We start from the raw sequence: 72,089 nt of genomic DNA, 5'->3' as shown, positions 1-72,089 counted from the left end.
CTGACTAATAGCAGTGTCTGTGTAACCGGTGTGGCTAAAAAAAAAAATCCTAATCGCCCGTTCAGGGGTTTCAGATTGGAATTGCTCGGGATTAGGCCATAGAATCCCTCCTTAAAACAGTTCCCAGTCAGGACATGATCCATACTGTAGATAGTTATAGAGTCTGCCCTGTCCATCTAGACAGGACATGCATAGTCAAGACAGGACAATACTGTCACAATTTGTTTTGTATTTCTTCAGTTTGGGCAGGCTGCCCCTAAGTCTTCGTACACCTTTCCAGTGGAGCACGGTACACTGTACTCCACAGTGAGCACACTCTCCTGGTGTATAAGCTGTCCATCTGAGCGGTGCTTCAGCTGGGTCCGATGGGTCACCTCGCCCCAGCCGATCGAGCCCTCCCCTGTGTGGTTGAGACAATAGGCAGTCCTCGGGCAAGACACATGGGCATTAGTGTTGTGGGTGTTGTCATGTTTGTAAACGTATGTGTGAGAGATGTACCCTGCCTGTTCTCGCTAAGGTCACCACGTTGTCTTCTACGTTCACTACTACGTCCCCACCTTCGTTTGTGTGTTTGACACCTTGGCCTCTTGTCGCCTGTTGTCTGTTGACCCAGACTCTCTGTCCGATCTGTGTAACAGAACATGAGTGCTTAGGGTCGTTATTTATGGGTGGTTTGTCGGTTACCGGGAGCTTAGGTTGTGATAAGTATTCATTTAGTAACATCAGCTGCCTGGGCTTGTCCCAGTCTGCAGTCGAGTTTGATTTAATGTACTCCTTTGCCGATCTCACTCCGCGTTCCGCCAACCCATTTGTTTGTGGTTTGTATGCCATTGAGAATACTGCTTGGACGCCTATTTCTTCTAGTAATTCTAATACTATCTTGTTTTTGAAATGAGTGGCATTGTCCATTCTCAATGACAGTGAGTTTTTGTGGGTGAAGTATTGTGCAATACGATCTGCAATAACTCTTGCTGCATTGTCAGTAATAATTAGAAAATATTTATTTCCTAATGAAGGGGTAGGCAGAGGCCCCGCGATGTCAGCAGAGTAGCACTCCCCTGGCTTTTTAATGGCTATGGGGTACATCTTTCCCTTCGGAATGGGACCTCCTCCTTTGTTGGCACAGCTTTCGCAGTTGCTTTTTATTTTTCCAAATAGTGGGTTCAAACCTGCTATCTGTATTTTGTTTTTGGTCAACCAAGCACGAGTCCGCATCAGACCACTATGTCCTATTGCGTTGTGTATTTTGGTTAACACTCTCTCTCCTTCTCCTTTGGGGATGCATATAAACCCTTCTCTTTCCCATGCTTCAGGAAAAACACATAATGCATTGCTTAGAATACCTGCCGCAGAGACCGGGTAGTCTGCCCTATCCTGCGCCAATCTGTCTACTTCTGCATTTCCTCTGTGTTCAAAGTCCTGTAGCTGTGTGTGGCTATTTACATGCTTCACCAGTATGTGTTTTTTCTTGCGTAGCTCAGCTATTATAGCCCACTCATGAGCGTGTTGGAGCTCTTTTCCTTTGTAGTTCTGAAACTCTCTCTGTTCCCAAAACTCCAAGTCCTCTGTAACTCCATTATAACAATACTGACTATCCGTCACTATTTGTATGATTTTTCTTCAGCCCAGGCTAACGCTTCTCTCAATGCGGTCACTTCACCTGTTTGTGCTGATCCTTCTACATAGCCTGACTTCTGATATAGGTGTTTCCCTTCAGGAGTTTTAGCTATTATGGCCCATTTGGCAAGGTTTTCATCAACTCGCTTCGAACCGTCAGTAAATATAACTGCTTGTGGTATCACTTCTGCTTTTGGCTTGTTCGTTTCTGGTATGGAGGATTTTGGTCTCTGGCATCTGAACTTGACTCTATGATCAGTCATCATGATTTGCCACTTCCCCCATCTAGAGGACAGAGCCCTGCTGCCCTGTACTGTGTCTTTTGATGCTTCTGATAGAAGAGTGTTTTGGGTCAAAAACAACACTTCAGGAGGGGATCCTAAATTAACAATTGTTGGATAAAATCGGAATGCTAGAGTCAGTAATTTCTCTTCCTCTGGGTATCACGACTCGGCAGGGGACCAGGTCATAGACATCAACAAACAAGGTTTCTTGGATGAATAATTTCTGGCCTCTATCAAGCCACCTTTCTCGGAGATGTGTAAGTAAGCTTCTAATGGGGAAGCGAGTACTCTCTTTTCTAGCTCCAATGTATTGCCCTCACAATGTCTTTTTAGGTCATCAAGAGCCATCTTTTCATCGGATCTTAAGGGGGAGTCCACGTGTTTTCTTCGCTTTCCCTTTTCCATCACCCTGAGTCTTCCTTTGGCTGCATGCAAAGGAGCAGCGTATTGGCTGTAGTTTGGTATGTGTGCTGATACGTATTCTAGTTTTCCTAACAGTACTTCAAGGGCCTTCACCCCAGTGATCGGGTTGGCCCAGGCTCCTTCCATGTATCCTTCTAAGGGGGCCTTTCCTTCACTGGTTAATGCAAACCCTAAGTATTTGACCTTATGCTGTCCCATTTCACATTTCTTGAGTCCTATTTTCAGACCAGCTTCTTTCAGTCTGTGTATGACTTCTGCTAGGCAATCTAGGTGTTCGTCTTCGCTGTCATGGGTGATAAAAATATCGTCCACATACACCTGCACTTCCAGTCCCTCCAGGATCTTTTCCATTACGGTTTGAAATTGATTTGCGCTATTGCATAGCCCTTGGGGAAGTCTCCCCCACCTATATCCCTGTCCTTCAAATGTGAAACACGTTTTCAATGAACTGGACTCGTCTAGGGGTACGGACCAGTATCCGTTTGCCAGGTCGAGACATGTCTTGAACTTTTTGTTAGGTATTTGTGTCAGGGTTCTATAGGGGTTGATAAGGCTTCGTCTGTCTTTCACTGTTCTTCGATTCAATTCCCTAAGGTTGTGGACCATGCGCCACGTGCCGTCTGGTTTGGCTATTGCCTGAATAGGCATTGAACATGGGGGGTTGGGTTCGGGTATAATCACCTTCAAGGCCGTCAGTTCCTGTATTGTCTGACATATTTCTTCCCTTGCATCTTTGTTTATTGGATATTGGCTTTCACACCCTGGCATTCCTCCCCTGATTGTATACACTTCTTTCACCAGCCCTACATCATTTTTAAATTCTGAATACAATCCTTGTTGTAATATTTCCCTCAATCGGTCGATGTTAGTTAGGTCAGTGTTCTCTATTATCCCTTCTAACACTTTGTCATTGTTGATTTCTTTCAACCATCCTATGTGTGGCAGGGCTTTGTCTAAATCTTTCAATCCTAACAGATTTTTCTTCCCTGAAATTCCCTGTAAGTCTCCTACAGCTCTATTTTGAGCCAAAGCTATGGTCCCATCGGCTAGCTGTATTTGTGTTTTTCCCTTAATTACTTTGCCATCGGTATCAGATATGACAGAAAGGTCAGCTCCAGTGTCGATTATGAACTCTGTTTTCGTCTTGTTTGTTACTTCTCTTTTTTTTTTCTCTTTAGGCTTCGTGCCAGGAAATGTTCAGACTATTATTCTCTGTTTCCTTACTGATACCGATATATCTGGGAAGTATTTAGTGGGCAGAAGGCTGCACCTTCATTGGTTGATCATACAGGTGGTTTACATGGGGGCATTGTGGTCCTGCACACCATATATGACTGGCTGTAATCTTCTATTTTCCCTTCTATGTACTGTACTGCGTCGTTGTGAGACGCAGATTGCACAATGGGGGGGGTGGGGGGGGGTTCCTGCTCTATATGAGTCAGCATGGTGTGGTCCCTGTTGAACTCTAGGGGAGCAGAGTTTTGTAATCATGACCCTTCATATTGAAGGCCAATAGGGTTTTCTCCCTGAGGAGAGGGTCTGGGTGTTTGCAGATTTGCGTATTTCTGAGTCTGCTTCTTCTTGCTCTTTTACTTCCTCCTCCGTTGTGGTTGGAAGTGTGGTGATAATCTGAGAGGCCCCTTCTGGGCTGCATGCATATGCCTGTCTCATCAGACTTTCTAAAAAGGCTTAGTTTTCTCCTATATCAACTACGAACCTTATAGTCAGGTTACTCGTGGCGGTTCCCATTTGCACTGCGGAGTACCACTCACTAAGAGACCCTGGGGTGTTCAGTCTCACCATTTGCTCTTGTTTGGGCTCTCCTATGCTGATGGCCACTGTACTACGAGCCATACGGTATCTAGCTGAACTGAATGTCCTCCTTACTTTAGCTTCTTCGGGAGGGTCTGTCATAATGTCAACTTGTCTTAACATGGTTAAGGCTCCCATGATAACAGAGGGCACCTGATCTGGTGGTGCTGCTAAGAATATCATTTTTTCTCCCCCTATTCTCTTGGCCTAGGGGGGTCTGGGAATTCAAACTCTATTGAGTCTGTATTTGGGGCTGTTCTAGCCGTTTAAGCCGCCATGGGCTCTAATGCCGGAGCTAGAGTGTCTGGCAGTGGAGGCGTGAGGTCGGTTAACAAGGGTGCCATAGGGGTGCTTGTCACACTACTCTTTGTCTCCTTTTGAATTGCAGGGGCTTGAGCCATGGGTTTTCTTAATGCTGTATTTAGTTTTTGGAAGGCTTCTTCTGTGAACGCTACTACTACAAACTTTTTCCCTGAATTTAATAGTATTACGTTCCTGAGTGCTTCCGCTGCTGCTGTTGCATCATAACAGAAAACCCCATCACCAAATGGTGTGGTTGTTATTGACCCTGATGCCGCTAATACGGCTTTCTGCAGTAATGTTTGTAAGTATTGTACTTGCTGGTTGTGGTTCATTGTCCCATCATGAGCCTCATAAGCCACATGTAGGACGGTGCTAACTTGTGGATCAGTTATGATTTTCTGTCACCACTATTCCCGACTTCAGCGGGAGTTGGGGTAGTAAGAGGGCCCTATTGTTTCGGGTCTCTTTGCTCCATCGTCCTTCCACTGCAGCAGCTACTCCTGCTGAGTGTGACAGTTGGATGTTTGCCGGGTTAAGGAATGTGCTCCTGTCAGTGCCGAGGTCTAAATCTAACACACTTTCAAGGCTCAACCTGCAATTCTGTGTGGGATTAGATGTGCTTGTCGGTTGACGGAGCCGTCTCCTACCACCCGGGCTTTGCTGGCGGGCTATGGCATCTTTTATTGCTTGCATGTTAAATGGTCTTGCACGTTGTCGGCTTCTTCGGCATGATCTGCGTCATCCGTCCATTCACTATCTGCAGCTGCATTGGCCATGTCACCCTAGTCTCGGCTGTTTAAAAACTGTTCCTCTTTGTTAAGGGTTTGTAGGTGCGGTTCCTTGTGGGTAGTCGTCACTCCCCACTTCACTATGTGCTCTGAGCTCTCTTTCCGGATACAGTCAGTGACACCTAAGATATACCTTATCTACGGATACAGTCAGCCTCTGTCGGCTTCAGTGATCGACTTGGTTTGCCAGTAATTATATGGCCAGGATTTATAAGAGCCGGTACCTTATTGTCCTTCTTTGTCCTTTACTGGGCCGATTTGCGCCTGCGCTATTATTTTATCAAGACTTTCCTGCGCTTTTTTCGAGCTTCCAGATTCACCGGTGCGCTCTCCGGGTTTTATCTAAAGTGCTCTTCTGCCTGATCGTACCTTATATACACTCTTTCCGGGTATATTGGGTTCGGGCGCTTAGACTGTATAAGCCTACCCCATACACTCTTTCTGGGTATGTTGGGTTCCTGCGCTTAGGCTGTGTGGTCGTTCCCTATACTCTCGTGGGTATTTGGGTCCGAGCGCTCAGGCTAGTGTGGTGACTTGTCCGTCTAACTCAATCACTGCCTACACGTTGGGCGCCATGTTGCGTTTTGTGTCCACTCTGGTGTCTACGGGGCTCCCGTAACACAGTAGAGATCGCTACTCCTGTAGGTGTGGGTGCGTTCGTCTTCGGACTGTGAGGATTTCACAGGGTAAAAGAGGAGGTATGCGTTTTGTGACTACTCTGGTGTCTAAAGGGATTGATTCCCTTTAACACAGTTAACAGTTCTCCTGTGTGTAATTGTCTTCGGACTGTGATAATATCACAGGGTAAAAGAGGAAGTATCTTTCAGTGTATGTGTCTCATGCGAGGGCCCCTTTTCAACGGGTTTAGGATGTACGATAGGGTTGACTTTGTTGAGAGGTTTTCTCTATCTGAATCAAATTCCCTAATTTGGGGTTTGGGGGCTAAGGAAGGTGGACTACTTCAGAGTCACTTTCTATCTCTTAGTCGCTGTTCCCTATTCCCTTGGTTCGTACTTCAATATGTGGTTAACTTCACTAAAAGAGGAAGAAATTCAGAGCTGTATTTGCAAGAGTTGTTTGTCATCAAAATCTGAGAGAGGTCAGAAACTCACTACGGACGTTCATCTGGCCGTCCAGATTTGAGAGAAAATCAACTACCCTATTATTTGGGGATTCTTGTCAAAATTAAATCAAAGCTCCTTTTTATGATTTTAGATTTCCGTATCCTCGCTTGGGTGTGTGATGTGCGTTTAGACCACAACGGGTCCTAGACCTTAGTTTCACAAACAATTTTTCACAACAAATAAATTTGCTAACAAAGCCTATTTGGTTTTTTGTTTGCCCTGGAGCATAGGACTTTCCTTCCTAAATGCCTGGCTGAGTTCTCTACTCCTGTGTGTGTCAGTGCGTGTGCAGTATATTTTTGCCCATATACAGTGTCTTAGAAAGTAGCCCTCAAACGGACGCCTTACTTACCCGGAGCGATGTCAAATCTTTGGAGCAGGAGGCCCTATTGCAAGGCATCCGGGGTTCTCAGCAACACAGGAGAGGCAGAAAAATACGAGAAAACGCTAGACGGCCTTTTTACAAACCCCTAATCAAAGGTTAGGATTTTGACTTTTATTAAATAAAGAAAGAAAACTGTCTAAGTCTAAAAGCAAAATGCTCGATCCAAAGAAAAAAGAAGATCAAAAAGCCCTGAACAAGGGGCCGTTCTCTTTTTATACCCTTCTCGGTCAGATAGAACATGTCCACATTTGGTATTGTGTCTTGCCATGAAATATTGGTTCTGCTTTTTGGTTTTTGTTTGGTTGCCAGTCAGCTTTTTGTTTTGCTGACAGTTTCTTACAGCTGGTACATTATGTTCTTACATTCTGTCTTTACATTTTGTTCAAAGCACATCTCATTTAGCATACAGTAACACACTTTAATTCTAACACAACCTTTTCATATCTAAGCAAACACATTTTATGTAGCAAAACATTTTAAGTTTTATAAGCAAACTTTCTTATATATATTTAAGAAAAAACACCCTTTAAGTTTAAGCAAAATCATAACAGATTATTCTAGAAAAAAAACAATTTATGCTTTTAATTAAGAAAACACACTTCAATTCTAAGCTTCTAAGTTTTTAAACATTATAAGTCTAACTTGTTTCACACTGGTTGTCTATCACTATCTTGCAGCATTTGCACATTTTTATTTGTTTTAGAGCAAGCTGGATTTAAGCAGTAATATGACAAAAAATATTTTAATAGCAAATTATGATTCTCATTGTTAATTATTATCACATCTTCACATTTGTAAAGTCACGCTACAAAGCAGCGCGTGCATCCCACTTCCTGGTTTGAAACTACACATGGCACGGATTTGTGGGTAATGAAGTTCGTTTTGGGCTACACTCATTGCCCAAAGTAGTCAAAGGACTTCATTACCCATACATCTACTGCAACTTAAGCACGTGACAACTCGCACTCTGTCGGTGTTTGACAGTTTTTACTCTTTTGTTTGTCAAAATCTAGCGCGAAATTAAACACTTACTATAGCATTCCTAAACGGCAACGATAGTCTGTAGAGTAGCCTTACGTTTGATGAAGGGATTTCCTTAAAGTTAAAGAATAATTTGACCCTTGCTGCTAAAACGATGTAGGCTACAAATTATTATGACCGCCGCGCAGCGAATCGGCGGTCATATAGGTTTAGTCAGATTTTTTTTCGCATGCCCAAATTTCCGTCAATGAGTCCCGGGACACTGAAAGACCGGGGTACACGAAACTTGGTGGGCATGTAACCCCACATGGATAGCATGGAACCATCGTTTTTCGTTTTGATGTGTAGCCCCCCCGCTGGACTGGACCCCCCGAAAGGAGGGTAGGGCAGACACAGTTTTCTGTGAATATCTCGAAAACCGTAGGGTTTAGTGTTGTCACGATACCAAAATTATGACTTCGGTACGATACCTGCCATAAATATCACGATGCTCGATACTAAAACGATACTACGGCGAAATCCTAAGATATCTGGAGAAGAAAGGACTCATACCTCCTCCAAGTGTATTGAGTCATTTGTGTTAAATTTGGTGCACTTTTGTAGTGTGTAGGTCAATTCTGGGTTCTAAACTTCTAAACTTCCTACATAATTATTATTTTTTTATAGTCAGTAAAATAGAAGGCCTACTTTGTGTGATTAAGTCCTTTATTGTTTGTTATAAATCATTTGACAAAGACAAACTATGAACTCAGTAATTTCCTGATGATTAATTAGATATTAATGAATGAAGTAATACATAAATCATGAATTAATTCATGTACCCTTACCGTAAAGTGTAACTTACTCTGAGACTACATACATTACCAACCTAATTCGCTTCAATTGTGTAAAATGTAATGTAAATCAGGTTTTATGGCCAAGTATACTTTGGTATACAAGGAATTTGGTCTCTCCATGTATCCCATCCGTGAATTAGTGAACACACAGGTCACACATTGAAGCACACATTAACCTGGTGCAGTGAGTAAAATAGTAGGCCTACTTTGTGTGATTAAGTCCTTTATAGTTCATTTACATTGTGTTGTGTTTTGGCAATAAAGTAGCTTTAAATAGCCAAACTAGGCTAGATCAAGGTCAGTGTTAAAATTACTGCATGCAAATCACTGAATGCTATGCAGAGGGGCCATCTGATGTACAGTATAGGCTACCCTAGGCCTTCCCGTGTTCATGGGATTTCTTTGACAGTTGCAGAGGGGAAAATGTGAGGATAGTCTTCTTTGCGCCCAGTGTACAAGTACGACGTTCCAACCACTCAGGTCTTCGTCAGATAAGCCTACACCATTACCTGTTGCAATATATCTGTGTGCATTCCTACATTACGTCTATTTCTTTGATAACATGATTTGCTACCACGTAGGCTACTGTAACAATAAGCCGCTATTATTAGGACTCAACACGCTTTGGTGGTATTATGCTGTGGGCTTTAATTAGCGCATTTCGGGTAGCCTATCCTACATCTGGGCAATAATTATTGAACAAATTGCAGTCTACATGCCATGACAAATATTACCAGTAGTAGGCTACTGACCGAACATGAAATAGATCGTTTACAAGTTATGGTAATGTTATTCTGGCGTGAACATTGCGCTTTCATCACGTTAGCACCTTATGATTACAGCTCGTTATGTCTCGTCAAAATGATTACAGCTCGTTATGTCTCGTCAAAATTCATGGATGAAGGAAGGTTCGCTTTATCCCAGATAACCATACTCGTTTCACTTAGGCTAGACTAAAACATAAGAGAAGAACTTGGCACTAACCATGTAGTCGTGTTTTCTATAGCATAATCGTTAACCTGTCGTTCTTTGAACTCTTTAAAAATGTTGGGATATGTCTGCGAGGTGTTTAGCCAAGTTCCATGCGTAGCCTACTGCTTTTAAATGACATTGTGTACCTGATGGCTTGCCTTCACTATTCGCGATGTATCCGAAATAGTTGCAGATTTCACTGCACCTTTTGTTTTATCCACAAGGCCTAGAACTGTCGGCAAAGAATGTTGACGTTGGCTGCCCACTCACTCACTCAGAGCTGCCTGCTTAGACACGCCCACTTGCCTAGATGCGTGCAATGAGCAGTGAGAGCAGCAGTTCACACAGACACAGAACGTTATTATTTTAATAAAGTATCGATTCTAAAAACGTCTGAAATCGTATCGTTTTTTGCGTGAAGGCATCGCGATACCTTTTTAGTATCGATACACCGTGCAACACTAGTAGGGTTTAGGAGGACCATTTTTTTTTGTATGTTGATCTCAAGGGGCCATGTCAACCCATTCCATAACCACTAATTTCATGTATAGCGCCACCTAGTTAAACACAAAAAAGTAAAAATGAGGTGTTGTAATTGAAGGTATCTGTGACCTAACATAGTCAAAACTGCACGAAATTGGAAGTGTAGGATCATTATGACACCCTCTGTATGCACGCCAAATTTTATGGAATTCCGTTCATGGGGGGCCACACAATAAATTAATTTATGTTACTATACACCAACTGGCCTGTAGGTGGCCGGAGACAGTTTTCTGTGAATATCTCGAGAACCGTAGGGCCTAGGAGGTCCACCTTTTTTATGTATGTTGGTCTTAAGGGGGCATGTCAACCCATCCCATTACCACTTATTTCATGTATAGCGCCACCTAGTTAAAAATTAAAAAGGAAAAAATTAGGTGTTTTCATCACAATATCTCTGGCTGACAAGGTCAAACCTGCACGAAATTAAAAGTGTAGGGTCATTATGACACCCTCCAAATGCATGTCAAGTTTTGTTCATGGGGGGCCTTACAATAAAATAATTTATGTGTACATTTAGTGACGTACACCAACAAGGATCCCCGGGACACTGAAAGACCGGGGTACACAAAACTTGGTGAGCATGTACCCCCACAGCATGGAACCGTCATTTTTCGTTTTGATCTGTAGCCCCCCCGAAAGGAGGGTAGGGCATACACAGTTCTCTGTGAATATCTTGAGAACTGTAGGGCCTAGGATGACCATTTTTTTCCGTATGTTTGCCTCCAGGGGTCATGTTAACCCATTTCATGTGCACACGTGCACAAACAGATACACACATACATTCACAGTAATCATACATATGACACATACTCACACAGTAGACATATGTACGCTTGCATGCACAGGCACATACGCAGGCACACACACAAGCATGCACGTAACACACACACACACACACACCCACACACATAACATAGACATAACACAAACAATCAAGAATTTCTCAGAATTATGAACAGGCAAGATGGAGGTGGGGTTGTATAAGATGAATTTTACATGTGAAATCTATGAACTAATCATGTTTTGGTACTTGTTGTCTAGCAGATACCAGTGAGAATTGAGTGTGGATAATGCAATTTAGTGAGACAGTTAAAATCATATAGGCCTTTCAGTGTGATTTCTTTTTGTGGAAAAAATGTACTGGACTGGGCGGCGGTCATATTTTGTACCGCTCTGCGGTACATCTAGTTTTTATTTCTCCTAGTCCTTTAAGGGGAAAAACACTATATTTGGTACTTTCCGTAGAAATCCTAAATGGGGTGGGATGATTGTATTGGGAGCACTGAGGTGTCAGATGTGACTGTCAAAAAAATTATTACAATTTGGCCCTCAGAGTTCAGGTTGGAGGGCACCTTAGCAGGATTTTGCTTAGGGCCCCATGGAGGTCTGAACCGGCACTGTCCAAACCACGGACTGTGTGAAACAAACACTATCATGGAATTTGGACATCACAATAAATGAGGATACCCATGAATAATCTACACTGAGGTTTAATTGACATAAATTATGTTTGTATGTGTAGGCTATCATCTAGAAACTACAACAGAGCCTTTCTTAGCAGCCCATCGGTGGTTCTCAAAGCTCTCAAAGTCCCCCCCCCCCCCCGGACAACCTACCATCTTGACTAACACATTTACTGCGGGAAACCCTGATGACCATGTGATGTTCCTCAGCAACCACTAAAACTTAATTTGGATGTCACCACATTGCAGTTATCCAGCACTGACACTCACCCAGAACCAAACTTTTCAAATTGAGCCCTTTGAATGCAGTCTTTCGGTTGGCCCCACTCCAATTAATGAGTCTCACCAGCGAGGTGTTCATTGCTCTTTTTCAGGACCTGCTCCACGGTGACTTTAAAGGGGAATCATTTTTCTTAGAGTCTCTCCGTGTTGGGGACAGCAAAAAACCTGACAAAAATTGATTCTATCAAACCAGAGATCTGCCCTGGCTGCAGCACTTCGAAATTAGCTATAAAGCTAACCTATGTAGGCAAGCATTTAAGCGCGTTTGGGACCTCTAAACACACTCGGAAAACCATTCCAAGACCTATGGAACACAAGTTGGTTCCTTACGAGACACCACCGTGCTCGTTTACCTCAAATAGTGTGGTGAAACATTATAAACTTTGTGTTTTTGCGTGGGGTCACTCACCTCAGATTAGACCGTTGACATATCCAGAATGCTTGCCCCCATACCTGCGGTAGTACCCCACGAACCCAAGGAAAGACTGTAGCACTGCCACATAATTTTAGGATTCACTTTTCTTAAGCCTGTGTTATGAAATGATAACCAACATAAAAGTGTTCTCCGTTTTATTTCTCCATCTTATGTAAGTCTGTAGCCCTATAGTGAACACCATTATTCTGTTGTACATCTTAGCTCTGATCAGGTGATTGTAAGTGTCAGGTGACGGAAGCGACCTGTCAAGCGTCAGCTGACATGTTTAAAGTTTAAAACGTGGAAGTGCGCGAGGAGCGGGGGAGTTTTGAACAGTAGGCCTACCCAGGGAGTCTATGTGAGACCTGGACAAACTGTTTGTGTAGATTTAAAATATCCCAACTAAATGTGGTTCTAGCTTGGAACCACATACATACCGGAGAAACAGGACTGAGCTCGGAGATCTTCGTTGTCGAGTTGCTGGTATCCGGTAAGAAGAATCCTGTTTTTTGTTTCACTCACCGAAAGCCTCGTCGGATTCAATGTTTTCTTTGTCGATTATATTGGTTGCACTGGACGTGGATTATTCAAACTGTTTTCTTCTTTTTGATGGATTTTTGTTGTGTAGTCTCTTTGTTAATTTTCGTTTGGATGGACTGTGAGAGCGCATGAAGTGCGTAGGCTGCGTGGACACTTTGGTTGTGCTCCTTGCAATATGAACTGTGTGGAAATAAGTGTTTGTTTTCAAGTGTATTTTTGCTCAGCTCACATAAAATCTACCTGTTAACTGTATTTGTGGTGTCTTTCCCGATGTCAGTGAAAGAAGCATTATTATTTATCTAGAGTCAATTCAATTTCTACCCGTGTTATAATTGGAGTCAAAAATCTGATTGTTACAAGACCTTACTTCTTTCACAGTAGTGGATACTGGCCATCCCTGTACTGCTACCGTCTTCTCTGGGTCCATTGAGACTCCATCCTGGCTGACCACATGCCCCAAGTACTTTGCCGAACGCTGGAGTAGACTGCACTTCACAGACTGTAACTTCAACCCATTGGCCTCTAAGCCCTGGAACACCTGCTCCAAGTGCTCTAGATGGGAAGAAAAGTCAGCGGAGAAGGCAATTATGTCATCAAGATATATCAACAAAAAATGATGTACCTTAGCGGCATTCTCACAAACCCATAGAGGCCCATGGGTGTTGCGAAGGCAGTCTTATCTTGGTCCTCTGGGTGCACTTCCACCTGCCAGTATCCAGAGGCCAGTTCGAGGGTGGAGTACCAGGCTGCTCCTTTCAAACCAGTCAAGGAATCTTTGATGAGGGGCAGGGGATATGCATACTTGTGGGTCACGTCGTTCAGCTTCCTGTAATCCACACAGAACTGGCAACTGGCATCCTTTTTCTTGACCAGAACTGGGTAGGAGTGGCGATTGCAGACCCGGAGTGGTACCTGTCCTCTCTGGACAGTTGCCAAAGCCCAACCAATACACCATTCTTGTTGGCCCCCACGATAGTCTTAAACCAGCACTTGATCCCCATCTCTCAGCAGTCCATGTGGCACCTCTGCCCAAACCAAGGTCTCAGTCTGGGGTTGTCGGCCGATTACCGTCCCCCCCCCCCCGATCTGCCACTCCATCAGCTCGGAATTCCCTCAGCCAGCTGTCTTGGAACTCCCTCATCTGCTTCTGTAGTTCCTTGAACAGCTCCTCCTTCAGGTCTCCAGGCTGAGTGGGGAGTTGCTTGGGGGCATGTCTTGACCTGATGGAGGCAGCAGGTAGGTCCTATAGGTCCCAACTTCTCCAGACCCTCCCTCAAGGGTCCCTTCCCGTTCAATCTCCCAAGCTTCTTTGAAGGCCTCAGAGAAGGAGAGTGTTGGTGACCGTCGTATCATGCGCTGAAGTTCTTGTTTCACTGGGCCGGTCACCAGCTGGCTCCCAAGGGCCTCCTCGTCGTCATCTGCTGGCTCCTTCTGCCTTCATCTGTAATGACACTAACGGAGACAGGATGAATGAACCCGAGTGCTGCCTACAAGTGAAGATAAGTCGAGCGACGAGTTCGAATGAACAGGTATGATAAGGTATCAGATTCCAAAAATAATTCCGTGGAAATGCATGGATTCCAGTTGCTTCCAGTAGCAGCAACTGGAATCCATGCATTTCCACGGAATTATTTAATTATCATACCTGTTCATTCGTACTCGTCGCTCGACTTATCGTGACTAAATTCAAGATGGTGGCGAACGGTAAACTTCCTGAAGGTACTGTCTGTATGAATCGTCTTGTAAATACACTACCAGTGCTTTTTCTCAATGTCTTGTTTTAAATGTCAGGGCCCTCGGAAGTCTACCAATGAAGCGTGGGGCTACTTTGAGCCTCGTAAATGGTGTAAAACAGTAATTTATTTGCATGGCTTGGCCGATGCCCGAGGCACCCCCTTTGAAAACCTGTTGGTAGCATCGGCTAACTAGCGCCAGATTTCGGAGTGCAGGGGACAAGCCGAGATGAGCTATGAGACATACATTCACACTCGGTATCATGTTTCAACACACTTTAGGTCAATATCACACCGGAATTCTCCTTTAATCTTTCTAGATTTCCAGGGTCTGGATTTCCAGGCTGTCTTACCACCAATGTGAAAGCTTACACAGAGTTTTTCAGGCATGTAAATAAGCAACATCTAATGGTGAAATCACAAAATAAAGCACTTCATGTTACCTTCATGATCACCATCATTCATTCATATTGCAGACTATGAGGTTTGTAGCCAAGGCTGCAACCAGAGGTCTAAACTGCAAACATTTTCAGTAAATCACATTTAATAAGATATTGATATTGATACCTTAAAAATATTAATATAGCCTAAATCATGCTTCTTCCGACAGTGAGATCTGCTAGGCTACTTGCACTGACTGCTAGCCTAAATAAAGTTAATGTTCATAGCGTAGCCTGTCACGTTGCTGGTAGGGTCATCTTGCCTAGCGCAGCTTTTAATACACAGCATCAGGAATTGGTTGGGCTTGATCGTGCCAAGACAGCTTGTACACGACCCGAAGCCTGTCTGGCCTTATGTGGCATGAGGCTGAAATATATAATATTGCCAATGCTTTCTTTTTTTTTTTTAAGTATATTTTTTGGGCTTTTAGCCTTTATTCCGACAGGACAGTGAAGATGGACAGGAAGTGAGTGGGAGAGAGAGAGATGGGGATCGGGTCATGACCGCAGGTCGGATTCGAACCTGGGTCCCCGTGGGCATGGTACGGGAGCTGTAGCCTGTTGCACCACAGCAGTGTTGCGCGGTCTGCCCGAAATTAAGCGGTCGCCCGCGGATGAGCGCGGTCACCCGCGGTTATGAGTCATGGGTCAGTTAAAATTAATTAAATATATATTTTCTACAAAAAGGCCTACTTAAAATATCACAGGCTAGCATCAATACAGTAAAGTCAACAGTAAAGAAGCTGAAGACACGAGTTAAAATAATAAAGACACCCCTTCAGGAAAAGCGATATAGGCTATGGGAAATATTGGGGAAAGTTCTTAAAGAAGATGACAGTAAGTTATGGTCTATGTAGGCCTTCCTTCTTGCAAAGCCATTTAAAAGTATGACAGCCAAAACGGGCAGCCTGCAGGAATAAATGTTATGGCACAGACTACACAGCCATATCTACCGGTATAGGTTCGCGCATGCATAAAAGTTACAGTTTGTTGTGTTTGTGACTTTAAACAGTGGATGTGCTTTAGTAAAGTTTTGTGCTTCATTCAGCATTATAAACCAGTTATACGCTAACGTTTTGAGCAGCAATGTATCTCTCTTGCCTACCTTGCCTCACCATTTCTGTTTTCGAAAGAAAGATGTATGTCCATGGCCTTCAAATCTTATCCTTGTGTTCTAATCCTTGGTGGTTGCGTGCGTGCTTGCGCTCTTATTGTCATTCTCTCTCCTGCGCAAACATTATGTCCTGCATGCCTAAATAAATTAGTTTGTTTTACAGAAATGGCCTACTGTCACACTGCATGCAGGCTATAACCAAAAGCACACATTTTGTAAATAAGCGGGTCGGATCGCCGGTCGGGTATAATTTTGTCCTAATTAATATTCGCGGTCGGGTTGCGGTCGGGTTGATTAAAATATCGGGTGACCGCGGGCCGCTTGTGACCAAACCTGCGCAACACTGCACCACAGCGCCCCCCGCCAATGCTTTCTTATCAAAGTAACGTACACACGTCTTGTTGGACCCTACTTTGTGCACTGTATACAGTTTGCTGGTAGTGGGGTAATGTCATAATGGTTATTGGGTTGGCTTTGTACTAAAAAAGGGAAATCGTAATGCTTAAAATATATATGTGTGTGTGTGTGTAACAGGTAATATTAGCTATAGTGCTAGTGCTACTTCAGTTTGCACCGTAAAAGTCGAAACGTGTAATCCAGCTAACATTTTGTTCCACTTTATTTTCTATAAAAGACTGTGCTCGTAGATAATATTCACATAAATTACATTCAATAAAAATGGCGTCTAGCCTACATAGCAACTATTTTTTTGCCAAGCTGCAACAAAACCATGAGCTAACAGTTCAGCTAGTCAATGTTAGCTACCTTGAGCTAAATAGTGTTAACGTTAGCTAGCATCGTTCGCGCCATAAAAGTCGTTGGAACCACTTCCATATATATTACCCCCGACTTTACTCAGACATGTTAAAGAAATTTCTGTTGTTGTCCTAATTAATAATTCTTTGAATTTAATTCAATTCGAGTTCTGAATTATTTATTTTCGTTTTATCTGGAGGGAAGCATGTACATGTCGAAGGAACTACACAAACAAAGTTTAAACGGATTGATAATAATCAACATTTAATCAGCAACAGTTTGAAATATGTAGAGTTAATGTAGGATGTTCTTGATTGAACTCGATTGGAACTATGCTTGGCTTGAAATATTTTGGACGACATTTTGTTTCTTTTATTGGAAGTGGGCACCATGGAACCATGGCCAAATGCCATGCTAATTGGCTGAAGCTAGCTACAGTACAAATCTCAGATTGTACCCAGATAGCAAAATCAGATTGGCAGATAGCGGACCGCTGGTGGTCTGCCATTGGACCACCATCTCTTTAAATTTAACTTGTCATGAATATTAAGAAGTTTATAAAATGATATATGGAGAGTATAACTGAACAAATGAAAAAGATTTTAGACCAATAGTGGCAAAATATTGGCCAATTTGTCTGCAACCCGCCAGAGAACCGATGAGCAAAAGGCCAGCAGACTGCCAGCTATGCCCCCAATGGATCGACTCTCCTGACGGGTCTGGTAGGTGCGGATGTTAAAAAATCTTAACCCGCACAACACTACTGGGTAGCAACAGGACAACAGTACATGTCAGGTTGTAGGGTATAATGTTTTGAGAGTGATTATTTCTGAGATTCTGATACGTTTTCAGAACGTATCACAGAAATAATCAGGTTATGCAGTCAGCTTCCCAGTAAACAAAATAAAGTCCCGGCGACGTCCCCTGGCAAACGTCATCTCCTCGACATTGTGTAGGGTTCCCTTGATGTCCCGCGGACCTGTGTTCGGGACGTCTAAAGGACGTCCCTGAGACTTTGAGGGGTCGTCCTTTAATGGTCACCGCGACGTTATGCGCGTGACGTTTATATTTCCACGATGGTAAAAAAACAAAAAACATGATTACGTGTTATTACATCCTGTAGGCTTCATGAATGGACATAACGGTAGGCTGCTAGGAGAGAGATTGTTGTAACATGAGATCGCATTTATGATTTGCCTGACAATCAGTTACACTTAGGGGAGAGCGGGGTTAGATGTCACACGGGTAAGTTGTCACACATGTCATATCTCAGCCACTAGATGGCGCTGGTCAAAACCGTTAGTATAGAAATGTTCGGAATTAGTGTGACAAGAAATCTATGTTGGAATTTCAAAGCAGAGCAGCATAACCTTGAGGTGAGAAAACTTTTAACTGTTTTTCATGTCTAAAAGTAAATTTTGAGACATGCATTGTTTTTCTTCTGACTCATTACACAATGGGGTATCAAGAACATAATTTACCGTACCATTTAAAAGTGTAAAGAGAGGGCTACAATTTAGTAAGCTTTGTTCTTAGCTAGGCTAAAAGATTTGGTTGCTAGCAGTGAAAAGAACTAGCAATGTCATTTGGGGTTGGTTGTCACATTCCAGGGATACAAATGAGAAGCAAAAGTTTCCTCTGGGTGGAGGAGTTACCCCATTCTTGGCATTTGCATGCAATGATATGATACTTTCACATCTACGGTGTCTTTTTCTTAATAAACGAATAAGATTTTTTAATGGGCATATACCGTAGCATATTTTTCAAAACATCATCAGAGTAGGCCTAGGCTAGCCTAAGCTAAATTGTTCAAACCATATTGTTTCAAAATTCAAAACAAACTAATAATAGCCTATAATGCGTAAATGAATTGCAATGCATGCTGGGAAGCAAAACTCAACATGAAATATAACTTGAATGCATTGAAGTTATATCCACTCTAAGGCGTTTTCTTGAACCTGTGATCAAACAGGGACAGCCTAAAAATAGCCTATGTAAGCCTATCTTCCTGCAACATTGCAGATAAAAAAAAAATGTATTTGTCCAAAACCTTTCTTTTTAGTAAACTGTGTACACAAACAATGTTCTCAATGCTCGAGTTCATGTGTAGAGAACAAAAAACTGTTGACTTTAGCCTATGGTACACTACACCGACACACACAGTTGTCCAATCAAAAGGTTTATTCACTGAGATCGAGAGCAGGGACATAGACCAAGACACAGAACACAATGCACACAGGGCAGGTCAAGAAAACACACACACTACACCAACAGGGGAGGTCCAGCCCCCCACACGAAAAGGAACACACACGAGGGATAACTAAAAGGAAAACATGTTACGATAAAGACACCAACTTTACACTTATAACTTAGGAGAATAACGACATAAACCCCCCGATTGTTCGCTCTCGTGTCCCAGCATGCTTTTCGCCGGAGAACGGTAGCACAGTCTTTTTGCGCCGACGCTACATAGCTCCCCCAACAAGCCGTTGCCGTCCTCGGCAACGACCACGAGGTAGCCACATGCTAGCGTCGGCGCGCGTCGCCCGCCACTCAGTCCAGTGCGACAGTACCGCCAAATCACGTGGGGTGCACGCGCCGCAGGAGCTCACTCAACGGGGCGCCACGCTGCTAGCAATCCAGTTCGGGCGTGCTAGCAGCCACGTGGCCGACCCCGCTCGTCACCAGCTCCCTCTCAGCAGCCGCCCTCAGGCTGCCCTTTCCGCGGCGTGTCACCACGGCACTCCTCCTCTCCAGACGGGGCCCTAGGTGGCCTTACAACCGTCGACACTGTACCAAGCACCGGGGTTCGAGGGGGGCCAGATGAAGCTGCGCCAACGCCACTCCGCTCCGTCGAGTCGCCGACCAGGACAGACAGGCACCGACTCCACAGCAACCGGACCGCGCTGAGCTCTCCCGCTGCAGCTACCGTCTTCGGCGTCCCTCCTCGTGTTGCCATCTTGCAGAGCCGTACTGCTCTGTTCCCGGCCCGTTCCACTCCTTCGCGGCCTCGGCGAAGGCACGACCCCCGAGATGGTCGTGCTATCGAACTCCACACACAAACTTTTTTCAAAAGGCGCCGGCCAACAGGCCAACTAGAACGGGCGCCCACACAGCACGGTGCCTCTCACACGCACCCAAAAGTTTTTTTTAAAGTTCAGAGGGCCTTTCCATCGAAGCTGCCCCACCGTCGTGAGTTCGCTGCCCTCAGCGGCTCCGCCAACCGTCCATCGTCTAGGAACCTCTTCCTCGCCGCACTCCCTCGGCTCTGCTCACGTGTCGCGGCTCGCCGTGGAGTCAGCGCCCAGGCCAGCGTCGTCTTCTCCGCGAACGCTTCTTCAGGCCCCTCTTCCGGCAAGAACTTCTCCCATAGCCGCAGGCAGCTCCAGACGATAGCTCCTCTCCTCCGTCGGCTGTAGTGATAGAAGGCCCCGAGCTTTTTAGTAGCCCTTACAAGGGCTCTCTCTGGATCCTCTTGCGTGGGCCTCCACCCAGTGGTGAGGTCTCCCGCTCCCAGCTTCTCTCGCTGAGTGGAGGCCATGTCCGAAAGTCGCTTCTGACACCAATGTAACGATTTGATAGCGACACACACAGTTGTCCAATCAAAAGGTTTATTCACTGAGATCGAGAGCAGGGACATAGACCAAGACACAGAACACAATGCACACAGGGCAGGTCAAGAAGACACACACACTACACCAACAGGGGAGGTCCAGCCCCCCACACGAAAAGGAACACACACGAGGGATAACTAAAAGGGAAACATGTTACGATAAAAACACCAACTTTACACTTATAACTTAGGAGAATAACGACATAAACCCCCCGATTGTTCGCTCTCGTGTCCCAGCATGCTTTTCGCCGGAGAACGGTAGCACAGTCTTTTTGCGCCGACGCTACAATATTTTAGTAGTTTAATAGTAGCCTTAGCTAGGCAAATGGTAATAATAAAATATTAAAGCAGCATTATTATATTTTGAGTATCATCAGTGGTATAAAACAGCGTTTGTTTTTTTTGGCGTGCTAGCTGCCCCCTTAGCTTTCACTGTAAGCCTATTCAGTGTTAATGCAAAAAAAATATCTTGTTCAAAACTACATAAATTAATTTAATTTTGCTCTCAATCAAAAGTTTGAATTTGTTAACTACCGTAAATTGACCCTAGATTGTTTATACTCCGGAGTTACACTTTAAGGCTATGTACAGAGTGCCTAAGTCCCACCCTTCTGCTTCCGGTCCATGGGACCTATCTTCGGAAAAAATATCAATTGGAGTCAATGGAGAGATAACAATTATTTCCTGGTCCCGTTCGAACTGTGCCATGAATTTCACATATGACATCAAGAAAGTACTGTTGTTCAGCAGACTGCAAACGTTTCATTAGGTATTGTGTGAATCCGCTCAGTGGACTACATCTCTCGTCTCAAACAATATACAGCGGGGAAAATAAATATTGAACACGTCAACATTTTTTTCAGTAAGTATACTTCCAGTGAGGCTATTTGCATGACATTTTCACCAGACATTAGTATTAACTTAGGTAATCCACACATATAAAAAAATCCAAACATTAATGTTCATAAGTAGAGTTATGAGTAAAAAAGTGGAATGCCACAGGAAAAAAGTATTGAACACGCCTACTGAAATTTCTTAAATACTATGTGGAAAACCCTTTATTTGTAATGAGAGCTTCAAGGCATTTCCTCTATGACGAAACTAATCAGTCGCAGTATTCAGGTGTGATTTTGGCCCATTCTTTTAAACAGATAGTCTTTTAATATTGAAGATTCCAGGGGTCCCTCTTGTAAATCCTGATCTTTAGGTAACTTCCAAAACTGTTCAATTGGATTTAAGTCAGGGCCTGAATTTCCTTTCTCTGAAACCAATTGAGAGTTTCCTTTGCTGAATGCTTTGGATCATTGTCCTGCTGGATGGTCTAGCCATGTCATCCTCATTGTTCTGGTGGATGGCAAGATTCTCCCAGAAAAAATGGCTCCATTCATCATTTCTTCAACTGTATGAAGTCTGCCAGTACCATGAGATAAAAAACAGCCCCACACCGTGATGCCTCCACCTCCAAACTTCACTGTTGGTATGACATCCAAAGAGTTAATTTTTGCTCTCACCTGACCAGAATACATTCTCTTAGTATTTCATAGGCTTGTCCAAATGTTGTGTAGCAAACTTTCAATGAGCTTCGACATGTTTTTCTTCAGTAATAGTCATGTGGGGTGAGCGTGCATAGAGGCCATGGCGGTGGAGTGCATTACCTATGATTTTCTCTCTAACAATTGAACCTGCTGCCTCCAAGTCTTTCTGGAGTGGTCCTTTGCTCTTAGGCTACACTTCTGACTATCCTTCTGACTTCCTGGTCAGAAATCTTGTGAGGAGATCCTGTGCATGGCCGATTGATGATGCAGTGATGTTCCTTCCACTTGCAGATAATGGCTCTAATACCACTTACTGGATGATTCTGAAGTTTTGAAATGCATCTGTAACCAGTTCCATTGATATGTTTTGCAACAATAATGTTGCAAAGGTCTTGGAAGAGCTCTTTGCTTTTACCCATCATGACATGTTTCTTGTGTACGGAGCCCTCCGGGTGACATGGGGGAAAAAAAAACATGGGTTAGAAAAAAAAAAAAAAAAGTAGTGGGGAAAAAAAACATGAGGAAGAAAAAAAAAAACAATGCACTTTTGCGGGATCTCATTGCGGGATCTCGCAAAGTTTTGCGAGATCTCGCAAAAAGTTTTGCGAGATCCCGCAAAAGTTTTGCGAGATCCCGCAAAACTTTTTGCGAGATCTCGCAAAACTTTTTTTCTACTTTTGGAACTTGCTGGGCTTCCTACTTGACCCCAATAGGCCCACAAACCACTACCGCCAGATGGCAATCGTATCATGATACTATGATTGCTCTATCACTGTTGCGTGTTGTGGGTTTTCTGGACACATTACATAGGCCTATGACACGGGAGGGAGAGGGAGACACCTGCGTGCAGACACGCACACACGCAGGCGCGTAGCAAGCGTGGGGGATGTGGGTGTTATAATGTACACAGTTTTGCTGGAACACGATTATATCCCCCACACTTTTTGTCAGATTAAATTGAAAGTAAAATATGGAAATAAACGCTCCCGTAAAGAGTTGGAACCGTATCTATAACGAACACACAGAGACACAAATAGGTCTGTTGATTTGATTGAACGGTCATCCAGCCAATCACACCAAGTTAGGTGAAGAACCAGAGCCGCTCTGATCAAATTCAAAGTGTACGTCTTTCAAGGCTGCTGCTTGGGTCTGCATTGTAACGTCTGCAGTGAGCAGATTTCAGATAGGATAGAATTGAAATGATAATTGTTACCGCATTATGCTAATTTAGTAAATCAAAATTCACTGTCTGACTGACAGTTTTTGCCACAATGCAGGGAGTCAAAGTGAAAGCGGGGTGCGTGCACCAAGGCACCTGTTTCTGCAGGAAAACCTTTGGCTACTGTTCTCAGAGCCTATGATCTGCAGCTTTTCTCAAACTATGGGCCTCCTCAACAATGAACCTACTACTGCTCCACGTAGCCGCGAAATTAAGTTATGCCCGGTGCTTCACACATCTGCTCATTTGCAGCATATAGTGAATGGCTACTTGCGAACGTTGTGGATTACTTGCGAACATTGTGGATTACTTGCGAACACTGTGGATACTTGCGAACTCTGTGGATTAGGCTACTTGCGGACTCTGAATTATCTCTGGACACTTACGGTCAGTCTCATAACGCTCCAGGCTGGAGCTGCTGTACGGACTAAACCAGTACTTTCTTAAAGCCGGTCATAGGACCCTGTGATCTAGCTCAGTCTATTGATTGCCTTGTTATTGCAGTCTAGTGTGGCCTACTGTGTGTGTGTGTGTGTGTGTGCGCGCGCGTGTGTGTGTGTGCGCGCTTTGAGTTTAGCCCCCGGCCGGGGTTAATGGCCAGTCCCTTCCCCTAGTTTAACTCGGCCATAGAGAGGGCTAGTTTAAGCGGGTTGTATGAATGCGGGGTGGTTGTGTGTGGGAGGTAGTGGTGTATTAATTAATTCTTGTGAATAAACTGTGAAAAGTAAATCCCGAGTTGTGTGTGTGTGTGTAACTCCTCCTCCGACTACCAATAACATAATTAGGCTACAATACTTATTCATTTGGTGCCATCAACTATATAGACATAGCCCAGTCAGCACACATACAGTACGTCTCCAAGACGCTTGGAAAGGAACAGCTTACATCGCGTTCCATTTAGAACGTTTTATTTGATCTGATCTTACAAACGGCGGCGTCAAGACACATTTGAGTTCTACATCGGAGATAGAGGGCTTATGATCGATCATGCTGTGTGCGTCCATGCAGCAAGTGAAACTGGAGGTAACGTGGGCTAGAAGCAACAATAGTTTAAACAAAACGTGGCTTCCTGTAACTATCAATGGAAAAATGCATAGAAACTGCTAATCATAATCTTTAAATTGACATTAATTAAGCTGGCTATATGCAACACAATTTATATATATTCCCTTTGCATATGTTTGGGTAGACTTCAAACGTTTTTGAATTTGAGCTTACAGTTCTGTGTCCTTTACATTTATTTAATAGGTATTAGTGATACCCAGGGTGCGATTTTGTGTAAAAAACAGAGGGGGGGGATTTTGAATATGTTTGTAACCCCCAACCCCCCCAAAAAAAAAAAAATGAACGAACGAATAATTTCATAGCTAATAATAGCCTATATTAATTTTGCCAACTTTGTAACATTTACCTTTAGCTTAGTTTTAGTTTACCGTTGTGTATGACTTTAAACAGCGATTGTGCTCAGCTCCTCTAATGCAGGGTTGGACTACGTTTTGATAAACATACAAATTCACCTTGTTCTTGACCCATCTGAAATGACTCCTCTACCTTTGCTGCCTCCATCCTTTCTGTATTTGTTATGTAAAATGTTGTATATGATGACACTGAAGTCTTGAGTTAGTGAATTGGCTAACAGTGTTAGTTGGTATACAAATAGCCTACACATTGCGCTACACGCTGCGTAGGCTGCGTGCATTCTCTCTCCTGCAGATTTGCGTTCAGTAGCCAAGTGCGTAATATTGTAAAAGTTGAAAAAATAAATGTGTTTATTGAAGCCTACAGAAAAGAAATAGCTTACTATCATACTGTCAGTTAATTGGCTACAGTGCAGTGAAGAGTTTGGAGAGAAGTTATAGGGCAACTTGAAGTTTTATGAAAATAATTTACGAACCAGAATATATAAGCTTCTATTTCTTGCAGCTGTTAAAACACCCGCTAGATAGTTTAAATACCCGCCACCAACATTTGTTTTTGCTGTACAGATTATTTCTGTAAGTTATTTGTCTACTAGGCCTAGCCTACTGGCTGATTTATCAAACGAGTGCTTTCTCGTTCGTCCTCCGCAAACTACTAGGTGTTTAAAGTAAGACGATATGCTGCTCTGAGCGCGTTTCATGTTTGGTTCAGCGCTGTTTTCCCTGCGGAAGTTCCCGCACTAAAATGTTGAGAGGGACTGAAAATGTTACAATGTTTTTGTGTTCGATGACGTTCAGAAATGCCGTCTGCCCGAATGCTACTGAATAGCCTACTCTGATATATTGACACTGAAGATCGCGAGTTTAAGTAGGCTAGCAGTTAAGTTGCATTCATCGCTATCAAGGGGTTTAATCCTTGTCCCCACCAGAGATAAAAATAATTTAGCAGAGGTAGGGATAGGAAAACCAGAGTTGGGGAAATCCTCACCATCCCCCCCTACAAATCGCACCCTGGTGATACCTCGAAATTAGGCTGCTGTCTGTTAGGCAATTTATTGTAGCCTGCTGTGTGTGCGTGTCTGCACTCAGGTGTCTCCCTCTCCCTCCCTTGTCATAGGCCTATGTAATGTGTCCAGAAAACCCACAACACGCAACAGTGATAGAGCAATCAGAGTATCATGATACGATTGCCATCTGGCGGTAGTGGTTTGTGGGCCTATTGGGGTCAAGTAGGAAGCCCAGCAAGTTCCAAAAGTAGAAAAAAAGTTTTGCGAGATCTCGCAAAACTTTTGCGGGATCTCGCAAAAGTTTTTGCGAGATCTCGCAAAACTTTGCGAGATCCCGCAATGAGATCCCGCAAAAGTGCATCGTTTTTTTTTTCTTCTTCATGTTTTTTTTTTCCCACTTTTTTTTTTTTTTTTTTTTCTAACCCATGTTTTTTTTCCCCATGTCACCCGGAGGGCTCCGTACTTGTGTGACAACTTGGTAACGAAAAACCTTTTTATAGCTCATCAATATGTACTAACCCAGCTTACATTAATTTGCACAGATAGGAGGGATAATTACTCTCTAACTATGTATAGATTCCAGCTCGTTACTTTCCATTCCTTGCCTTTGTGTACTGTTTTTTCTTAGTGTGTTCAATACTTTTTCCCTGTGCCATTCCACTTTTTTACTCATAACTCTACTTAGGGACATTAATGATTGGATTTTTTAATATGTGTGGACTACCTAAGTTAATACTAATGTCTGTAGAAAATTTTATGCGAATAGCCTCTCTGGAAGTATACTTACTGAAAAAAATGTTGACGTGTTCAATACTTATTTTCTCCGCTGTATGTCACCAACGTTGAGAAACAATAAGGCTGCCATGCTAATTAACGGTTGCATCTTGCTTCTAGTTATGTCACTTTACTGTAGTTGATACACCTTACCTCAGGGATTCCCAAACTGTGGTACGCGAGCTGCCACTAGGGGGTACGTGAGATGAAAAGGGCAATGGCGGAAAGGAGTTAAAAATGATTAATTAATTAATAATCGAATTAATTCATAAATAATACATAATTTCGAATCGGGTTATAATGATATGGAAACGTGAAATTAAAGGAAATCATTTGTAAACTATAATAGGCTATGTTTTCACAGTTTTGTTGAAGTATAGGCTAGGTAAGGCTGCGTAAACATGGAAAACTGGCTAAAAACAGGGACACTGTCCAAAAGGCCTAATTAAAGTGGTCGAAGAGGAGAAGCGAGAGAAACAGAGCAGGACACAGGTAACGATGGGATGGTATGGGGGGCAGACTAATGAAGGTGGAGATGGAGCACAGTAGCCTGACGAGCCAGACCCACATTAAAATGTAGGGTCTGGACACTCACCGTTCGCAGTGCTCAGTCCGAGGGGCGGGATAATCAGTTGTCTTTCAAATTCCCTCTGCACGCAATAGGACAGCGGCAGCGCTATGAGTCCCATGCATTTTTCCCACCAGCGGAGCTAGTTGGCTAGTTCAAACGTTTGCCAACTTAAAAAAAGCTTAACTCGTGTCACACTGTTCGCCAGCATCTTATTAAAATCTTATTTGTTTTCAAGTAGCAGGGAATTCAAGCCAAACCGTTGCAACTCTGCCATCAATCATTATGTTAAGCCCACCTAACGACTCTACACGATTTCATTGGCCTGATTAAGTTTCGATTTCTGGAGCTCACAAGCCAACGGAGAGTTGCTAGACTAGCCCTGGCAGCAAATGTAATTCGCTGCCGCTAGGGGCGCGTCTAGATTTCTAGGCTAGGAGCACAGGGGATAAAAGAAAGAACGAGACAGAAAAGACTGTGCGAAGAAAAAGTATGATGAGGCATATAGCCCTCGGCTTCACGTGGATTGGGAGACAGACTGCCCAAAGCCACAGGGCGTGGTCTGCAGTGAGATGCTATCTAACCATTCTAATGTGGTTCTCCACAGGTTTTTTTTAGCGTGAGAGCTCATAGACCAGTTGCACATTTTGATTTTGTTATCATGTAGGGCGGCTAATTAAACACGATGCCTGGAATGCGTCAATAGAATGTGTTACTTTTTTATGTGTTGGATGGTGGGGGTATGCGAGCCAAGTCAGGATGTAGAAGGTGGTCCGCGGGAAAAAAAGTTTGGGAACCACTGCCTTACCTGATTGTGTTTTATCCTGTGACTCATGGTCTTTTCATCAGCCAGGAAAGCCCAAGCAAGACCTGTTGCTAATATGCTTGTAAGACCGGTAAGGCTAACGTCACATGCGCAACTGATGGGTTGGTAGTCATTGTAATTACGAACTTTCATAATGTTGTTTTTCAGTAGTTAGGAGACAAACTGTAACTTTCTTTACATGAAAAATGTATTTTAAATGGACAAACATGTGTAATTCAAGGCACTGGTCATAACAGCCATTATTTAGGAGAACCTCGACTCATGAGTGCCTTCTTTGTGTTCTTCTCTGGATGCACGAGAATTATGTAGCATTTTGGAGCAAATATGGCTATGAGCAGGCCAAAGCTTGAAGCCAGGATAGCAAAGATTTCAACTACATCTGCATATTTACCAGGGGAACTAATATAGGCAGGAACAAAAGCAATCCACACAGCACAGAAGATGAGCATGCTGAAGGTAATAAATTTGGCCTCGTTGAAATTGTCTGGGAGGTTTCTTGCTAAGAAAGCTAACAAAAAGCTAATGGCTGCTAGAAGGCCTATGTAGCCCAACAATGTAGCAAAACCTGCCACTGAGCCCACTGCACATTCAAACACAATCTTGGAGCTCTGATAGTGAGTGTTTTTGTGAGGGGTAGGAGAGGCAGTGGAGAGCCAGATCACACAGATGGCCACTTGGAGAGATGTAAGGACGATGACAGTGGCTCTTTGCTGGGCTGCCCCAAACCACTTCATGGCCCCTTTTCCTTCAGGTCTTGAGGCCTTAAAAACTGCAATCACAACCATTGTCTTGACCAGAATGCTAGAGACACAGAGTACAAAACTGATACCAAATGCTGCATGGCGGAGCTGACAGGTCCATAACCTGGGCTGGCCAATGAATAGCAGTGCACACAGGAAACAGAGTTTTAGTGAAAGCAGAATCAGGAAGCTCAGTTCGGAGTTGTTGGCTCGTACTACAGGAGTATGACGGTGGTGAACAAATATAGCAAGAACCACAGTAGAGGCACATGCACCAAACAAAGACACTGATGTCAATGAGATGCCCAAGGCCTCTTCATAGGAGAGATACTCAACCTCCTTCGGGATACAGTCATCTTTCTCAAAGTTTGACCAGAATTCCACTGGACACTTAATACATTCAATGGCATCTGATGAGACAAAACATAGAAAGCAGAAACATATTCAAGGAGAGAGGATGAAAGGAATAATTGTATTTTGCTGTTAAATCAGCGTTTCTCAAACTGTGGGTCGCGACCCACTACTGGGTCGTGGAGACATGCCAGGTGGGGCGCGAACTGACGTGAAAAAAAGGAGTTTTTTAATTTATTTTTTATCTGTAGCCTGGGCCCAGGTAGCACCCGATGCGCAATGGACGCACTGTGTTATTCATAGGGAAGCGCTCGTGTCAAGGCAGCTTAGTTAGTCCCGACCTACATGATATTTTGAACGTTGTTGTGAGAGTGGTGAATTTCATCAAAACCCGGCCCTTAAAAGCGCGTCTATTCTCCGCACTTTGCGAAGAGATGGTAGCTGACCAAAAGGCTGTACTGTTTCACAGCGAGATAAGGTGGCTTTCCCGAGGTAAAGTGCTGTCGCGCGTGTTTGAGCTCCGAGTCGCCTCTTCTTGGAGGAAGAGCGCATGTTTGAATCTGCAAGCACGTTCACTAATGAACATTTCTTGATGAAGCTGGCCTATCTTAGCGATATATTTGATATATCTTAGCGATAGGTACATTTGAGTTAAATGTCCAGTTACAAGGCAAAGACAAGCACCTACCTCACCTAGCAAATACGATTACTGCATTCACCAAAAAAACTTGAGGTATGGGACAGGCGCCTCGATCGCGACAGTATTATGCCTTTGAGATTTCTGAGCGAAATCGCTGAAACGTCTGATTCGGGAGCCACTCTTGTGATCCCATGTATTAAACAGTAGGCCTACATCACATCCCTGCAAAGTTTATTTCAAAAATATTTCCCAACCAGCAGTGCTCAGTATGACTGGATTATGGATCCATTTAATGCAGCATGTTTTCATTTTAATATATTGTACAATGCTGTAAAATGGCCTATGCTTCCTAATATGTTGCTGGAAAACAGAAATATGTGTGTTATTATGTATTTATTTATTATTATATCTGCAGCACCAGCTGATTTTAACTCTGTTGAAGAAGATATATTTAGAACTTGTCATTATTTCAATAAATATGACCATTTTAAGCTTGACCTACCACTTTCTTAGAGCGATGAGGGACAGGTGGGGCTCGAGAATGCCCCTTGATCAAAGTGGGGAATGAAAGAAAAAGTTTGAGAACCACTGATCTAGTTTGTTAACTACCACAGTCACGAGTTGGGTCGCGATAGTCTGTCATTTTTAAAAAGTGGGTCCCCAGAAAAAAAGTTTGAGAAACACTGTGTTAAATGATTTTGGGAAAAGCTATAAAAAAGGTCCCAAATCCATTGACAAAAATGTAAATAAATAAATAACACTTGTAGGAACATGACATGCATAAAAAGACCCTGATTTAAAGACAAACTAGTATGTTAACCAGTTAATTGACACTGGAAGCACTTTTGGTTTTACAAGTTTGTTGAATTCAGTTTACCTGAGGTGTTACTGATCTCTCCATCTGCACAAGGGAGACAATCAAAGCAGCAGACAGGTAGTCCTTTCCTTCTGGCTTTTCTTGTTCCAGGGTGGCAGGACTCACTGCACACTGACCTAGGAGGCTGTACATAAAAGTGCATGGAATTTTCTCCTCAATTGTACAAAGTGTGGTCTATGTATAGTACTTAATTTAGTCCTAAATCGAATGCTTAAAAAATTCACAATTTGCAATATATCACTTAGTTTAAAAGGCTGTGTGTAGTTTTTTTAGTTAAAGGTGCTCTAAGTGATGTTGGGTAACGTCACTTCTGTTGACGTTCAAACAAAACGGAGAGTTAGCCCGCTCCTTCCTCCCGTACAATTGAAATTCTCCTAAACGCGCATCTCATCTGTGATTGGCTGAAACAGTTTGTTATGTTTTTATGGTCCAGGCTGGACCAAGTTGTTTTTGCTGCCGTTTTTGAAGCCTGGGCTGCATGTTTTTTTACAGTGTATTCAGGCCACAGGCAGCTAGTGGATTTCTTGTCACATACAGCGGATGTTTTCTATATGTGACAAAAAATGTTTTAGCTTATAAACCATGTAACATCGCTTTGAGTAACTTTAAACACATTCAAAGATTATTTGGGTAGTAACCAATTAGCTTCAGATGGCGCTCTCTCATAATATCACTTTGTACCTCAAGGGTCACTGTACATGCAGGTCAATGGAAGAGTGCCATCACGAAAGTAATGGTGCACCCAAGACTTAATACAATTTAAAGGAGCTATGTGTAGAATTATTTCAGAAGATATTCATAACTTCAGAATTACAATGTGAAATCACTTTGTTTAATTTAAAGTTCCAGGTTAGTTTGCCTTCATCCAGATGGAATGTTTTCCCAGTGGGTTGTGATTCATCAACAACACCCACTGTTCTGGTCTTCATTGTACCATCTGGCATTCCATACCAGTGGAAGATATCGTAGATGGCCAAGGCATCACCAGTTTTATCAAAAGACACCTGATCCCCAAATCCTGTGGTAAAGTTCACTGCCTGTAAGTAGTGAAGTAGCTTCAACCAAGACAGTGAAATAAAACAAAAGCAGAGAAATAAACTTTAGTGCCAGTTCCTGATATTATAACCATTAAAATCATGATAAAGTAGCATACTTGTAAATGTATGTGTTGTGAAAAAAACGTCCGTTAGAAACATAAAATTGTATAATATTAACATATATTTTATAAAAAATATTTGAATTAAAGAAGAATATGTTACAACTAAAACGCTAAACAATACTGTAGAAACATCAACTGATATAAATTACTACTTAGCATTGTGCTCAGCCCTAACTTTATATGTTTTTGTGTCAAAAATGTGGAAGCACATGTCTACCTGCCAGGGTTGAATGTCATGAGGACTAGCACAGCTATTCCCTTTAAAGGGCCCTTGCCCAGGGACACAGCTCATCAGGTTGTGGAGAGAATGTGCCAGGGAATAGACTGCTTTATAGACATTATAGGAGGGTCTGAGGTCAGAGACATCGCTGTATGCCAAATCAGCTTTGCTCAGGTCCTCCTCTCCTGTACACACTCTTCCCTCAGATACGGCCAAGGCCTCTTCTGGCTCAAACCTGCAGTTGAACATTTCCTGCCAGAACTTCCTCACCATACTGTTCTTATGGTCATTGTTGGGGCGAACACTCAATAGAAATTCTTTGAGTCCCTCAATCTCACCACGCCGGATGACAATGCCCAGAGTGCCTCTGAGAAAGGGGAGCATGCGTGAGGTAAGGAGCAATGGAGAGAAGGACCATGCCTCACTGGCAATCCACTGCCGTATCACGTTCTGTCGAGCTACCTCATCCATGAGTGGTAGAAGGTAAGCCTCGGTAGAGAAGACCACAATCACACGTGACGTAGATGTCTTAATCACCTGCATAATCTTTCTGATCTCCACCATATTATTGTCTTTCGGCAATACTTCTGAGAATGCTATACAACCACCAAATGCAGTGATATCCTGATGGATAGACTGAGCAGCATGTCGGCCATAGTCATCATCACTATAGATAAGACCCACCCATGTCCATCTGAAGTGCTGTAATATCTGCATCATAGCTCTCACTTGGAAGGCGTCACTGGGAATAGTCCTGAAAAAAGAAGGGTAGCGCTGTCTATCACTTAAGCAGGAACAGGTGGCAAAGTAGCTCACCTATAAAAGAAAAAAATATATAGTCATTTGATATATTACATTAGTTATCATACATTTATTTACAAAATTTAATTTTCAAAAAGCAACCTTTCAAGATTGTTAAAAAATATATATATTGAGAATGGCTGCTTGAAAGGGATGAAATTGGTACCAAGCTACCTCTAAATTCAATATCCCCCTCTATTTATACCATAATACAGTTATCTAAGAATATATAGAATGAGAACCCATACACTTTGCATTAACAAATGGCAAGATGTGTGTGATTCATTAGAATAAGGATAAACTATTAATACATTTTGATCAATATATTGTAATGACACTTTACAAGGAAAATGTTTGCTGTCTGAAGATTTGTTAATTATTACTGAGAGTAACCATATCTGTCATGTTTGAAATGTAGTCAATAAACAAATGGCGTGATAGACACATTTGTGGATATTAACACTACCAAATAATGCTTCTTAACATCCAGGGAGACTTTACATTCAAACATGTCCATGTTTAACACTAGCAAGCCAGGACATCTGTTAGGCTATTTACATCTCATAGACATTTTTCAATGCAGTTTTTCAGAACATTGAACATGCGAGTCTCGTTTTTAATACATTCATTTCCACCAGCTCGTACCATTGGGACGCGGAACAGACCCATCACACTAGAAATGGCGATAGAGTGCGTCGACACAGAATCCCCCACGATTCCCAAAACAGAAGGCAGCCCCCTGCAGCTAGATGAAGACAGAGTTTTTTGTGCTCCACTAATGAGAGTTGTTGCGGCACGGAAGGCGACTCCGAGTTTGACACAGTTGTCATAAATGCTATAACCCAGAGAGATGTTGGGAAGCAGATGTGGATTTCGGTTCACTTCATTTATGGCAAATGCCATTGTTTGAGCCAACTTAAAACTATGTAGATCAAACCTGGCAGATGGACAGAAATAAAATCATCAATGACATCAATATGATAACACTAATAATAACAATAGACACTAGACAGTGGTTCTGTCATGCAACTGTCAGCAGTAAGTATTGAGATCACTGCAGAAAGAGAAGAGGCATCTTTTCACTGTTTACACAGTTTTTCATATAATAAAGCTGTGTCCTAACTAGGCCTATGCAAGCATTAAGAGACTTAATCCAAGCCATTGACTCACTCATGACACCAAGGCTGTGCTGGTTTAGTGCTGAAAGATAGCTCTGGAAATACAGTGAACAAATGGACCTCAAACAGTCCCCCTATGATTACATCTCCATCCTGGTGCATCCCAGTCAGATTGAATTGCTCCCGTAGCTGGCAGAGGTCAGATGTATCAGATCTGGAGGTGATGAGGGTGGGAGAGATCAGAGTGGCTGCTGACACTGTCCAGGCCAGCAGAAGGAGACACAGAGAGACCTGCATGACCTCTTTCATTTTCTTGTCTGACTGTTTTGCATCCTCACTCTCTCAAATAGTGAGCTAAGTCATGTCATTTCAGATGGGACGCCCACAGTTTGGGTGTACCTGTAATACCCATGAGAAAAGACTCTTGCTGTCACATTATTATAATACGAGATTATGTATAAAGAAATGAACTGTCTTTGTCTTGTTGGTGTAGAGGTTCATTACCTGCATATCTGATGTTAGTCATGATGAACATCTGAATACACAAATCCACTTTAAGTCTCAGAGTGAGAACATTTGTGTCTCCCAGATGTATTTAATGGAGTCAAATATGTGTGTAGGACCACATTTTATACATTGTCCAGTGTTGTATGCATGATACATAAGTGACAATGGACATGCATGTAAATGTACTAATAAGTTCAAGGACCATTTTTGGAAAATGTTTTCACAACAGAAATAGATTAAGAGATCCTAGCCATTTCCAGCAGTACATCCAAAAAGTAATAGCTGTTGCTCAGTATCAGGAAGCGCAAGGACCAGTGGTATTGCTAGACGTTTCCACTATGGTATCCCTGAGTGTTAACATCATATGGAGGAGGTGGCAAGGCTAATTGATGTCAGCACATGTTTTGTGTAGGTGGAAAGCCAAAGTGCTGTCAAGTAATGGTAATCACACATAACTACCACAGTTATTTTTGTTTGTTTGTTTGTTTATTTGAGGTTTCATATTTAAATAGTTTATTGTTTATGAAGAATTTCATATTTCAATTGCACTCTCTAGTCTGATGTTTCCTACATTGCTAGCAGCTATACGCAGCAACCAACTGGAATGGGTACACTGTGCTCTCTCTGACCAACCTGAGGGTGGCAGTCATACACTTGTACTCAGCTCACACAGTTGACCTTAGCTGAAATCCCTATCTTTCCAGTCTAATATCAGTGTGTATAAATAATCATGTCACTGACAATAGTATGTAATTCTGTGGTGAGATTGATAACTGATTTTTTGGAAATCATATAGTAGAATAATAAACAATTGTGTAATGTAACACTGAAGGCATGATGTAGACCAAAATGTTTGCCAAGACAGTAATTATATCCAGTTGGAAATGTTTACCAAGACAGTAGTTATATCCAGTTGAAGAAATTATAATCTGGTAGAGTGAGAAGTCTGTATCTGTTAAAAGGACATTTTTGTTGTGCTTGCCACTGATTTTTTGCTCAGATCCGATTTTTTGTTTAGCTTTACCTTTTAAATCCTCAGATTCCAGTGTGAACTGTTTGCTGTTCTGAACTGACCTGCATGCACAAAAGAACAATGACATCAGCTAACTCCTGCTGGCGCATAATTGTGACAAATGTAGATTGGCGTAAAAGTCACATCAAATCCACCTTGGTTGTTCACGCTGCGGCCGCATTGAAAAAAATCAGGACCACATATGGAAGTGGTCTAAATCTGTATTGGAAGATCTGAGCAAGATTTGAGTGTTCACACTATTTCTGAAGAAGTGATACCAAGTATTACATTAATACACAGGATTAGATGTTAAAATCCCTTGTGCCAAAATCCAAGGTAAAAACACATTCAGAAGCCCCTGCTCAAGTTTAACTTTAAAAAGCTACCCACAAATCCGCCAACAAATGGTCACAAGCACAATGCAAATGGCCTATCCAACAGCAGTAGCCTATATAGTATGCGGCATGTCATTGGGGTTATCAAGTGGGCACCCTCATTCACCGATGTTTCGTTAAGTTAGGCCCACGACACCTCATGAAGGCTTAACAGTGAAACCAGCGTCCTGGAGACACTCCCCTCCATGCTACCACCATATTACCACATTGAAATATCCAATACTCAAAATACTCTTAACCAGCCCAGGCATGGTCTAAGTTGGCTAGGTCGGCCCGTCCCGTTGATGTGGACTGAACCATAAACCATAAAGAACCAAGTACACCCATCACAAACACAAAACAAATTAGCCAGTTAGCTTAGCCCATTATCTTAGGCCCCATCCCAAACACAAAACAAATTAGCCAGCAGTTAGCAGTTAGCTTACGCCCCATGCTGCCCCATATTACCACAACAAGCATCCAAATACCCTTAACCAACCTAGGCATGGTTTGAGTTGGCTAGGTCGGTCCGTCCCGTTGATGTGGACTGAACCATAAACCATAAAGAACCTTAGCCAAGTACCATCAACCTAGGCACAGTCCATCACAAACACAAAACAAATGAGCCAGTTAGCTTACCTTAGCTTGCGCCCCAGGAAGGGTAACTTCTCCTTACCCACCACCAAAACAAATGAGCCAGTTAGCTTACCTTAGCTTGCGCCCCAGGAAGGGTAACTTCTCCTTACCCACGACCAAAACAAATGGGCCAGTTAGCTTACCTTAGCTTGTGCCCCAGGAAGGGTAACTTCTCCTTACCCACAACCATTCGCTTGCCCGTTCTGCTGCTAAGGACATGTTACTAACCACCTGCCTTAGACTTCGACCACAAATGCCCAATTCAGACAGCAAGCCAATAGCAGATCTGGCCACAAACCCACGTGCACCGATTTCAATAGGCCTTAATCGTGCACTCCAACCTCGCTTAGCTGCCTCCTCTGCTATTTCAGTATATTTAGCTCTCTTCAGCTCATTGGCCACTTCCACTCGGTCTTCCCAAGGAACAGTGAGTTCAATGAAGTAAACTATCTTCTCTGAATCCGACCATAGAATTACGTCAGGACGTAGCTTAGTACTCACTATATGTGGAGGTACCGCCATCTGCTGGCCAAGATCAACCTTCATTTCCCAGCCCGCCCCATTTTTCAACTGGCCGGTTTTACACCTGGCCTTCGCGGAACAAGGTTTATCCCCCTGACGTACAAAGTTAATTTGCCTTACCCCTTTACTAGCTGCTAATGAATTGACTTCTCTTCTTTTATCCTCTATTGCCGCTGCCACACATTTCAATACCTGGTTATGACGCCACGTATACCGCCCCTGGGTGAGACTTACCTTGCATCCTGATAGGATATGGTGGAGACTGCCCACACACGAGCAAAGTATGCATTTATCATCCTCACCAAACCATTGACTTAAATTCTTGGGAGATGGGAGCACATCATATGTAGCACCTAACATAAATCTGATCTTACTAGCTTCCATGCCCCATAGATCTTTCCATTTAATCTGTCTTTTTTCCACCCCTTCCCAGTTCACCCACTGCCCTTGTTTTGCCTGCGACACTGCCTTAGTACATCTTACAGCCTCCTCCTGTCTATGCATTTCCTCCACTACCATTTTCCTCTTTTCTCCTGCAGAAGCCTTACTCCACAAGGGTTTACTTGCACCCACCCCTAGACCCCCCCGCCCGTGCTGCACATGGCCCATTATATCTCTATGCTTCAATGCTGATTGAGCTTGCTTAACTGCCTGCTCTGGGTTCCACTTCCTCCCTGCATTAACTGAGGGTGCAACTTTCCTCACCACTGGGTCCTTGGACTGAGTAAGAGTCAATTCCAATCTAGCCTTAGCACACTTAAATTCCTCTGTCAGACTAGATATTGGCAACTCTACAATACCCTTCCCATACAAGGCTACACTGCTTAAGCAGCGTGGGACTCCGAGCCATTTTCTGACAAAGGAGTTGATCATTTTTTCCAACCTCTCTACCTTTGACAGAGGAACTTCATAAACTGTCAATGGCCACATTAGCCGAGGCAACAAACCAAACTGCAAACACCACAGCTTGAGCTTACCTGGCAGCCCCGACTTGTCAATTTTTGCAATACCTTGCCTAGTGACCTGTCTCAAGTCTTCAACCTGTGATTTATCACTAAGGCTTGCATCATACCACCTTCCCAGGCTCTTCACTGGTTTCTCCAGAACTGTGGGAATCACCTCCTTATTTATAGCAAACTTCTTATCTGTTACCTTCCCTTTAATAATTGAGAGACTCCTAGACTTACTTGGTGTCACCTTCATTCTGGCCCATTGCAGATTACTATTTAACTTACCCAGCAACCTGTTGGTGCATGGAACGGTTGTCGTCAAGGTTGTCATGTCGTCCATGAAAGCCCGAATCGGGGGGAGGCGTGGCCCTCCCTGCAACTTCTCCCCGCCCACTACCCATTTTGAGGCCCTAATAATGACCTCCATTGCCATTGTAAAAGCAAGTGGGGAGATGGTACATCCGGCCATGATTCCCATCTCAAGTTGTTGCCAACCTGTGGTGTAATCAGCTGTAGTAAAACATAATTGAATATCCAGAAAGTATGCTTTTACTAGGCTTTTAATGCTACCTGGGATTCTGAAATAATCAAAGGCCTCCCACAACAGACTATGCGGCACAGACCCAAAAGCATTAGCCAAATCCAAGAACACAACGTGCAGGTCTCTCTTCTCACGCTTTGCTAATTGAATTTGGTGCCAAATCATGCTGGTATGCTCTAAGCACCCGGAGAAGCCAGGAATTCCAGCTTTTTGCACCGTGGTATCAATTAGTTTATTCCTTTCAAGGTAATTTGTCAGTCTCCGTGCCACCACACTAAAGAAAACCTTCCCTTCAACATTCAGTAGACTAATTGGCCTAAATTGATTAATCTCCACTGCGTCCTTTTCTTTGGGAATAAATATTCCCCCAGCCCTCCGCCAAGCCTTGGGAATACTCTGCTTTTTCCAAACTATCTTCATTAATTGCCATAAAAATCTTAAAACATCTGGTGCACTCTTATACAACCGGTAGGGCACTCCATTAGGTCCCGGGGCTGAAGAGGCCCTTGCACGTTTTATTACTTCTTGCACCTCTTTCCACCTTGGTGGACTATCGTCGCATTGGCTACTTAATTCACCAATAGGTGGGATATCAGCAGGAAGTACCATCTCCCTGAACCTCTCCCTATCTTTGTGCACTCCCTCTAAATACTCCTCAAGCTTCTGCTTAGGTTCCAAAAGACTACCACTCTTCTGCATTACGAATAAAGACTTAACAAACTTAAATGGGTCTTTATAGAATGCTAGTCGGGCTCGTGATTTCTTCTTCCTATTTTTCCTAATATTTTCAGCTCTTCTTAGCACTACTAACCGCTCCCTCACATCTGCCTGTAGACAGTCAATACCTTCCTTCTCATCATCTGTAGCTTTTCTCCACTGCTTCTTAAGCTGCCTCCTCTCCTTGATAAGTTTATCTATCTCCTGCTGGCGCCTAGATTTAACTACCTCATGTAGCCGTTTTGTCCTTCTCTCAATAGTCCCAAATCTTTCCTTACCATAGCTATAAATAATGTCTCCCATTTTCTCTAATTTGCTTTCAGCCGTCCCCTTGAGCTGACCCAGGATACTGACCAAATCACTATTAACATCTTCCCACATTCTACATTCTGCTGCGCCTGGCCATCTAACCCCAGGCCTATGACCATTAATCTTCTCCCTCCTTGGCTGACTGGCCTCTCTCTCTGCCTCAGTGCTAGAACTTACCTCAACAACAGGGGTACTGATGTCCTGCGAACTGTGGGTTTCTTCCTGTCGCTGGACTTCAACCGACTGACTTGATGCACTTCTTAAGAAATAGCTATCAATGCGGGGACCCTGTGTTCCCTCTACCAAGCACTTCTTTTTCCCTTGATGAATTTTCAGGCCCTTTAGACTTGTAACCTTCTGCCAACCACACACACACATCTGCAGCTTTTTCTCAGTTTTCTCTGAACTAGTGGCTTCCACAAACATGTTTTCCTTACTCGTAATCAAATTCGTTCCAGGGTCAGTAACCATGTCTATCACAAGTGAGTCATCTTCCGCCCCTGCTCTCGCTGACTCTAGGGGTATTTTTTCATTATGTCGTACTGTAGCTTAGTAGGGTGCAGCCCATAGCTTAGTGAAGCCTGGGCTACTGCCACAATGAGCTGCTAACCCATTGTAGCCCCGGCGGGGTCTATTCCCTCCTGTCAGCCGTCTTTCCGTGCTGTCACAAGGTCTTTCCCTAGTTGCCAGCTGCCCTATTCACAGCAGTCACTAGCCTACGCTAGCTTCAGCATTACATTAATACACAGGATTAGATGTTAAAATCCCTTGTGCCAAAATCCAAGGTAAAAACACATTCAGAAGCCCCTGCTCAAGTTTAACTTTAAAAAGCTACCCACAAATCCGCCAACAAATGGTCACAAGCACAATGCAAATGGCCTATCCAACAGCAGTAGCCTATATAGTATGCGACATGTCATTGGGGTTATCAAGTGGGCACCCTCATTCACCGATGTTTCGTTCTTCTGGGTCATAAAACAGACGAAATGACAGCGAAATAATAACTTCAACTTACCCCACGTTTTTGTATGTATTTTTGGCAACGCATGTTCATAATCCAACACTATCATGTGTTTCTCTATGGCAAAGGAATTTGTTCGACAAAGAAACACTTTTTTGCTTTTACTTTGTTAATGGCAATGCAATAAAAAGTTCACTAGCTCCTCCCGAACTTCCGTTTGTTACAAACGACATTTCACTAGTTCACATCCGTAATTTGCAAACAGATATAATAGCATAATAGAAAAGCATGTTTGGCGAAGTCTCTGGCCAGGGTCCTGAAGTGATTTGCGGGATCGTGCAGGAGTCAACTGCGCAGGCAGGAGTCGTGCAGGATTCCGCAATACACCCCAAAAAATGCAATAAAGATGAGGGACCCTATAGCCAGGACCACGCGAACAAATTCGACGCAAGAGCGCGAGGTGCGCTAATTCCCTCAGATCAGAGAGACTTGATCTGATATAAGAGTGATAGGCGTCGGAGGACAACGGGCAAGAGTTTTGAGCGCTTGATCGGACAGTCAGTTATTTGCCGCGTTGGTGGCTGCACCATAAAATATGTAACGGCCTGCTGGGATTCCGATTTGCGTTAGAACAGCGTTGAGCTGCGTTTGAAAGCGAGTAACGGAGCGTCCATAGTCTGGAGGGGGGATCTTTCCATGCGATTGAAAAACTATTTAGCCAAATTGTATAGGGCTGCAGGAGAGAGTAGATGTTGAAAATGACAGCCCAAACACGCGCGGTGTGAAGTTCAACATCTAATGCACCCTAATGTTTAGTAGGCTAGTAAGGCCTAAGCAATTAAAATAGGCTGCTGTAGCTAACTGCGGTAGCTATAACGGCAAGAGAAGTGATGAGCAGCAACACATTATTAGAGAGGATTCCGAGGAACAGGGCAGAGCTACACGCAGGTGCAGGTGCTCCCTTGGTCAGATAGGGAAGGCTTTAATATGCTGACACTCAATGAACACAGAGGAAGGCGAAAAAACTCCGACATTTAAACGAGAAAAATTCCTTCCTTGCCCTCTTGGCAATAAGCGACAGAGCAACAGCTCCTGTGTATCAGCTGTCTTACGGCCAACGCCGGCATTGAGTTAAAGCGATGCTCCCTTAAATACATTTGTGATCACCACATAGATTAAATTGTATTACTATTTAATGTAGACATGGTCTCAGATGAGATGCCGATACGGTAGCCTATAGGGTGGTGGCACCAATCCAGGGAAAGAGGGGTGAGGGACAACCAGGGACGCGGTCCCTGGCTGGGGAAAAACGCGGGCTCGAACGCGGTTCGCGCCGGCGGGAGATGATGGGGAAAGGGGAAAAAGTAGCGACGCGGTCGCTACGGGGGAAGGGGGAGGAGGTTGCGCAGCACCCTAGGTAGGCAAAGAGAAAAGTGGGGAGGGTTGATTAGCTGGAAAGAGAAAGAGGCCGCAGTAGCGGAAGGCAAGGTAGAGGGCTGCACGCGGGCTGCCATAACTTGCGAGTTGACTGAGCAGGGGGAAAGCTGTTTAGGAATAGAGAAAGAGGCCGCAGTAGCGGAAGACAAGGTAGTGGGCTGCACGCGGGCTGCCATAACTTGCGGAGTTGAAAAACATGTTGCATGAACAGAGGGGGAGACGCCGGAGGAACGGAGCTCTGCGCTGCGGCGCTGGTGCTCGGTTGATCGGCTATAGTAGGAGAGGAAAGATAAACTGATTGTTGGAGAAGGCGACGTAGGTCTGCTTTCCTTGCGAAACGAGGGCAATCGATCCTACATCCAACTCTGCTCTAATTAAAGATATGGTCCGCGGAGTAGCTCTCCTTGCAAGCGGAGTGACGCCGATGCTGCAACTTCGGCAGGTAGAGGCAGACTGCGAATAAATAACCTGTCTGATTGAAGGAGGCGTGGCAAATTCCGTCATGCTCCTCCCGAACTTCCGTTTGTTACAAACGCCATTTATTGTAGAAAATCATCTCTCGGGTCAAGTCAGGTCAGATCAGTTTGTGTCACAGATATAGAGCTCAGAAAGGTCCTTTTTCATCACTAAATAAAAAATGTAATTTATTTCTGTAAGGCATAAACCACATATGTCTGTAAATTGCTCAGCCCCAAAGTCCTCCTCCACCATAATTTTTATATTGCCAGGTTCAAGACTGTCTGGCCTACACATACATGAAAGTCATGTCCAGCTGACAGCTTGCTGTAGTGAGATAAATGTCAAAATATAAGAATTTCTATAATATGCTTTTTGTATTTTCAGAAAATCAGTAGTGAAAATGCCCTTAAAACAGTCTAGGGTTCTAAGGGTTAATAAACTTTTAGTAGGCACAGGTCGCGCTAGAAGCCATTCCTCACCATCTGTAAACTGGACACCATCCTTTCCAGCGGCTAAAACAACAGCTACGGGAGGCTCCTGTGCTGGCATACGCAAACTTTGAACTGCTGTTTATCTTGTACTAGTGCAGTGCCCGTTCAAACATGCCATTCCTGAAGAAAACCCGTAGCTCAATTACATGCCCACAGGTATGCCTGCTTTAAAAATAGGATGATGGGGAAACATCATTCCAGCTAAGCATTCAATAATGAATAGGCTACTGAATATTATAATATATTAGCCTATAATTAATGTGGCCTCTAATAGGCTACATGTGTAATAAATGTAGGCATGGCTGCATGTGACATTTCTACAGATCAGAATGACATAAGCCTAACAACTGTTTTGAGTTAAGGCTAAATGTGTATAGCTTACTGAATAACTTCCTAATGCTATTCGAAGCGTCAGTTTATTGCACATACTTTTATTTTGAGTGGTCACTACATACCCGCGTTTGATGGTATAGAATGTGTTGATATGCTTGCATAGTAACAGGTTCCGGGGTATCCAAGTGGCGGTGTTTGTGGATTCATTACACACTTTTACATGGTGTCAGAGATGGCTCACGGACTCCGACGCATCGACCCCTTGATATTTGATGAAAATGTTGCTGAAAACTGGATCAAGTTTAAGAGGGCATGGCCAGTCTATTGCTGTGTGGGCCTTGCAGCTAGTACAAAGAAGGTTCAGGCATACACTCTGCTAAACCTGGCTGGAGCCGATGCGCTGGATAAATACGACTCCTTTACGTTTGATGAAAACGAGGACAAAGAAGACCCAGAGGTATTGGTAAAGAAATTTGACGACATATGTCTACTGTTGAAAAATATCATAATGGACAGGCACGTTTTTAATACCACAAACCAGAAGGGGAAAATGTACAGTCATATGTGTCCACCTTAAAGTTACTTGCTAAGAAGTGCAACTTTGCTGCTTTGAATGAGGAGCTTATCAGAGATCGCCTGGTGTGCGGCATCCGTAGTGAGACGCTACGCTCGCAACTTCTGAAACAGAAAGACCTCACCCTGCCCTCTGCTGTCGAACTGTGCATGCTGCACGAACGTTCAGAGTGCGGCAACAAAGAACTGCGAAAGGAGGGAGAGGTGTGTGCAGTATCGGACGGGATTTGCTCAAATTGCGGCGGTAAACATGCAAATGACAGAGGACGCTGTCCTGCTTTCAATAAACGTTGCAATGGCTGTGGAAAAATTAACCATTTTTCAAAGTGCTGTAGATACAAAGCTGCAGAAGGCAAACCGCATAGGCCTACTACACCGAGGGGTTACACACACAGAGTAAATTAATTAGACTCACAGACAAACCTACCGGACTCCCAGGATGTGTTCTACTGTGAGAGTGTAGAGGTTGTAGCACAGAGAGATGAACTATTCACTACGTTCATTTCCACAGCAACAAATGAAGAAGTGAATGTTAAAATAGACACTGGATCAAAATATAACATTATGTCAAAAGCTACATTAAAGCGTGTGGACCCCATGGCAGCCATTGATCCCTCATTCACAGTTAATTTGATTGCATATGGTGGGCAGGTTATTCAGACCATGGGCTTTGCTACATTAAAGCTGAGCTGTGGTGACATTACATTTCAGATTGTGAGTCTGAATGTCAAATCACTTCTGGGACTCTCTGACAGTATTGGCAGATCCCTCTTGATGAAGAGTTATCAAAACTCACCACATTCATAACTCCAGCTGGCCGCTACCGTTTCCTCCGCATGCCTTATGGCATATCCACAGGTAGTGAGGTGTTCCAACGCTGCATGGAACAACTCTTTGCAGGGCTTCCATGTGAGATCATTATGGATGATGTCCTAGTATGGGGAAGGTCCGTGGAGCAGCATGACGAACGTCTCCACAAGATCATGGACAGGATGTCCGCCATCGGCATCAAACTTAACCCTGATAAATGCCGTTTCAGGGTGTCTGAGGTTCCCTATGCTGACAAGCCAAGGGGTCAAACCTGACCCTGAAAAAACTAAGGCCGTTCGCATGATGCCCTCACCACAGGACAAACTTGGATTGCAAAGGTTCCTTAGAATGACCAATTATCTGTCCAAGTTCATTCAAAACTACAGTGAGCTCACAGCACCACTGCATGGTCTCCTTCATCAAGACACAGAATGGTGCTGGCTTGAGCATCATGACGCTGCTTTCTAAAAACTGAAGGACGCACTGACCAGCCCACCAGTGCTGCAGTATTTTGACTTTGCCCAGCCAGTTGTGTTATCAGCTGATGCGTCCTAACATGGACTGGGTGCAGTTTGCCTGCAGCACAACAGGCCAGTGGCACTGAGTGCTGCTATGCGCAAATCGAGAAAGAGCTTTTGGCTTTGGTTTTCGCGTGCCAGAAGTTCCATGATTTTATATATGGGCGACCGGTAGTGGTGCAACGGATCATCATTGATCCGTGACCGGTTCGGACCAATTATTTTGGTTCGGCACACACATGATCCGCGGATTGATTTAGGAAAAAACAATTGTGCGCATGTTCAGTCCACACACAGCGTGGTCATGGCGAACGGAGGAGCTTGAACGTCCCGCGTCATTTAAATCCCCTGTTTGGGAGCATTTTGGTTTCCCTGTCAAAGTTAATGATGAAGGAAAGAGGTTAGTGGATAAAACCGTGACGGTGTGTAGGCACTGTGGCACAAGAAAGCCATACAACAGTGGAAACACATCTGCCATGGCCACGCATTTGCAGCGACATCACCCCGGTGTTTCACTGACAGGAGTGAAACCGAAAGCGGCTCAACAACCGCTTATCACCGCGGCATCTAAACAGCCCCTTCCTGCACAATCCGACCGGGCTAATGCTATCACAAACGCTATCAGTGTGTTTATAGGTGCAGACATGAGAACCTACAACCTATCAGTCATGTACAAGCGGGGCAAAGAGCTCTATGTGGCAGATACACTATCGAGATCGTACCTCCCCTCCACAGACCCTGCTGACGGCACTGATGGTTATCATGTCATGGCCATTGATGTGCTGTCCTCCAGACGGATGGAGGAGCTCAGAAAAGAAACGCTCAATGACCCCACCTGCAAGTGTCTGGCTGACATAATTTCAAGTGGTTGGCCAGCATCCTCCAAAAGCCTCCCACAGGCTCTGAAACCATACTACAGCATGAGGGAAGAGCTCACAAGTGATAATGGACTGTTGCTGAGAGGTCAGCACTTATGCCCAGTCCAATGGCTTGGCAGAGCGTGCTGTACGCTCGGCCAAACATCTCATGGAAAAATGTGCTCGCGAGGGGACTGACTTTCACGCAGCTCTCCTCAACCTGCGCAACACTCCGTGTGATGGCCTACCCTCACAGGCCAAACGCCTGCTGTCACGCCGCACAAGGTCTCTGATCCCTTTGACTAAGTCCATGCTGCTCCCCACTGTACAGCAGGGTGTTCACTATGCACTCACAAAAATCAGACAGAGGGGGAAAGAACACCACGACAAGTCAGCACGTGAGTTGGACCCTCTGGAACCAGGCCAGACAGTGAGGATGCAAACGGCACGGGGCTATGACAAGCTGTCCACGGTGATAAGAAGAGCCTCACAACCCAACAGCTAGTGTGTCAAGGCTGGGGAGACAACCTACGTACGGAACCGTTGTCATCTCCTGAAGACCTCAGAGACCACCAGTGGTCAACACAAGGGCCCCCGGCATCAAAGCCAGTCTGAGGAAGGGCACCTAGCAACACAACAGGACTCAACACCCCCTGAGGCGTCCACCAATACTGAAGAACCTTCTACACCACAGGTTCCCTGCAGTCCCATGGTGAAGACGGGAGGAACAGAGCAAGGGACTTCTCGATGTGGACGTGTATTAAAGCCCAACTTGAAATACCTGGACTTTGACACTTAATTTACTTTTATATAGCCTTGCTTTATCTTGTTACATGTTGTCTTGTTTCCTCAGGTTGTCAAGGACGTTCTCACTATGCACTGGGACAGGTAAGTAGGCAATGTGTTTTTATAAGTTCAGCTTACCATGTTGATCTACCTCACAAGAACTTAAGCTACAGTATTATCTTAAGAAGGGGGATGTAGAATGTGTTGATATGGTTGCATAGTAACAGGTTCCGGGGTATCCAAGTGGCGGGTTCTAGAACAGGAAGTGGTGTGTTCGGACGGATGTATCATGCAGCAGACGTACAGTAAAGAGCTCCGTATTGGTTTCAACCTAACAGTGTTTGTGGATTCATTACACACTTTTACAGATGGCGTGATAAGTGATGTCGCTCAGTCTGCAAGTTGTTGTCTAACGTTGGCTATGTGGCATTAGCCTATCGCTTGTTTCAATTTGGGACCTTGCAGTCGGAATTGTCGTTTGTTTAGTCAAAGTCAGTACGTAAATAAGCTTATTTTGAAATATTCATTCAAAAATCTTCAAAGTCGAGAGTGCACACCTTTGTGCCACGCGCGAGCCACATACAAAATCTCAGGTCAGTTTGACAAACGGTCAGCGAGATATGCGTGCCACGGACACACAAACACACAGACGCTTCTTGCTTTATAGATAGATACTGATGCCAGTAACTGTGGCTTGGGAGCTGGGCTAGCTCAGCAGCAGGGTGGGGTCGAACATGTGATCGCATATGCGAGTTGTAGTCTCCACCCTGCTGAACACATGATGCCAATTATAGCTAGTTCAAACTTGAGCTACTTGCACTGAAATGGGCACTAGGGGTCTTGTAGTCACTATACAGTAGTCAGTATGCTGATGTGCTGTCCCGTTTTCCTAGTGTCAAACCCGACCACCCCAAGCCTAGGCCTCCTAAAGAAGAGCTACTTGTGTGTGTTGTAGGTATACGTGTATAAGTGGGGGAACAGTCTCATCCACAGGGTTGGGGGTGGGATCCGGTTCGATGGAGGTGGCTGCATGAGCGGGACCATGCCCTACAAGTAATTGGTCGTAGTCTAGCAGAAAACAGGTTACCAAGGGGAGACGGAAGCATCCGAGGGGGTGCATCGATTATTTAGCCAATGGGACAAGCTGGAGTTGCGGGAGGGTATTATTTGATGTGTAGACCAAGATTTCCATACTAATAAGCTCTATACACAGATTTTAGTCCCCACCACCCAAGCCTTCTCACTCTTGGAAGCATTCCATTGTCACACAGGCCACCAAGGGAAAGAAAAGACTATCCTTCCTGCGGAGGAGTTTGTATTGGGGCAAGATGGAAGTGTGCGGGTTGGATTCAGACTTCTCCTCACTGTGTCCTGCGGAAGTCAAGGAAGACCCAAAGGTAGAGCCCCACTAGTACCTATGTTAACCAGTGCCCCATTACAGATCCTGGCTATAGACTGACCCTCATTAGGCCCACTGACCGTTTTCATAATATATATGTGATTTGATTTTTTTGCAAAATTTGCTTGGGCAGACCCAACATTTGATCACGAGTCGGGCTCTTTGGAGTCATGTAATTCATCCGTTTGGCTGTCCTGTTCATTCCGACCAGGGGGCCAATGTTGAGTCTGACTTAATGACTTAATACATGAACTGTGCAATTTATATGGATCTCAAAAAAGCCGCACCTCCTACTACCACCCACAGGGGAATAGTGGGTGTGAAAGATTTCTTTTGAAAGTTTTTGGAGGTGGACCAACGGACAAAATGGGCAGAATATTTACCGGCCTTGGTCCAAGCGTATAACAACAGTATCCCATAGGTATCCCATTCAATAGGGTACGCCCCAACGTACTTAAAGGATAATTCCGGTATTTAGCACTTTGAGTCCCTTTTCTGGTTTGTTTTGAATGAACTAGAGTGGTGGACACAGAAATTTTGACGATGGGCCGTGTCTCGACTTTTCTGACTCGTTTTGAATTGCCTTTGACTACTTCAGAGTGGCTGCCTAAGGGCATGCACATGTCCTTAAAACAACCCCTTAATGTTCGTTTTCAAAACGGTGCAACTCACCGAGTGGTCAGTGGTGTTCGTTGATGTTCCAAAACAAGTAGCGTAGCGAAATACAGTTTCTGTCATGTTTTATTTGGTATTTTGTAAAATCCCATTGATTTCTGTTGGAAGACTCATTGCACGTTGATATTACTGCGCCACCGGAAACGGGGGCTGTTTACATTTGGTTGTAGTCTTTCCGCAAGACCTTTTTTTACTGTCTATGCTTCAGGCTCAAATATTGAGCGGAAGTTTATATGCGGTTGTGAGGTGTCTGAAAAAATAGTTCCACAATAGCAAATAACACGGCATTACATTATTACATATATACATTGCGCCGATATATTTGATTTTAATAATCAACGAACACCACTAACTACTAGGTGAATTGCACAGTTTTTAAAACGAACATTAAGGGTTGTTTTAAGGACATGTTTGTGCATGCCCATATAGGCAGCCACTCTGAAGCAGTAAAGGCGATTCAAAACGAGTCAGAAAAGTCAAGACAGGACCAATCGTCAAAATTTCGGTGTCCACCACTCTAGTTCATCCAAAACAAACCAGAAAAAGGACTCAAAGTGCTAAATAACGGAATGATCCTTTAATGTTTGGGAGACATGTAAGGCTCCCAGTTGAATTTATGATGGGGACAGTGGGTGAAACAACAGAGAAGTACTGTAGAGTGGGTGGCGCGGCACCATGAGCATCTTGTTTATGCCTATTCCAAGGCTTTTGATAATATGTAGAAGGCCGCTGAGAAAAATAAGAGGTTGCACGATCAGACTACCACGGAAGTGCCCCTTTTGCCTGGGGAGCGTGTGTTGATCTTGAACTGAAGAAGACAAGGGAAGGGGAAATTACAGGACAGGTGGGAGGATCGCCCATAAGTGGTGATTGGACAAACCCGACCCAACCATCCTGTCTACAAAGTTAGGCCTGAGTGCGGAGATGGGCCCGAAACCATCTCCGGCCATGCCTTGGGGAAAGAAGACTGTTTTCTGCAGCTCCAGCCAGAGGGAGAGTGGGCCGTTGCCTGCCGTAACCACTGTGGGCTTATTGCTGTTTGTTGACTGAGCCAATGCCGCTGCTGCAGGCTTTCTGTGTTGCCTGTTGACCTACTTCGGAGGTGCGACTTATTATCGCCCTCTGCCCAGTTGAGTACACGCCCCTTAAATCTGAATTTGATCTGGGCTGCGGTATCGGGAGGAGATAAACAATTCACTGCTGTCTGGATTGGGGCTATTGCAAGATCATATTAGAGTTAGACATTTGAAAAGAATATTCCCAGTATTTTACATGGACTCAATTGCATCGTATTCAATTACCGTGTTCAATTGCATACATGTACATGTCACACGTCACGTTGTGAAACAATAAGGCTGCCATGCTAGTGTAGCCGGGGGCTACGCCCCCAACTAGATTACACAGCACTGTTCAATCAAAGCAATGCACTTCCAGCATTAAAATGGCTTTAAATAGCAGCCATTGCCGGCTTCTTTGCGGCCTGACTTCTTGGAGTGTACCTCCCTATTAGATCACTGGTGGTTGACAGGTTCCTATTGTCGGCGCTGAACCCCAGGCAAACATTCCGCCACTTCCCCCTGTTTAAGCCTTGATTGTCCGAATCAGGAAGGCTTGGTGCGACGATGACTGGGTGAAAGACGAGCTTTCTTAGAGTTGGTAGCCTACAAGGAAGAACTCCCGTTAATGCCACAGCTGTTTTGCCATATGTATTTGGTTTTCTGTGATTGGTGTAACTTGTTTGTTACACGGCTGGTGTAGGCTATGCTTGGCTTGTCCTGTCGCCTATGAATGTATGTCCGTGTCCTTGGTCTTTTTTTGGATACGTGTGCTGTTTCTTTTGTTTTGTTTGTCAAACCAACTGTGTTCGTTCAATCCCTCCTAAAAATTTAACAACAGTCTCTTTCCCTCATAGCTCATTAGTCCTGTTGCTGGAGAGTTTATACGCATCAGGCCCATGGATGGTGCAAGCCCTTTTTCTTCCTCCCCTATGTTCACTGCATGCTTAGCGAGGCTTTCTGGTGTTTACCCATAAATGTGTGCCTGCACTATTTGCTTGCTGTGAGTGTGGATAACCGTGTGTTTGGTGTGTGTGAATATTGTCTCTTGCACAGGTGAGGGATGTCTTGGGGTCCTCCTTCGCCCTCCAGTGGCGCACCTGATGCTCTCTCTCTCCACAGCGGCATTGACTAGAACATACATATCTATAACTAAGCTATCTAGTTTTTCAGACTGCAATTATTAGGTGTGATTGATATGATATCAGTAGCTCCATTTATTGTTACATATTTATTGGACCTGTAATAAGATATATATTTTTACTAATTGGCTTCCTTCCCCAGCTTATTATCCCACTAAAGGTCAATAAAATACTGAACTTGAATCTGATCTCTGCTCTCTTCTGTGTTACTTACGAACTTGTTAAACTAGCTTAGGACTGTCAGGTGGGATTTCCTCCCCTCCTTTTGTCCCTCTGGGTGGCGTAGTCGGGTCATTGTAATTTCGGGGCTGGTGTTGGCCCCGGTCACACTAGAATGCTTCATCAGCCAGGAAAGCCCAAGTAAGACCTGTTGCTGGTATGCTTCTAAGGCCGGTGAGGCTAATGTCATTTGCGCGACTGATGGGTTTGTAGTCAAGTCAAGTTTATTTATATAGCGCATTTCATAAATAGAGATCATTCAATGTGCTTTAGTCGTTGTAATTACGAACGTTCACAATGTTGTAATTCAGTAGTTACGAGACAAACTGCACATTTCTTTACATGAAAAATGTCTTTGAAATTGACAAACATCATGTGTAATTCAAGGCACTGGTCTTAACAGTCATTATTTAGGAGAACCTCGTCTCATGAGTCCCTTCTTTGTGTTCTTCTCTGGATGCAGGAGAATTATGTAGCATTTTGGAGCAAATATGGCTATGAGCAGACCAAAGCTTGAAGCCAGGATAGCAAAGATTTCAACTACATCTGCATATTTACCAGGGGAACTAATATAGGCAGGAACAAAAGCAATCCACACAGCACAAAAGATGAGCATGCTGAAGGTAATGAACTTGGCCTCATTGAAATTATCTGGGAGGTTTCTTGCTAAGAAAGCTAACAAAAAGCTAATGGCTGCTAGAAGGCCTATGTAGCCCAACAATGTAGCAAAACCTGCCACTGAGCCCACTGCACATTCAAACACAATCTTGGAGCTCTGATAGTGAGTGTTTTTGTGAGGGGTAGGAGAGGCAGTGGAGAGCCAGATCACACAGATGGCCACTTGGAGAGATGTAAGGACGATGACAGTGGCTCTTTGCTGGGCTGCCCCAAACCACTTCATGGCCCCTTTTCCTTCAGGTCTTGAGGCCTTAAAAACTGCAATCACAACCATTGTCTTGACCAGAATGCTAGAGACACAGAGTACAAAACTGATACCAAATGCTGCATGGCGGAGCTGACAGGTCCATTGCCTGGGCTGGCCAATGAATAGCAGTGCACACAGGAAACAGAGTTTTAGTGAAAGCAGAATCAGGAAGCTCAGTTCGGAGTTGTTGGCTCGTACTACAGGAGTATGACGGTGGTGAACAAATATAGCAAGAACCACAGTAGAGGCACATGCACCAAACAAAGACACTGATGTCAATGAGATGCCCAAGGCCTCTTCATAGGAGAGATACTCAACCTCCTTCGGGATACAGATATCTTTCTCAAAGTTTGACCAGAATTCCACTGGACACTTAAAACATTCAATGGCATCTGATGAGACAAAACATAGAGAGCAGAAACATTCAAGAAGGAGAGGATGAAAGGAATAATTGTACTTGCCTGTTCAATGATTTTGGGAAAAGCTATTAAAATGGCCCCAAAACCAATGACAAAAAAAAAAACGAAAACTTTACAATAGGAACATAGCATGCATGAAAAGGCCCTAATTTAATGACAAAGTATTTTGTTAAAACCAGTTAATTGACACCGGAAGCACTTTTGGTTTCACATTTTGTTGAATTCACAGTTTACCTGAGATGTTACTGATCTCTCCATCTGCACAAGGGAGACAATCAAAGCAGCAGACAGGTAGTCCTTTCCTTCTGGCTTTTCTAGTTCCCGGGTGGCAGGGCTCACTGCACACTGACCTAGGAGGCTGTACATAAAAGTGCATGGAATTCCCTCTTCAATTGTACAAAGTGTGGTCTATGTATGGTACTTAATTTAGTCCTAAATGTAATGCTTTCACAATTTCACAATTTGCAATACATCACCTCGTTTAAAAGGGCTGTGTGTAGCTTTCTTAGTTAAACACATTGAAAAATGATCTAGGAGTTAGTTTCAAATGGCGCTCTCTCATAATACCACTTTGTACCTCCAAGGGTCACTGTACATGCAGGTCAATGGAAGAGTGCCATCACGAAAGTAATGGTGCACCCAAGACTTAATTCTACACATAGCGCCTTCTGTATTATTTCAGAAGATATTCATAACTTCAGAATTACTATATGAAATCACTTTGTTTAATTCAAAGTTCCAGGTGAGTTTGCCTTCATCCAGATGGAATGTTTTCCCAGTGGGTTGTGATTCATCAACAATGCCCACTGTTCTGGTCTTCATTGTGCCGTCTGGCATCCCATACCAGTTGAAGATATCATAGATGGCCAAGGCTTCACCAGTTTTATCAAAAGACACCTGATCCCCAAATCCTGTGGTAAAGTTCACTGCCTGTAAGTAGTGAAGTAACTTCAGCCCAGACATTGAAAGAAAACAAAAGCAGATAAATTAATTTAGTGTCAGTTCCTGATATTATAACCATTACAATCATGATATGGTTGGATACTTGTAAAGGTATGTGTTGTGAAAAAAAGTCTGATGTTAGCAACATGACAATGAAGAAACATGCATTTTTACATTTCTTCTTCATTCATTCTGTTTTTCTATTTAATTAGGTATTTAATATTTTCACATTTCACTTAAAGAGGAATATGTTACATCTAAAACTAAAATGCTAAACAATAGAAACATCAACTGATATGATTCATTACTTAGCATTGTGCTCAGCCCTAACTTTATACTTGTTTGTGTCAAAAATGTGGAAGCACATGTGTACCTGCCAGGGTTGAATGTCATGAGGACTAGCACAGCTATTCCCTTTAAAGGGCCCTTGCCCAGGGACACAGCTCATCAGGTTGTGGAGAGAATGTGCCAGGGAATAGACTGCTTTATAGACATTATAGGAGACTCTGAGGTCAGAGACATCGCTGTATGCCAAATCAGCTTTGCTCAGGTCCTCCTCTCCTGTACACACTCTTCCCTCAGATAAGGCCAAGGCCTCTTCTGGCTCAAACCTGCAGTTGAACATTTCCTGCCAGAACTTCCTCACCATACTGTTCTTATGGTCATTGTTGGGGCGAACACTCAATAGAAATTCTTTGAGTCCCTCAATCTCACCACGCCGGATGACAATGCCCAGAGTGCCTCTGAGAAAGGGGAGCATGCGTGAGGTAAGGAGCAATGGAGAGAAGGACCATGCCTCACTGGCAATCCACTGCCGTATCACGTTCTGTCGAGCTACCTCATCCATGAGTGGTAGAAGGTAAGGCTCAGTAGAGAAGGCCACGATCACACGTGACGTAGATGTCTTAATCACTTGCATGATCTTTCTGATCTCCACCATATCATTGTCTTTCGGCAATACTTCTGAAAAGGCTATACAACCACCAAATGCAGTGACATCCTGATGGAAAGACTGAGCAGCATGTCGGCCATAGTCATCATCACTATAGATAAGACCCACCCATGTCCATCTGAAGTGCTGTAATATCTGAATCATAGCTCTCACTTGGAAGGCGTCACTGGGAATAGTCCTGAAAAAAGAGGGGTAGCGCTGTCTATCACTTAAGCAGGAACAGGTGGCAAAGTAGCTCACCTATAAAAGAAAAAAAATATATAGTAAGTTAATATATTACATTAGTTATCATACTTTTATTTACAAATTTTCATTTTCAAAAAGCAACATTTCAAGTGTGTGAAAAAAAACACACATACAACACAGACATTTCATAGACATTTCTCAACGCAGCTTTTCAGAACATTGAACATGCCGTCCATTGAGGATGGCAGCGTGAAAGGGATGAAATTGATACTAGGCTACCTCACACCCCCATCTAAATGCAATATCCCCTTAATTTATACCATTCATTAACAAATGTAATGTACAGTAAATCAGTTTTCTAGGCCAAGTATACTTGTGTATACAAGGAATTTGGTCTCTGCATTTATCCCATCCGTGAATTAGTGAACACACAGAGCACACAGTGAACACACAGTGAACACACAGTGAGGTGAAGTTCACACTAATCCAGAGCAGTGAGCTGCCTTGCTACAACGACGCTCAGGGAGCAGTGAGGGGTTAGGTGCCTTGCTCAAGGGCACTTCAGCTGTTCCCACTGGTCGGGGATCGAACCAGCAACTCTTCGGTTCCAAGTCCGAAGCCCTAACCAGTAGGACACAACTGCCCATAATAAATGGCAAGATAGAATAGGATTAAAATTAAATAATTAGAATAAGGACAAACTATTAATACATTGTGATCAATATATTGTAATGACACTTCACAAAGAATTTTTTTGCTGTCGGAAGATTTCTTAATTATTACTGTGAGTAACCGTATCTGTCGTGGTTGAAATGTAGTCAATAGAAAGAACTAGTGTGATAGACACATTTGTGGATCAAATAATGCTTCTTACATTCCAACATGTCCATGTTTAACACTAGCAAGCCAGTGGGGTATACTACGAAGCACGTTAGACATATCTAGGCTATGTAGACATATCGAGGCTTGACAAAGCCTTGACTCAGGCAGGGGTATACCTTAAGTGATACTACGATAGCAGTTATGTGATATATTTGTCAAACTAGGCTTTCAGCTCAGATCTGTGCGCGTTCTCGGTGTTGGGATGACGTTGGCCAATCGTGAAACGTGGAGACGCACAAGACCGCCTCTATTAAAAAACAATTACTTCCGCATTTATGAGCGATATTGTAGTCTGCACTGCGGTCATTTTTTGTGTCTAACCTATAACATCAAATAAATCAATTGTCATCAGTTGTTGTATGGTATGCACGTCCATTAGTGGGATATTTGCACGCACAGCACTATTAAAGCGCATTCGAGATCCAAAATGTTAGTAGAGGCGGAGCTCCACCTGTAAGATATATGACAGAATCCTACACGTGAGATAACTTAGTTTTTAAGACAATTGATTGGTCAGTGGGCGGTAGATTACACGATTTTATAATTTAGCACATAACCTCCTCCCGACCAGGTTTGGTTGACAGCATAAGATACCATGGTGATATAGCGACACTAAAACAGATCCACTTTCGTGTCACAGCATACCCTGACTTTGAGCGCAACATACCTCGCTAACCCACTAATCGAGATTCGTAGTATACCCCACAGGACATCTGTTAGGCCAAAAATATTTACATATCATAGATATTTCTCAACGCAGTTTTTCAGAACATTGAACATGCAGTCCAGTGCACAAGTGAATCTCGTTTTTAATACATTCGTTTCCTCCAGCCCGTACCATTGGGATGTGGAACAGACCCATCACACTAGAAATGGCGATAGAGTGCGTCGACACAGAATCTCCCACGATTCCCAAAACAGAAGGCAGCCTCCTGCAGCTAGATGAAGACAGAGTTTTTTGTGCTCCACTAATGAGAGTTGTTGCGGCGCGGAAGGCCACTCCGAGATTGATACAGTTGTCATAAATGCTATAACCCAGAGAGATGTTGGGAAGCAGATGTGGATTTCGGTTCACTTCATTTATGGCAAATGCCATTGTTTGTGCCCACTTAAAACCATGTAAATAAAACCTGGTAGATGGACAGACAAAACAATAAAACATTCATCAATGACATCAATATGATAACACTAATAATAACAATAGACCCTAGACAGTGGTTCTGTCATGCAACTGTCAACAGTAAGTAATGAGATTACTGCAGAGAGAGAAGAGGCATCTTTTCACTGTTTACCTAGTGTTCCTATAGGACATTTTATGTTTTGTTTTTTTTTACTTGCACTGCATGAGTGTGAATTTAACAAAACTGTCATAACCAAGCCTATGCAAGCATTAAGAGACTTAATCTAATTGACCATTTATTGACTCACTCATGACACCAAGGCTGTGCTGGTTTAGTGCTGAAAGTTAGCTCTGGAAATACAGAGAACAAATAGATCTCAAACAGTCCCCCTATGATCACATCTCCATCCTGGTGCATCCCAGTCAGATTGAACTGCTCCCGTAGCTGGCAGAGGTCAGATGTATCAGAGCTGGAGGTGAGGGTGGGAGAGAGAAGAGTGGCTGCTGCCACTGTCCAGGCCAGCAGAAGGAGACCCAGAGAAACCTGTGTGACCTCCTTCATTTTCTTGTCTGACTCTGTTTTGCATCCTCACTCTCTCAAATAGTGAGCTAAATCAGAGTGTCATGTCATTTTAGAGGCAACACCCACAGTTTGGGCGTACCTGCAATACCCATGAGAAAAGACTAATTGCTGTCACATTATTATAATATTAGGTTCTGTATAAAGAAATGAACTGTATTTGTCTTGTTGGTGTAGAGGATTACGTGCATATCTGATGTCAGTAATAAACATCTGAATACCCAAATAGTCTTCTGTTACATTAATGGGCAACTTACAATCTCAATGTTACTGCAAATCCACTTTAAATCTTAGTGTGAACATTGTGTCTCCCAAATGTCAAATATGTGTGTAAGACCACATTTTATACATTGTCCAGTGTAGTGGGTGCAAAAACCCTACAGATAGCCTTTTCTAATACAGAGTATAATGAATGCATGATGCAAAAGTGACAATGGACATGCATGTAATGTACTAATATTATTCAAGCTTCAATGAGCATTTTTGGAACATGTTTTCACAACAGAAATAGATTAAGAAGTCCTAGCCATATTTTCAGCAGTACATCCAAAAAGCTCAGTGTCAGGAAGTGGAAGGACCAGCAGTATTGCTAGAAGTTTCCACTATGGTATCCCTGAGTGTTAACATACAAATATTTTAACATATAGAGGGGGTGGCATGCTTTGTGTAGGTGGAAAGCCAGAGTGCTGTCAAGTAATGGTAGCCCCACATACTGTAACTACCACAGTTATTTTTGATTGTTTGTTTATTTATTTGAGGTTTCATGTTTAAATAGTTTATTGTTTATGAAGTATTTCATTTTTGAATTGCACTCTCTAGTCTGACGTTTTCTACATTGCTAGCAGCTAAACGCACAGCAACCAACTGGAATGGGTGCACTGTGCTCTCTCTGACCAACCTGAAGGTGGCAGTCATACACTTGTAATCAGCTCACACAGTTGACCTAGCTGAAAGCACTATCTTTCCAGTCTAATATCAGTGTGTATAAATAATCATGTCATTGACAATATTATGTAATTCTGTGGTGAGATTCATAACTGCTTTTTAGGAAATTATATCATAGAATAATAAACAATTGTGTCATGTAATGTTTTTTCTCCAACACTGAGTTCATGATGGAGACCAACATCTTTGCCCAGACAGTAATTATATCCAGTTGGAAAAATGATAATCTGGTACAGTGGAGTCCAGTGGACTCGACTATTGCAATGAATGGCCTGTTCACTGGCCTTCCCAACAAGACAGTTATGCAGCTTAAGCAGCAAAATGCTGCTGCAAGGACTCTGACCAAAACCAGGAGAACAGATCACATTACCCCATACTTAATCTCTGCACTGGCCCTCAGTCATGCATAGTTCTGCTACTTCTTTAGAAATCTTTGAATGGTTTGGGACCAAATTACCTACTGGATATGCTACAACCCTATGTACCACTGAGACCTCTTAGATCACAGGAGAAGCACTTGTTAAATAAACCCCTGGTCAGAACAAAATATGGTGAAGCAGCTTTTAGCCACAGGGCAGTCCTACTCTGGAATGAACTCCTTACTGAAATTAAATATGCCCCAACTGCCATCATTTTTAAGTCATGCCTCAAGAAGATTAAATCTTTCACTGATTTATTTATCTATTTATTTATTTTAAGTCATTTTATTTTGTATTTTATATTATTTTGTTATTTGTGATAAAGAGTTATCTCTTTTTTACCTGTCTGCATTGTATGTTCTTAAGATGTATGTGATTTTTTTTAACCAGTCTTATTTATAATTTTACCTATTTTATTCTGAATTGCTTTTATTCGTCTTTGTTTGACTGTTCTTTTTTATGTGTCCACTATAAAGCTCATTGAATTGCCTGAAATTGCATGAAATACACTATACAAATAAACTTGCCTTGCCTGCCTTGCCTTACAGTGAGCAGTCTGTATCTGTTAAAAAGACACACATTTTGAGACACACTTCTGCTGAAAATGTTGATAATGTGTCTGCACATTTTTACTTTCTCAGTTCTAAACAATTGTAACCCACCCAAGGTCACTAAAGATATTATTCCCCGGTTTGAATTCAGCAATAAATTAATGAATGACTGGAGGAGACTGTGTACAAAAATATATATAACTTTAATGAGATGCTGTTTATGTTAATGAGAAGTGACAGTCCTACATGGGCGAACACTGACCAGTATGAAATGCTAGAATAAATATAGATAATATGCAAATGATCAGAAAAAGAGAGAAATTACAATTCAATTTAGGACAACACTAAGGGCGAGGATGATTATGGGCTAGCCGTAGCCCGAGTCATCCCCAGAAGTAGGACGGCTAGGAACCACACCAGTTGGCCACTAGGGTAGACTAAAGGAGAATCACACAGAGAAACACTACACACAAAGCAGAAGCCAGGTTACTGTGATAATTCACTACACATCAAACATGAGCCTGATCGCATTGGCAATTCACTACACATTAAACATGAGCCTGATCGCATTGGCAATTCACTACACATCAAACATAAGCCATCACATCTAGACAAGAGGGGCAAGAGAAACTCCACACATGAAAGAGGTGAAAGGCCTACGACCCCCTCCCTCTAAGATCACCCACGGCAATGGCTGACCAAAGCAAAGAAAGCAAAGAAAAGAAAACCTTCCCAAAAATAAATTAAAAATGAGGTGGTTTTACAATAAATAGCACGAGTGGGAAAAACAGTAGTTACATAGAACTCCTGAGGTAAATTAATAAAAAGATAACTACCTGGAATTCCGTAGACTGTTCTTGTTAACCGTCCAGGCAGGCCCAAATCGCTGCTGAAGTCTACCATCAACAATATACACACATGTTACACATCCATCTCATTCAATGTACACAAATCGCAAAACTAACAATGATTCTTTTAAAATTGTAAATCATAAATACATTAACCCTTTGCAGACCGTGCCGAACATTCCATCTCTTCATACTCGATGGCCTTATGGCACAAAAAGACGTATTGTGTGATTATGCTACATGACAGAGATATCATTTACCCACTATTGTAATCAGGAGAAATAGCCCTTTCAAATGGTATAAAATATAATTAATAATTTTGAGGAGAACACACATTATATTTTAAAAATATCTTTAAAATTCAACCCCAAAAAACACGAAACTATCAGTTTATCAAGATTAATCTAATTTCCCCCCCAATTTATGTTGTAGAAACTTGGAGTGTATGGGAGATTCACAATTTTGTCCTCTACTCAGTGATAAAAACAGAATCAATGTGTCACCTTTTGTTTAAAAGTTATGATACATTTATTAGACCTTTGCAGACGGCACAAAACATTCCGTTTTTCATACTTGATGCCCTTGTGAGGCTTATTGTGTGGCCATGCTAGATAAACAATACCTTCAAAAAACACGAAAATATCAATTTGTCAAGATGAATCTTACATTTCACCTAATGTCTAATGTAGATATAGTGTGTGAAAAATAGACAGTGTTGTGTTCTCCTCAGCAAAAAAAACAATCAATTTATCACCTTTGGTTCAGAAGTTATGATTAATTTACTCATAACTGCAAGTCGCAGTAACAAGAAGAATTTTTAAAGAGTAAGATGTTTTCATTTCCTGGTTTGACATCTGACCCAAAACCACACAGATATAATGGTCATGTAACAAAAATAAGATGTTTTACCATTAAAACAAGATGCATAGCTCAATATGGGATGTCTTACTGTACTCTGAAGAGGCTAAATCAATTGTGGGGAGGACAGATAAAGGCTGAAATACAGACTAGCTGACTGCTTCTCCGTGTGCTTCATTCTACTATGAAAACAAGAATAGAGACACTCGCACATGTGTTAGGTTTATGAAAGGAAAAAACAAAACACATTTTTTCACTTGATTTAGAAATGTCTTAATGAAAATCGTATTATTTCATTTTTTTTACTAATCTGCCATTGTTGCCTTTCGCCAGTTTTCCTCGCAGCTATAAACTTCTCCAGTGTGACACCACACTGGTAAGGCCACACTTACATTGCAAAGAAAGATGGACTTTAATTAAGATGGACTTTAATTTTGAATAAAATCCACCTCCCATTCTTCATGAAAATCGTATTATTTCATTTTTTTTTTTACTAATCTGCCATTGTTGCCTTTCGTCAGTTTTCCTCGCAGCTATAAACTTCTCCAGTGTGACACCACACTGCCTCTTGAACTCAACTTAAGAGCCGATAGGGAACATTGCGATTCAGCCTGTGTCTTGATCACAGATTTGCTCACCAAAGAATTTAGATGGGATAGTAGTTGTTAATATCTCGAAATGTTCTGTTATTGTTGGCAAAGCTATCTGTGATATACATGTGACATGAAACTGACCAGATTAGATCAGTCGTGGTAATATGGGAAATTTGTGGTCAAGCCTCCACCATGCTCTGCCTTCTAAAGTCATGTTGCTTCCCAAGTCCCAACACACTGCTGCTGACTGTATTGTGTAGCCTATGACATGTGAAGCGACAACCCATGGCTCAGTTCTAAATGATCACTTTGGCCAAGATGACTCATGACTTAGACTATGGTAGGCTACGCTACACCTTCAATTGGTACACCTTTAGTCATAGAAAAAGTAGTTATTAATAAAATATTACAGCAGTGTTATTATATTTTCAGTATTGTCAGTGGTGTAAAACAGCATTTGATGTGCTAGCTGCCCCCTTAGCTTTGACTGTAAGTCCATTCAGTGTTAATGCAAAAACATAATTGATCCTTCCAGAAGTCCCGCCCTCCTTAGTTACTGTTGCTATGCCTGTCAAACGTCCGCGCCCTGCACGTCTATTACATGAGGGCGGGACTTTTTAATGAAATGCCATTTACAAAGACATCGTACCACACTGAAAGCTAATATTTTGTCACTAGCAACCTACACCTACAGTACATATACAGCTGCATTTTCAGCTCTGAACAAAACCACTCAAGAGTTAGTTAAGCAGAAGTTGAATGTGCGTGTTGTTTCATTCGTCCCTCCTGGCCAGGACGAATGAAACATGCACGGGGGATGAAAGAAACATACAGTTTAAGCGATGTACTTCCCACAACTTCAATATTTGACAACATATCATAAATGGTACTTCAAATAGGTGTTATTTTATATAGATTGCTGACGGGCTATACGTCTTGGTGAATGTCTGTCAGTGTTGTATAAAGTACTAGAAAGCAATACTTGAGTAAAAGTACAAGTATCATACTAGAAAAAGACTTTGGTAGAAGTGAAAGTTACCTTTTAGAATATTACTTAAGTAAAAGTCTTAAAGTATCTGATATATACTGTACTTAAGTATCAAAAGTAATTTTCTGATATTTAATGTACTTAAGTATTTTAACTCTTTCCCGACAGCCCATTGAGAAATCAGTACATACGTAGGCCTACTGATGACGGAAATTAATAAAAGTATCATTTTTCTTCACTGAAACCCCGCGAAAACGTCTTTGTATGACAATGAGTGTCTAAGTCAATCAAATAAATGGTCTTTCCTTGGATATGTGTTGAATTTTTGCTATTGGTTAGATTTTATATTTTGTGATTGGTTGTCAAGCGCCGATCGCGATATTTCAACATGGCGAGTAATGACAATCGACCGAGGTTCAGTGGTAGTAATGACATACTTTTCATCTGTTTTTAAAAGTACATACGCCCATGTTGTCTAGTGATATGAAACTGTGTGGTGTGAGAGGGTAGCGGCCAAATCTGTAGTGTAACTCCGTGTGGGAGGTATCTGAATCTGTTGGGTCATTTTCAGCAACACTGACTCTTTTGGGTCATTTTAACTGTTCATCTGTTTTAACAGTCTAAACTGTGTTAACATGATTATTACACATTGACCAAAAAAAAAACATGATTATTAACCAAAATAATATGTATGAGATGAAATTGTAAGTTATTTTTTTGATACAAATGTGATATTGCAACTAATTTTGATAATAAAACTCTATAATGGTTATTTAGGCTCGTCTGTATACATAATTTCAAAATTAGTTATTTAAAGTTCCTTTCACCCAATTGCTACCAAACTTGGTATTTATTTAGCCAACAGGTAAATGCAACTTTCTGCTATTTCACTTTTTTTTTATAACATGCTGTCTTGAAGCTGTAGAGCTTCACAAACTCAAAAAATGTGCCCGGAATATGCAAATGTTATGCTAATTGATGCTAATTAGCATATATAAATAATACATAATTGTCATGTCAAACATATATTTGTGTAGCCTAACTATCTGGCTTCAAAAGAAAATGGATGGTTTCTTTGAGATATGCTTAGGTCACCCACAGCAGAATGAAATATCAAAGGAGTAATTTTTGGCCTATTTTGGCCCTGTCGGGAAAGAGTTAAAGTAAAAAGTAAAAAGCAAGCGGTTTTATTTTGAACTTTTATTGTGAACTTTATTTTGGCTTTCTTATAGTAAAGCATAAAGCATATTCATATATCCCATATCTTCTTAATCTCACTCGTCAAACCAAAATCACATTCTTTTCTAGGACTTTTCAGGCACAATTCTCTTAAGTTCAAAGAACAAACAGCATATTTTTAGAGCTGACATCAAAGAAAAAAACAAACAGAAATGCAGTGTTGTGCCAGTTCACAGCTTTTCTGAACTAGTTCAAGTTAAGTTCATACATGCTGAAAGTGAACAGTTCACGTTCAAAGTTCACAATTTTAATTCTGAACTAGTTCAAAGTTCAGTTCATTTTACTTTTTTCGTGAGATATTCAAATAAATACTTTTTTTCACACTACGAGCTAGAAATCACTATACGTTCTTTGAAGCTGCTCATTGTAGACATTTGCTCATGACACTGCAATTGTGGGTTTCTTACCAGGTGATGAAACTTGCAGCAGTACAGACAAGGTAGACCAGTCTCCGTGCTATCACTTCCACTAGCCATTTTTTTTTTAATTGCAGCGCTTTCTCTCACTCTCGTCATTGGTCTGTCTCTCTCTCGCTCCTCCAGCCCCCGCGCTCTCGTCGTTGCCTGCTACGCGGCGTTGCTATGCCTACCCCGCTCTGCTGCAATTCATCACGGGTAACGTTGTGCGGAAGCCAGTATGCTATTCAACTATTCTCAGCCGGACACTACGTTGCCCGCAATGCATTGCGCACACAATGTCAAAACCATTTCTGTCTGGTGATACATGATTTAAGCGGCACCAGCGAGAATACAGGAGGGAGGAACTTTCTCTCGTTGCGTTTCAAAAGAGAAAACAGATGTCACTCAGTTTTCAATGGAAAACAAATTCCAACGTTCATTTACAGTGATATCTGCCGTTCATGACACATAATGTGAACTAATTCACGTTCAAGTTCTTTATTAAAAAATGTGTTGCGTTCAGTTCAACGTTCACGAAAAAATGAGCGTGTTCAATGAACGCGTTCTTTTGAACTCGTTCACGCACAACACTGCAGAAATGTCACTTTTGTATGAACTTCAGGTAAAAATGAAAAATAAATAACTTATTTCTTTAAAAAAAATGACCTGCTGGTAGGGAGACCATTTTGGTCATGTGGTATGAGCATTTCTAGGGCTTACTCCCCAGGTCACCATCTCACTATCACACACACACACTGGCCACCTATGTCCAGCAGCTACTAATATGCCAGTCATTAGTTGAAACTGAAAAGGTGTCTGTTCAAAAGAAGCTGTTTTTCAAAGTTGCCAGAATTCAGTGCCCGGGAGTTTCAGGCCCAAGACCGGCCCACGTTTTCCATAGTGGTGGAAATTGGATAAATGAAGCAACATTTCAGCTCTTACTATCCTGTAGTTTTTATCAGTACCATGGTTCAACAAATGTGTAAAGGTTATATAATAATTCACTTCAACTGAGAAGTTAACAAAAAATGTTCCACTATTCCACAAGTAAAAAAAAAACAGAAAGAAAGAAAGCCTTTGAAATGTAGCCTATCCCACGCTTCCACAAAGAGGCATGTTGAACTAATGTTTAGGCTACATGTTTTTTGCATGGGTAGGCTATAGTATATTGTTGTTTGGTGACTTAGCCTACTCCTTTACTACACCCTCTTCTGAGCAAACAAGGCATATAGGTTTATCATGTAGGGTAATTGCTCTTTCTTACATTAAATAACTTTAATTTATCCTCTCTACTTGTCCCCGTATCTGAGAAAACTTTTTGGAAAAGACAGGCTATATGGACCCAACCAACTCTTTTTGGGAGGGGAGAACTCCCTCACGTAGGCTACAACCCATGCAGAGGCATTGCATTGGTGTCATGCACAGAATGCGGAACGTGTCCTACTTTAAGATAAGATAGACTAACGTGACCAATGTCTCCTTGACCGGCCCAAAAGTGAAGTGGCCCACCGGGAATTCTCCCGATTACTCCCCCGGGCCTGATTCAGTCTTACTCTTCTTGGACTGAAGACAAGTCCTGCTATGCTTAATAGCCTTTCACAGGCCGCTGAGGCAGGTAGCGGGGTGTTCAGCTTCACAGAAGCTGCCAATGTACAGAAACATTTCTTGCAAATACGGCCATGGGTGTATGACGTTATCTTCACCACTACCCTGTTCACCACTATCGTCGGGCTGGTCGTCTATGATAACGGGAGGTCCTCCAGTAGATGCTCGTGCTCATGGCGGTTTCAGTTGTGCGTCCTTCTTTAGCAACAAACACGCGCTGAAATAGAGCGGGCGGAGCGTGCGTAATGCAATCTAGGAGCAGTGATTCGCCAAACCTCCCTTATTGCAGTCGCACACATTTCTTCTAATTTTATGTTTTAGTAACGAGTAACGAAGATGCTAAGTGGAAATATAACGGAGTAAAAGTATACATTTTATCTAGGAAATGTAGTGGAGTAAAAGTGAAAGTTGCCATAAATTGAAATAGCGAAGTAAAGTACAGATACGTGAAATTTCTACTTAAGTACAGTAACGAAGTATTTGTACTCCGTTACATTACAACACTGATGTCTGTTAACAACTTTTTGCCATCATAATTAGCGTGTTTCCATCCAACTCATGCGAATTAGTGATGCGCATCCGTGGTAATGCGCATAAATAAAATGCGCATTAGTCAGCGTTTCCAACACCTATTGATTCTAAGTATTTTGGGACATGGACGCCCTCCTCTCTGCGGTCGGAATAGCCTAGGCCCTAGGCCTAATTCATTCCTTCATTTTGAAAATATTTTGTTTAATATCGATTAGAAGGAAGGCGGAGAATGTTGCGCAATCGGGTGTTGGCAGCTTCCCATCGCCGGAGACCGCCATACACTTGGGAATGACCAAGGTCTCAGCAGTTTTTTTGTCAAATTTGGCACGTCACTGTAGAGCTTCATTTCTATCATTTCACTCGGGCTTGCGCGGTAGGCTAAATGAGCGGTCAGGTGATGCGTTTCGGTTAGCTGCGAGAAAGATGCAGAAATGGATGCTTAGGAGGTGAAACAGAGGCTGGCCTCTTGTGACTGGCGTTTTAGTTGCACCGGCAAAGTAAGCAAAGTCTGAGGTGTGGAAAAGTTTTGATCATGTGCATAATGAGAATAATGAGCCAGTGGTTATGTAAAATCCAAAGGACGCAACATTCTGTAGAACGACAGGGTATTCGTCGCTGATAAGGCATGTTGATCAAAGCTGTCAGTGCCCATCAGGATCACATCGTTTGTTAGGCTACAGCAATAAAATCAAACCCAAGGGTGAAACAAATGGTTACGGAGAAGAAGTGTGTCAGCTTTCGCTGTAAAGACATTAGGCCTTTTAATATCGTAAATGGCGAGGGGTTTGAAAAGCTGGTGCAAGAACTAATTAATGTCGGGGCTGCGTATGGGAGGGTTCCCGCAAACTTCAGAATGCTGAGAGGACTTGGGCTATTTGCATTGCATGTAAATGCAATGGACTATTATCACTGTTCTTCTTATCTGTTTTTATTAAGTGTGCTTGCAAAGCACACTTATTGTTCTTCTTAAGTTTTATTAAGTGTGCTTGCTGAAAGCAGCACACTTATTGTTCTTCTTAAATTGTATTATTCCCGTCTCCCTAATTTTTTTGTCAGCTCTAGCGCCTAGGCCCTTTGAGACAGAGACACCGGTCACAAATTTGGTCCGAACGCCACGAAACTTGACGTACATTATCCTTGGACCAAGCCTCACAAAAGTTACCGGAAGGATTTTTAATTTTCTAAAGCGTTTGCCCGTCACAGCCAAACTAAAAAAGCTAAAAAAAAAAAAAGAAATATTCCAAAAGTTTCCATCATTTGGCAAACCACCCACAGGTATTTGGTAACTCTCACCATTCACCTTCTATCACAATGCCTTCCAAGTATGCTCAATGTCTCTGGGCAGCCACAATGTCTCCGGGCAACTTTGCCCAATCATGAAATCCTTGCTCTGCCATGGGATAGTATGGACTTACGAACTGAAATAGCAAGGAGAACAGTAGCTATATTTAACAATATTTTTCATTATTGTTAAATATCATGATGGAAGAGTATTATTAAAAATGTTACAAGTATGCAAATGCATATGTTTACGGGCATTTAGGTTTTACTGTGTTGTTTTGTTGTAAAGACATGCAAGGCATTCTGGGCCGTAATGAACAGTGGTCGGCAGCACTCCATAGGCTACGTATTAATATGAATAGGTGTTTCTGTAAACCTAGGGACAATAAACAGCTATCTCTGTTACAAAAACGAGTTGGTAATCGCTCATTGAAGAGGGAACTATGATAAAAAGATTGTTTTCCTAAAAGCATGGTGTTGACAAAAGAATAAGCAGGAAATGCCACGCTAATCTTAAATAGCCTACTGAACGCTAGGTGGCAACGTTGTATTACATTTCACTAAATGCGGTGGAATTAGTGTGAGCTTCACAAGGAAGGAAGGTGCAAATATTATGTAAATTATGTTTATTCTAATTGCAAACCACACACATCCATTCGTAATCACACGTACACATTTAATACTGGAAGACTGTCATTTCATTTATTTGATGTTGCTTAGCAACGGGGACAGACTTCAGAGCAAAGATTCTAGAACAGAGCTTCAGAGAGACACGTTTTGAGTTCGTGGCCAAGTAGGCTACCTAAAATATCGGTTTCCATGTGTATGTGCTGGATGGTGTGCTTCCTTTATGAAAGTAAGTGTTTTATACAGTTAACGTTACAGACATAATGAGTCATGTTGTAGTGGTCCACATAAATGTGCCCCTTCTGTTCAGGGCCAGGTTAGGGTCATCTGGGGCCCGGGGCAGAGCCCCCCCCCCCCCCCATTTTGTTCCCAATATATATTACTATTATTATTATCATCAATATACATAAGTGAGAGAGAGAGAGGCAATTAAATTATGACATAATGTAAAAATGAAATTTGCATTTATATTGTGGAACCGTATAACCAACATACAATTGTACCAACATACAAAAAACAAGTAGCCTACATGGGGCAATGCACACAAAAAAATCAACCATGAAATATTACATTATTACCATCAATTACTTCAACTAAGGCTTGAAAACTGCCAGTGGTACCCAGGTCAGACTAAAATGTGCAACTCCCGAACTCTGAACTCATGAAACATTGTAGCCTAGAGTTTGGCGCGCACGCACAAAGCCACATTATGATGCATTGTAACACGCTGTCTGTAATACACTGTAACACGCAGCCCTAGTATAGCCAGCCACGACGTCAAATACATTGAAACACGCAGTCTAGCGCACACACACAGCCCAACCACATCAAATACAAACAAGGGGGGTGTCGCAGCCGATAACGGTAACGTTGTCAGGGACAGGGATAGTATGCCTAGACGTGGACTTATCCCTATTTTGATCCTCGTTTTGAAAAAAGTGGACAGGTCACCTGCAGGAATGAATGCGATGATACGCACACACCCACCTAACTTTCAACGCTTTGATAATATTTGTCCCGGTTAGGTTCCTGCATTGGTCAGTTAAAAAGTAGCCTACATACTGTAGTAGGCTAAAAACATCCACATGCAATATCTTTATAACAACAACGCCTAACAACGACCTATTTATTTGGACAACTTTGTATAGCCCTATAAAGGCTAAAGTTACCTAGTTTTGTTCTGGCGAAGGCTACGTTCACGTATGGCTTTAAACAGTGGTAATGCTAGCCTAACGTTTTGACAAACAAAAGGTCTGCGCGTGCATAGTTCTGCATTAAGTTGATTTTGATAACGTTACAAACTTTACTTTACAGAAAATTGTATAGCCTACTGGCATGCAGTTAATGGAATAGGCTACTGTGCAGAGTTGAGAAGTTATGGTAGCCTAGGCCAGGCCTAGCCTAGGGGAAATTCTCTCTCGTTGTTGAGTAGCCTGGCTGATACGCACAGTGCGTACGGCCATGGTTTTGGCGCGCCTTACTGAGAACGTCTGGCTGAAGCTCTCTCTTTTTTCGAGATCCGCTTTCATATTTCCTAATTGTCTCATGCGAAGCCATTGTTGTCTGTAAAAGCATGCATTGATACGGGCAAAGACAGGTGACGATAAGACCCTAGTGGCCGGGGCCCGGGGCAGCAGCCCCTTTGCCCAATGCCCAAACGCGGCCCTGCTTCTGTTATTAGAATGCTAAGCGGATATTTTAACATCATTCATTTCTTGTGTGGCTAGAAGCTAGCTAGCTAGGTCATAGGGAGGAGATGTTGCTGTAACGTTATGAGATTTATGTTGCTTAGCATAATGCCATGGTCATTTGATATGAGATGCTTGTACTCGTAACTTCGTCACTCGTAACTTTAGGACTCCTATTTTTTTTTACTAAGAGTAATTCAGGAAGCATTTTAGCCCTAAAAGTAGCGCCTGAGTCTGTGACAGCTTAAGCAAGGACTCCTAATAAGATTCACAAACAATGTTTTGTGGTGGCATTTCATGTCGCGATGTTTTGAAATGCGTCTAACAATCACGAGGGAACAATTTTGCATTGTAGGCATAACTAAGGGATGCAGTAACACCACCAACAACAACCAAAACTAGCCTACTCATTGTTTACATGTACATTAAATGTAACGTTTCATTGTGAATCAAATTAAAAGATTCTCCTCTTTGCAAACGTTGGCATAGGCATATGGTGACAGATTAATTTAATAATGTTGCTGCGTGAATCACGGTAAGCGCGAATGAAGTGGCCACTTCTTAATAGGAGTAACTGTATGGAAGTAGGCTAAGTAAAATAGTGATGTTTAAAATAAGATAAAGTTAGGTATGCCCGCTTAACAACGGCAGAGATAACTGGCCTTTGGCCATAGCAACCATACATTTAGAACGACTGGCCTTCATAGCAACCAAGGATCTTAGCTGTGATTCATGTTGCTACAGTATGCATACAATGTGATGCAAAGTATAGAAAGGTGATGAAATATACAGAGACAGGTCAAGAAATATAGTGCAATGTAGACAGTAGTATTTGTCTACAGTATTGATTTACAGAAGGTGGTTTAGAGTAATGTGAATTAAATATAAATATGTGCAGTGTATTAGCAGTTATCTCATACAATAAGTAGAATAATGTATGTAGTAGTAACATTATAATAGTAGAAATAATAATATAGATATATGCAGTGTATTAACATAATATAATAAAACAGAATAAATATGGATATTCAATATGACAAATATATAACAGATATGTACATAACATACAGCTATGTGCAGTGTGGAAACAGTGTCATTGTAGTGCAGAAACAACATTATAAGAGTAGTAAGAATAAGTCTATGTGCAGGATGAATAGTATACAGATCAGTAGAATAACTATGTATAAATGTAATTACAGTAGGCCTATGTACATTTGTAAATAAATAGAAAACTATGGGTGAGAGGGATAAATTAATTTTATTTAATCGTAAAAGTAAATTGCATTCAATTAAATTGCAATTAAAAATCTTTCCAGTAGGCTTTAATGTCACGCAAAAAGTACAACCAAAGCTGAGCTTGATCAACTAGAACGTCTAAAGAACCAGAACTTGAGTGTAGTTTTTTGCTGGGTCCCAGGCCATGTTGGTCTGAGGGGAAATGAGAAAGCGGACAGTGCTGCTAAGCAAGCCCTCAATGAAGAAGTCACAGAATGTCAAATTCCTGCCCCAGACCTTAAACCGATACTGAACTCTTACATCTCAGATAAGTGGCAATCTGAATGGGATTAATGTACCAACAACAAGCAAGGAATGTGAATTTTGGCACATTTTCATGATCCACTGGGTCGTTATGGGCCACACAAAATACGGTGTTTTTACTCCTATTGTGGCTATTAGAGACATGCGTTCATGAGTATCCAGCTACATTCAATGAGTTAAGTAAAATACATTCACACACACAAAAAACCCCATCACTAATGTTGTGGACATTCCTTTATTCTGAGATACATCAATAGGCTCTCAAAACAATCCCAAACAGACATAAGGTCTTTATAGAGCAAATCCATATAGATTATTTGTCAAATAAACCAGTAAAACAGAATTAGGGGATGGAATATATAACATTCACACTCATAGCTCATATTTCTAAAATAAATCAGTGAAAAAGTATCCTGACAAACAAGCAGCATTTTAATGCCATAGTCATATTTCATAATTTCATAATTTATTTTTGCAGCCAATCACTGCTGTTGTTTTATTTTATTGATTTGATTTTAGTCATAGAAGCTAAATTCAAAGGCAGGCCACAGGTAAAAGCCAACGAACCACATTCACCCCGCAAGGCTAGTTGAATAGAGCTTTTGAGGTATTGCCACTGCTCCAACACTGAAAGGCACTGTTAGAATGCTTGGATCAAGCCAGGTTCAGCATAGCATATGTCATTGTCTGCTCACGTTGGTGACCGGACCAGGGCAAGCACACTTTCGCAGTTCCCGCCGGAAATGCAGTCTAGTTATTCTTCTTCTTCCGACCAAATTCTACGTTTACCGTTTGACGTCATTCAAACACTCCTACAAAGGTCTTGTAACGGACAATTGTACAATGTCATTTTTACATTTGTGAACTTTATACTTTTTAAGATATTTGCGATAAAAGAGCAATACATTCCCATTAGGGGTTTGCACGGCGTGTCATCAGATCTGGACGTTGCCATATTGGAGATACTCGCCTCATTAGAAAGCATTATGCGCTGAAGTAAATCCCTTACATCG

The 72,089-nt window shown here is 42.6% G+C and overlaps 2 protein-coding genes across 2 annotated transcripts; both read right to left on the bottom strand.

Annotated features, from left to right (window-relative positions):
* Window positions 1-28,010: 28,010 nt before the first annotated feature.
* On the bottom strand, window positions 28,011-33,893 carry LOC143121085 (extracellular calcium-sensing receptor-like). The gene is made up of 6 exons (XM_076281478.1): window positions 33,730-33,893; window positions 33,205-33,496; window positions 31,756-32,574; window positions 31,207-31,434; window positions 30,380-30,503; window positions 28,011-28,921 (listed from the first exon to the last, which is right to left on the bottom strand). The coding sequence occupies exons 1-6, from the start codon at window positions 33,837-33,839 to the stop codon at window positions 28,011-28,013; spliced, it is 2,484 nt and encodes an 827-aa protein (XP_076137593.1). The 5' UTR covers window positions 33,840-33,893.
* A 17,473-nt stretch (window positions 33,894-51,366) lies between these two features.
* Window positions 51,367-56,858, bottom strand: LOC143121084 (extracellular calcium-sensing receptor-like). The gene is made up of 6 exons (XM_076281477.1): window positions 56,695-56,858; window positions 56,105-56,396; window positions 53,620-54,438; window positions 53,025-53,252; window positions 52,539-52,662; window positions 51,367-52,277 (listed from the first exon to the last, which is right to left on the bottom strand). Exons 1-6 carry the CDS (start codon window positions 56,802-56,804, stop codon window positions 51,367-51,369), a joined length of 2,484 nt encoding a protein of 827 aa, XP_076137592.1. The 5' UTR covers window positions 56,805-56,858.
* Between the last annotated feature and the right edge of the window lie 15,231 nt (window positions 56,859-72,089).

The sequence above is a fragment of the Alosa pseudoharengus genome, unplaced genomic scaffold, assembly GCF_046254945.1.
Source record: "Alosa pseudoharengus isolate Yale_2024_CS ecotype anadromous, Long Island Sound unplaced genomic scaffold, YU_APseudo_1.1 YU_APseudo_1.1_scf_13, whole genome shotgun sequence".
Lineage (NCBI taxonomy): Eukaryota > Metazoa > Chordata > Actinopteri > Clupeiformes > Clupeidae > Alosa > Alosa pseudoharengus.
This window is presented reverse-complemented; position numbering and strand designations above follow the sequence as displayed.

Bases quoted from the DNA above. Each gene is read 5' to 3' on its own strand.
- LOC143121085 (XM_076281478.1), bottom strand. From the start codon at position 33,839: ATGCACCAGGATGGAGATGTAATCATAGGGGGACTGTTTGAGGTCCAT. The intron at 33,497-33,729 runs GTGAGTCAATGG...TCCATCTGCCAG, and splicing joins GCACAGCCTTGGTGTCATGA to GTTTGATCTACATAGTTTTA. The intron at 30,504-31,206 runs GTGATTTCACAT...TTTTATGTACAG, and splicing joins GGAACTTTAAATTAAACAAA to CCTCCTAGGTCAGTGTGCAG.
- LOC143121084 (XM_076281477.1), bottom strand. From the start codon at position 56,804: ATGCACCAGGATGGAGATGTGATCATAGGGGGACTGTTTGAGATCTAT. The intron at 53,253-53,619 runs GTACACATGTGC...TCTGGGCTGAAG, and splicing joins ATGACATTCAACCCTGGCAG to TTACTTCACTACTTACAGGC. The intron at 52,663-53,024 runs GTGATTTCATAT...TTTTATGTACAG, and splicing joins GGAACTTTGAATTAAACAAA to CCTCCTAGGTCAGTGTGCAG.